This window comes from Chiloscyllium plagiosum, unplaced genomic scaffold (assembly GCF_037043375.1).
Source record: "Chiloscyllium plagiosum isolate Xiang-an unplaced genomic scaffold, Cpla_swu_hap1 HiC_scaffold_38, whole genome shotgun sequence".
Lineage (NCBI taxonomy): Eukaryota > Metazoa > Chordata > Chondrichthyes > Orectolobiformes > Hemiscylliidae > Chiloscyllium > Chiloscyllium plagiosum.
The window spans coordinates 47419209-47491297 of NW_028270176.1; the positions used below are offsets into that span (position 1 = coordinate 47419209).

Sequence of the window (72089 nt, forward strand, 5' to 3'; positions counted from 1 at the left end):
GTCCTATATGCTCTAAATGCTACATGTAGCCACGTCTTCAATACATTCAATGCTTTGGCATTAACAAGTTCCTGTGGTAATGAATTCCACAGGCTCATCACTCTTTCGGTGAAGAAATGTCTCCTCATCTCCATCCTACATAATCCACCCCGAATCCTCAGTTTTTGTCCCTGATTCTGGACACACCCACCATCAGGAGCATCCTCCCTGTATCTACCCTGTCTCGTCCTGTTAGAATGAGATCCCCTCCCATTCGTTTAAACTCTAGTGAAAACAATCCTAAGCTAGACAACCTGTCCTCATATGTTCGTTCCACCATCCTCGGAATCAGTCAGGTAAACCTTCGCTGTACTCCCTCCAGAGCAAGAGCATCCTTCCTCGGAAAAGGAGGCCAAAACTGCACACAGTGTTTGAGGTGTGGCCTCACCAAGGCCCTGTACAACTATAACAATGCATCCCTGCTCCTGTACTCGAAATATCTCTCAATGAAGGTCAATATAACATTTGCCTTCTCTACTGCCTGCTGCACCTGCATGCGTACCTTCAGCGACTGGTGCACAAGGACATGTGGGCCCTGCAGCACACTCCCCTCTCCCAATTTGCAGCCAGTCAGGTAGTAATCCACCACCTTCCTTTTGTTTCCAAAGTGAATAACCTGACATTTATCTAAAATAAACTGCATGTGCCATTGATTGGCCCGCTCACCCAATCTGTCCAGACCATGCCATAGGGTCTCTGCATCCTCGTCACAGTTCACCCTTCCACCCAACTTGGTATCATCTGCAAACCTTGAGATGTTACATTTTATTCCTTCATCCAAATCATTAATATATATTGTTAACAGCTGGAGTCCCTGTGGCACCACACTAGTTACTGTCTGCCTGTTTGACACGGGCCCTTCAGCCCTCCTCTGTTCCTTCCCTGCCAACCAGTTTTCTATTTATCTCAGTACACTTACCACAATCCCATGTGCTTAATCCTGTACAGTGACCTCTTAAATGGGGCATTGTCAAATGCTTTCTGCAAGTACAAATATACCATATTGACCAGTTCCCCTTTATCAACTCTGATAGTTACATCTTCACAGACTTCCAATAGATTTGTCAAGCATGATTTCCCCTCCAAAACTCCATGCTGACTCTGTTTGATTTGCCACGGCTTTCTCAATGCTCTGTCATAAAGGGTAAAGGATTTGAGAATTTTCCCCACTACTGATCTGAAGCTTACTGGTCTCGAATTCCCTTTCTCTGTATCTCTCTTTCTGAGTGTTGGAGTGGCAGTAGCTGCCCTCCAATCTACAGGGACTGCACCAAAATCTAAAGAATCCTGACAACCAAAGCATCCACTATTTCTAGAACTACTTCCTTAAGTGCTCTGGGATGCAGATTTATCAGGCCCTGAGGATTTATCAGGTTCAATCCCCTCAATTTCCCAGCACCATTTCTCTACTAATCAGTTCTTCCCTCTCACTAAATCTTGCATTCTCCAGGATTTCTGGCACTTGATTTGTATCTTCGAGTCAGAGAGTCCTAAAGCACAGAGACATGTCGTTTGGCCCAAAGTGGTCCATACTGACCAAATTGTCCACCCATGCTAACCCCATTTCCCTGCATTTGGTCCACATCCTTCTAACTCTTTCCTATCCATGTATTTGTCAAAATGCCTTTAAATGTTGTTAACGTACCCACCTCAACCACTTCTGCTGGCAGCTCATTGCATACACGTGCCAGCCTCTGTGTAAACAAATTGCCCCTCAGGTTCCCTTTTGTACTTTTCCCCGCTAACCTTAAACTAATGCCATCCAATCCTCGATTCCCCAACCCTGGCAAAAAAGACCGAGTGTATGCCTCTCATAATTTTGTACAGTTCTGTAAGGTCCCCTCTCAGTCTCCTCGACTGCCAAGAAAAGAAGTTCTCGCTTTTTCAGCCTCTCCTTATAACTCAGACCACTGAGTGCGAGCAACATCCTTATAAATTTCTTCTGCACTCTTTCCAGTTTAATAACATCCTTCCTCGAGCAAGGTGACCAATACTGAACACATGCTCCAACTGCAGCCTGGCCAACCTCCTGTACACCTGTCCTTTTTTGTGAAGACAGAACGAAAGTATGTATTCAGTTGCTCAGCTGTTCCTTTGTCCTTTGTTATACATTTCCCCATTTCTATCTGTAGAGACCTACATTTGTCTTCACCAATCTTTTTCTCTTCACGTACTGTAGAACCTTGTAGTGTCAGTCTTCATGTTCCCTGCAAGCTTACTTCCTTTTTACTGTGTTTTCCCCATCTTAATCAATCCCTTCGTCCTTCTTTGCTGAATTCGAAACTGCTTTCAAACATCAGACCTATTATTCTTCTTGGCAATCTCTATGCTTCTTCCTTCAATTGGATACTGTCTAATTTCCTTTATAAGCCATGGATTGGCCCTGTTACCCATTTTGCTTTTGTACCAGACCGGAATAAATAATTGTTGCAGTTCCCCCATGATTTCGTTGAATATTTGCCAATGCCTATCTACTGTCGCACCTTTAAGCAACTTCCACTAATCTATCAACGCCAACTCATGCCTTATATACCTTCATAGTTTCCTTTATTAAAATTCAGCACCCTAGTCTCCAAATCAGCTGGCTCACTGTCCATCCTGATAAAAAAGCTGTATCATGTCATGGTCACTCATCCCCAAGGAGTCACACGCAGCTAGATTGGCAATGATACCCTTCTCATTACACAGTACCCAGTCTCAGATGGCCTGCTCTCTAGTTGGTTCATCCACATGTTGGTTAAGAAAACCATCCCATATGTAGGCCAGGAATTCCCCCAAGTAGACATTGTGGCTAATCTGATTTGTCCAATCTGGATGCAGATTAAAATCACCCATGATCACACATGTCTCCATATCATTAGCTTGGCTAATTTCCTGAGACAGTGAGGACAGCAGATGCTGGAGATCAGAGTTGAAAATGTGTTGCTGGAAAAGCGCAGCAGGTCAGGCAGCATCCAAGGAGTAGGAGAATCGATGTTTCGGGCATGAGCCCTTCTTCAGGAATGAGGAAAGTGTGTGCAGCAGGCTAAGATAAAAGGTAGGGAGGAGGGACTTGGGGAGTGTCGTTGGAAATGCGATAGGTGGAAGGAGGTCAAGGTGAGGGTGATAGGCCGGAGTGGGGGTGGGGGCGGAGAGGTGAGGAAGAAGATTGCAGGTTAGGAAGGCGGTGCTGATTTTGAGGGTTGGGACTGAGACAAGGTGGGGGGAGGGGAAATGAGGAAACTGGAGAAATCTGAGTTCATCCCTTGTGGTTTGAGGGTTCCTAGGCGGAAGATGAGGCATTCTTCCTCCAGCCGTCGTGTTGCTATGGTCTGGTGATGGAGGAGTCCAAGGACCTGCATGTCCTTGGTGGAGTGGGAGGGGGAGTTGAAGTGTTGAGCCACGGGGTGGTTGGGTTAGTTGGTCCGGGTGTCCCAGAGGTGTTCTCTGAAACGTTCCACAAGTAGGCGGCCTGTCTCCCCAATATAGAGGAGGCCACATCGGGTGCAGCGGATGCAGTAAATGATGTGCGTGGAGGTGCAGGTGAATTTGTGGAAGGATCCCTTGGGGCCTTGGAGGGAGGTGAGGGGGGAGGTGTGGGCTCAAGTTTTGCATTTCTTGCGGTTGCAGGGGAAGGTGCCAGGAGTGGAGGTTGGGTTGGTGGGGGGTGTGGACCTGACGAGGGAGTCTCGGAGGGAGTGGTCTTTTCGGAACGCTGATAGGGGAGGGGAGGGAAATATATCCCTGGTGGTGGGGTCCGTTTGGAGGTGGCGGAAATGACGAGGATGATACCATGTATTTGGAGATTGGTGGAGTGGTAGGTGAGGGCCAGTGGGGTTCTGTCCTGGTGGCGATTGGAGGGGCGGGGCTCAAGGGCGGAGGAGCGGGAAGTGGAGGAGATGCGGTGGAGGGCATCGTCGAATTTCCTGTTTAATTCTGTTCCAACATGACCATTGCAGTCTGGGGGTCTCTGTATGACACCCACTAATGTTTTTGTCCCTTGGTATTTCACAGCTCCACGCACACAGACTCCACATTGTCGAAGCTGATGTTCTAAAAAGAGATGAGCAAAAATACGTGACCAGGAATTGAGATATTTCTGCTCAAATATTGATCTTGGTTTGATGCTAATTAACCTTGTCAACTTTCAGTGAATTGCTTCGTAAAATCTGGGACCGCCAGCTGAAGGTGATGAGCTAGAACATTTGTGGAATTGTTTTCTCAGTAAACGAACATAGATACATTTTGTTGAGATTTTCACAGTAGATGACAATGCTTCTCTAGCAGTTGGAAGTGAGGGCTGATAGTAGACCCTTCACCCAACACCTTCACTCACAAAAATTAAGGCACACAAAAGATTGAATGAGGCTACTTAGTTTAACACCATTTATTGAAAAAAATGGTTGAGTGTTTAAAAAAGGATGTTACAGCAGAAAACTGAGAATGGCTTTATAAAATGGAAATCTTGCCTGATAAAAGTATTGGAATTCTTGGAGAAAATGGAGGAAACCGTGATTGTAATATGTGTTGATTTTCTGAAGGTGTTTGATAGCACCCATGCATAAGATTACTGAATAAGATAGGAGCCTTGGCTTTGGAGGTACTGTATTAACACGGAGAGAGGATCTTTGAAATCCCAATCAGAAAAGTTTGATTAAGAGTTTTATTTTACAGAATGTCAATCTGTGGAGTACCACATAAATCTGTTCTGGAGACAAAAAAAAATTACAAAGTATTTTGATGACTTAGATGAGGAAAGTGAGTATATTGTAGGCAAGTTTGCGAATGACTCAAAAATTGGAGCAGAGACAAGTGGTGAGTATGACACAAAAAGAAGTTTGCGGAGGGATATAGATAGGACAAGAGAGTGAACAAGGAGCTTTGCATAATAATGTAATGTGGATTAAATAAATGAGAACAGACGTAAACAGTGAAGTTATGCATTTTAACGGGCAAGATAGAAATTGAATTCAGAAATCTACAGGGAGTCAGCATCTCCGAACCACATAAAGTTAGCTTTTAATTTCAACTGTCAATAAGGATGGCAAATGTCATGTTGGGGTTTGTTTAAAAACTAATGGAATATTGAGATTAGGAACAGTCAGATAGAGCAGCTAATGTGTGGCTGAGGAGCTGATGCAGGGATTAGGATTCCTATTTTTCAATCACTGGGATCTCTTCAGGGATAGAAATGACCTGTATAAGAGGGACCGGAATTGGAAGGGGACCGATATTCTTGTGGGGAAATTTGCTAGCAGTATGCTGAAGGTTTTAAACTAGTAAGAGGGAATGGTGGGAACCAACAAGGTAGTGAGAAAAGAGAAATGTTTGAGCTCAGATGCGGTGAGCAATTCTAGGGGTCAAGGCAGACAACAGTTTGGCAAGAGCGAGGTAAGGCTGCTAAACTGCATTTACTTCGATGTAAGAGGCCTGACATGTGAGACAGATGGACATGGGGCATAGATGGGAATGTGTGACAAGGATATCATTACCATTACAGAAATGTGGCTCAGGGGTGAGCAGGACTGGCAGCTTAATGTTCCAGGATATAGATGCTGTAGAATGTATAGACAGAGGAGCAAGAGAGGAGATGGAGTGGTGTTTTTGGTTAGAAACTACATTACAGCTGGATGTAGAGAGGATATTTCTTGGAGACTGCCCAGTGAAGTTATATGGATGAAAATTAAAAATAAGAAAGAGGTGATGACCTTGCTGGGATTGTAAAATGGGCCTCCTAATAGTCAGTGGGAAATTTACAAGCGATTATGCTATCTGTAAGAAAAAAGGATAATGGTAGGCAATTTTAACTTTCCAAACAGAGTTTGGGGTCGAATAGATTAGATTAGATTTTTAGATTAGATTACATTACAGTGTGGAAACAGGTCCTTCGGCCCAACAAGTCCACACCGACCCGCCGAAGCGTATCCCACCCATGCCCCTACATTAACCCTTACCTAACACTATGGGCAATTTAGCACGGCCAATTCACCTGAATCTGCACATCTTATGGACTGTGGGAGGAAACCGGAGCACCTGGAGGAAGCCCACGCAGACACGGGGAGAACGTGCAAACTCCACACAGTCAGTCGCCTGAGGCGGAAATTGAACCCGGGTCTTTGGCGCTGTGAGGCAGCAGTGCTAACCACTATGCCACCGTGCCGCCCACACGGTGTTAAGATCTTGGAATGTGGAGAAATTGGTTAAGTGTGTCCAAGAAAAAGTTGTTATTCAATATGTGGATGCACCTACTAGACAGTTCGCAATACTTGACCTTCTGTTGGGAACCAAGGCAGGGCCATTGATTGAGGTGTCCATAGGGGCAGGCTTCAGGGAAAGTGATCATAATTCTATTGGTTTCATAATAATGATGAGAAAGGATAACATTGATTTAAAAATGAAAGTTTCAAATTAGAGTGTGGCCAGTTTCGATGGTATTAGACTTTGAGAAGTTGATTGGGGGAGGTTATTCACAGGTAAAGGGTTGGCTGACAAGTGGTAGGCCTTTAAGAATGAGACAATGAGAGTTCAGTGATGGTATGTTTCTGTTTGTGTGAAGGGCAAGGCATGGGAAAAGCTCAATGATGAGGGAAATTGCAACTCCTGTCCAGAAAAAGAAGGGACCATTCATCAGATACAGACAGCTGGGATTGAGTGAGCCTGAGAAGGGTATAAGGGCAGTAGGAGTATACATAAACAGGAAATCATGAGGGGAAAAATGGGGGCATAAAATTGCTTTGGCAAATAGAATTAAGGAGAATCCGAAAAGATTCTAAAATTATTTTAAGTTTAAAAGAATAACTAAGTAGAGAATACAGGCCTTAAAGATCAACATGGCTTTCCTGCATGTAACCACAGGAGATGGCAGAGACACTAAGCAAATATTTTGCATCAATATTTACAGTAGACAGGAGCATGGAAGCTAAGAAACTTGGGAAATAAATAATGAGTTCTTTAAAATGAGTTCATTTTACAGAAAAGGAGGTGTTGGAAGTCTTAAAGTAGAAAAATGGAAATAAATCCTGGAGACCTGATTAGATATTTCCCAGAACTTTGTGGGAAGCTGGGGAAGAGATTCCTGGTCCCCTTGCTGAGATATTTGTATCGTTGATAATCATAGATGAGATGCCAGAAGATTGGAGAGTGACTAATGTGGCAGCATTATTGAAGAAAGTTGTATGGAAAAGCAAGGGAACCATAAACTGGTGAGCCTTTCACACCAGAGATGCTGCCAGACCTTCTGAGCATTTCCAGCAGTTTCTGTTTTTGTTTCTGATACACAGCATCCACAGTTCTTTCAGTTTTTATTTAGTGTTAGCTAGCATTACGTTTTGAATTGGAGGCCTGTTAGAACATAACAACATCCGAACATATGAAATACAGTCAGGAGTAGGCCATCTGACTCCATGAGTCAGCTCGGCCTTTCAATAACATCATGGATCATCTTTCAATGACTGAGACTCCACTTACCCACTGCTCACGATAACCCTTCATTCCTTTACTGTTCACAAATCTATCTTCACCTTTAAAACATTCAACAGGTTAGCCTCAGCTGCTTCACTAGGCAGGGGATTCCAGAGATTCACAACCCTTTGGGTGAAGACGTTGGCTTGACCAGCTATCCTTAGTAGCCACACACGCAGATGACAAGCAACATGAGTTCGACTGGGACAACACTACTATTGGGACAAGCCAAACAGAGAACAGCCAGGGAATTCCTAGAGGCATGGCATTCATCCACAGATTCAATCAATAAGCACATCGACCTGGATCCAATACACCGGCCACTGCAGCGGACAGCTGGAACTGACAACCGGAAGCAGCAGATACAAACCACTATAAATGCCGAAGGAAACATCACACAAGCGCTTCACAAGAGTCTCCCAAGCACTTAGGATGTCACCTAGACAGGGGACGAAACGTCTGCAACACAAATTCCCAGCTCGGCGAACAGAACCACAACAACGAGCACCCGAGCTACAAATCTTCTCCCAAACTTTGAGCCTCCCTGCTTCTGTCTTATCTATCGCATTTATAATTTTACAATCCCCTCCCTCATTCTTCTGAATTCCAATGAGTATAATCCCAGTCTGCTCATAAGCCAACCCCCTCATTTCCAGAATCAACGTAGTCAAACTCCTCAGCAAACCCCACCCCAGTGCCATCTCATGTAAGGCGATGAAAAGTGTACAGAGTACTCCAGGCGTGGCCACACCAGCGCCCTATACAGCTGCAGCAGAAAGTCCTAATTTTAAACTCTATCCACTGGCAATGAAGGACATTATTCCATTTGTCTTCCTAATTAGCTACTGGACTTGCAAACCAGACTTTTGTGTTTCATGCACAGGAACACCCAGGTCCTCCTGCACAGCAGCATTCTGTAATATTTCACCATTTTAAAGTAGACCACTTTGTTATTATTCCTACCAAAATGGATGACCTCACGTTTACTAACATTTTACTCCATCTGCCAGACCCTTGCCCACTCCCTTTACCTGTCTATATCCTTCTGCACACTTTGCTCCATCACTCATTTAAGTGGCTTCTGCGAACTACAACACACTACACTTGGTCTCTAACTCGAAGCAATCTACCTGAATTGTAAACAATTGAAGTCCCAACAATTGTAAACAGTTGCATTCTCAACACTGATCCCTGAGACACATCACTAGCCACTGAGTGTCAACCAGAAAAACACCCATTTATCCCCAATTTTTGGGTTCTGTTAGTTAACCATTCTTCTGTCCATGCTAATGCATTGCCCGGAACACTGTGCATCTTTATCTTATGCAGCAGCCTTTTGTGCAGCACCTTGCTGAATGCCTTTTGGAAATCCAGATACACCACGTTCACCAGTTCCCCATTGTCTACCACGTTCATTACAACCTCAAAGAATTCCAATAAATCAGTTAAAGATGACTTGCCTTTCATGAACCCATGATTCATTAAATAAATGTAGGTGTTGCATTTTTGTAAGGCAAACCAGGGCAGGACTTATACAATTAATGGCTGGGCCTTGGGGAGTGTTGCTGAGAAAAGAAACCAAAGATGCATCATTCCTTGAAAGTGGAGTTGCAGGGACACAGGATGGGGAAGGTGTTTGGCACGCTTTCATTCATTGGTCATAATGTTAAGTGTAGGAGTCGAGATGTCATGTCTCAGCTGTACAGAACATTTGTGAGGCCACATTTAGAATTATTATAGAGAAATCTGGCTGACCGTTTCTATGAAGAATTTTGTGAAACTTAAGAGGGTGTAGAAAAGATTTCCAAGAATGATGCTGGAACTGGAGTGTTTAAGGTATAAGCTGAGGCTGAATAGGCTGGGGCTTCTCTTTTCCCTGCAGTGAGAGAAAAGGAGGCTAAGGAGTAGCCTGAACAAGACTTACAAAATCATGCAGGGCATTGATATGGTGAATAGCCAAGGCCTTTTTCCTCGAGCGGGAGAGTCCAAAACGAGAGGACAGCGGTTTAACGTGAGAGGAGATACGTTTGAAAAGAACCTGAGGGGTAACCTTTTCACGTGTATGTGGGAAAAGCTGCCAGCGGCAGTGGTGGAGGCGCGTTCAATTACTGCATTTAAAAGGCACCTGGATGGGTGTATGAACAGGTAACATTTAGAGGAAGATTGGCCAAATGTTTGGCAAATGGTACTCAGTCAGATTGGGATATTTAGTCAGTGCACTTGGACCGAAGGGTCTGTTTCTGTGCTGGATATCTGTATGACTATAATGTTTGTTAAAACTGAAAAGAAGCTGTATTCTTACCACAGCTGGAATACTGTGACCTGTTCTTCGGACTCATATCACAAAGAAAAGGTACACTGGACAGAGAGACAATCCACACGAGGTTCAGTCGACTGATCCTAAAGATGCAGGGACTGTCTTGAGAGTAGAGATTGAGTCGTTTGGGCCTATACTCATTAGAACATAGAAGATTCAGTACTGACATTCTGAAACATCTATTATTTTCAGGAAACTTGATGGTGTAAATGCAGAAATGTTGTTTCCCCTTGTGGGAGAGTTTCGGACCAGGGAGTAGAATCTCTGAATTAGAGGTCACAAATTTCGGGCAGAAGAGAATTTTGTCTCCCAGAATGTAGAGAATTTGTGGAATTCTTTACCACAGAAAACTGTCGAGGTTGGGTCATTCAGTATTTTGAAGGCGGAAATGGACAGATTTTGATTGGTAATTGCATCAATGCTGACAGTTAAAACGCTGGAAAGTGGAGGTGAGGGTTATCAGTTCAGCCATGATGTCATTGTTTGGAAGACCAAACCCCATTGGCTGAACAGGCTGCTTCTGGTTCTCTATCATTGACCTTTGCTCTAAGTTAGTCTTTTCAGAATTATCTTGGCCTCATTTCAATTAACCTCCATTTCATGTTTGAAGCCCGGCTGCTTCAATCCTTCCTCATCATGAAAAAAGACAGGCATCGCCTTTCTACCTGTTTGATGGCATGGCATTCTGCCTCTAATGCAGTGACTGCATTTATAGGCCTCCAGTTCTGTTGAATATTTGTCAAACACAACCACAGCTATCACAGAAAAGGTTAAAGACAGATGAAAACTACATTTAAACTACCATATCAAACTCACTGTCGGCATGTGTTGCATGGAATACACACATTGCATATGAAAGCTCTCTCACCACTCATCCATTAAACACTGCAAGGATTGTTCATAAATGATTTGCTTATGTGTGTATGTATGTCTGTGCCTGTAGATGATAATCTACTTGTATAACAAAGTTTTGATGCATCGTGTTGTTCCCTTTTTATTCTGGTATCAAGCATTTCAAAATCAGAAATACAGTGGGTAGGAGTTCAAGCCCCTTTACACGGCTACATCAAATGTTTTCTGTGATTGTACAGCTCATGTAATGTGCTGGGTAAATCTCCTTCTATATTGTGCTGTCCAATGCAAACATGTCAAATACATTTTGGTTTAGACACAGTATAGATCCGCATCCAGGATTCCCTAAAAAAAAACTCTCCCAGAGCAGGTACAACACAGAGTCGACACAGAATAAATCACCCTCTACAATATTAAACATTCCATGAGATGTGCAGTAAAAGTTAATTATAGACTAAATATGCATTGCACTGAACCATTAAACATTCCTCAGCCAAGAATAATACTGCTGAGTTACAATGAAAACACTATCACAGTAAAGTCTTTCCGATCAAGCATTTCCAGATCACTCAATACTCAGACAGATGTTTAAGAAAATCTGGCTGTACTGAGTCAAATCTCTCGAAAGAAATGGATGGATTTGGCTGAGAGCATATGTTGGTGAGGTGTTGGCTTCATGTTATTAAAGAAAACGTTGTCCGATTGTGGAGAGGCAAAACAAGGCATCAGATATAAAGGAAAATGGGGGGAGGCAGGAGGGGAAGAGAGAAAAAGATAGACAGAAATATTAGCTGTGCCAATGTATCACTTAATTATCGTTTTTTTTTGACTAAACATGACAAATGATACCTCTGTCATTCAACAATTATACAAATTATGTATTAAAAAGTCCTAACATCAATTAGTATTGGAATCCATTGAGTTATTTGCATTTTTTCCACAATTCGTGTGCTGTGCTTGTGGGGAAATATAAATTGGGGTTTTGTTGTTCCGTAATTTATTCTGAGAATTCTATTTCTGTGTTTATTTACATAAATGCTTAATTGGTTTCAAGGAAGTGATGGTGACAGCAAAGCCAGATGAAAGAAGTGATTTGCTGGTAAGATTCAAATCGAAACAAGTTTATTTTAAGAATGGTGACCATTTTCAGAAGTGAATACCAATTTATGAAGACGAATTGCAACAGATTTTATTTATTTCTGAATGATAGACACAACTTAAAACTTTTATTTAGGTTAAATATTCAGTGCTGAAAATTCTGCAATTAAACTTCAATGTTGAACTGGATCTACTCTGAATGTCGCTGCTGAAAATGTGTTGCTTATGCCTGAAATGTCGATTCTCCTGCTCCTTGGATGCTGCCAGACCTGCTGCGCTTTTCCAGCAACACATTTTCAGCTCTGATCTCCAGCATCTGCAGTCCTCACTTTCTCCTACTCTGAATGTCCCACTAATTTATATTGTAGTCCGTTTAGACGGTGCAACATCACTCAAAGTGCATTTTAGAATATTCACTTGAAATACTTGAAATGACATCAGGAACTGCGCAACAATTACATTTAATTGATATAGTTGTTGTGAGGTTTTGTAACACGTATTACTTTCTGGTAAGGGTCAGGAATGAGTCCCTATCCCCAACTGCCCATTCAATAGCTTGCTAAACCCACTTCAGAACACAGTGGGTCTGGAATCTCATGTTGGCCAGACCATGGAAAGGTGACAGATGCCTTGTCATTCGTGAACCAGCTGTTTTTATATTTTCCCATTGACTCGGGTGACATGGTCACCATTTGGCTTTCTTTCCCATTCCAGGCTTTCTTAGAATTCAAATTTCACTCTGGGCAAACAATGGTATTCCAAACGCCGTCCATTCAGCATCAAACTGGAGTTTGGGAATATTGGTGTCATGGTGTCACCGCTGTGATCCTAATATTGGGAATGCACAGAAAGCGGTCACAAACAGAAATGCAATGAATCTGACACTTTACCTCATGAACAAATATTGGAGTGCAATACTGGCAAGAACTCTCCTGCTGTTCACAGCAACATCACAGGAGACTTTGCATCCAATCATCAATCTAAACTGTGTACCGGACTCTGTCTGAAGAGCCTGACTCACCATAATTTGCATTTTTTGAATTCTTCACTGACTTATGAAAAAGTTAGTCACATATCCCAAGAAGGTGCTCATCAGCTACCTTTTTGAAAGCCTGCTCCTCGGATGCTGCCTGATCTGCTGTGCTTTTCCAGCACTACACTCTCAACTCTGAAATCCAGCACCTGCAGTCCTCACTTTCTCCTGATGGGTTTCTTAGTCAGGTTCGGCACAGGAAAGGACCATCACCTTATTGTTGAACGGGTAGTGCAGGCCAGGTAGGAAGGTCAGACGACCTCCTCTGAAGGACAATACTGAACCATGTAACATGCTTCAAACCTTTGGTAGGTCTGTGAATATCGTTCATTATTCCAGCATTTTCATTTCATACTCTTTTATTAATTGAAGCTACCATGGTAGGGACTGATTCTGGAACTTTACTTCAAACCTTTTGATTGCTTATTACATACTCAGAATGCCTCCTCAACCACTTTATCAAACTGTCATGTTAGCTTCAATGAGTTTTTTATTGACTCCTGGAACATGGTGGTTGCTTTTAGTTGTCGATAGTTGTCCTTCAGCAGATGGCAGTAAGCTGCCTTTCTGAAATAACATGTTCCAAAATGGCCTGAGGAAGGGAATTCCAGATTTTGACCCTATTACAGTAAAGGATCGGTGACATATTTCCATGTCAGGATGCTGAGTGTTTTAGAGAGGAGCTTACAGTGGTGCTGTTCCCTTGTATCTGTTGCTCCTGTCCTTCGAGATGCAAGTGGTAGTGGGAAGGTACTGTCTCAGGAAGTGGCTAAGTTACTGCAGTGTAGGATTTTAGATAGTGCATATGGCAGGTACTAAGAATCAGATTTGGAGGCAATGGACGCTTGTGGATGTGTTGCTGATCAAGTGGGATGCTTTGTCCTGGACAATGCCAAGCTTCTTGAGTGCAGTTGAAGCTGTTCCTATCCAGGCAAGGGGCGAGCTGTGCTATTAGCCTCCTGACCTCTGTCTCTTAGACAGTCAATTGGCTTTGCGAGTCAGGAGGGTGAGTTACTCGCTGCAGTATTCCTAGCCTCCGGCCTGCTCGTACAACCATTGTATTTATATGGAGTGTCCAACTCAATTTCTAATGAACAAGAAAACCCAGGGTGTCGATGGTGCGGGATTCAGTGATGGTAACACTATTGAATGTCAAGGGGTTTTGGTTAGGTTGTCTCTTATTGTCAATGGTCATTGTCTCGCAGCTTTGTGGTGTGAATGCTATATGCCACTTGTCAGCTCAAGTCTGGAAATTGTCCAAATTTTGTTGTGTTTGAATGTGGACTGAGGAGTCACTAAAAAGTGCGAGATTAATGCAGATTTCACTTCTGACCTTCTGATGGAGGAAAGGTCATTGCAGAAGCAGCTGAACATGATTGGGCCAAGGACACTTTCTTCAGGAACTCCAACAGAGATTTGCTTTGGCTGAGACGACTGGTTTCTAACAAGCAGAGCCATCTTTCAATGTGCGAGGTATGACTGCAGGCAGCAGGGAGGTTGTCACCTGATACCCATTGAACCCAGTTTTGCTCGGCTCCATAATATCAAACTCTGTCGAATGTGACCTTAATGTGAAGGGCTGTCACTCTCCCCTCATTTCTGGAATTCAGTTCTTTGTCCATGTTTAAATCAAGTCTGTAATTCAGACATGAGCTGAGTAGGCCTTGCGTAACCCACATTTACACAGGTTATTGCTGAGCTAGTGCTGCTTGATAGCACCTCCCTACATCTAACTCATGATTGAGCATGGACTGATGGGGCAGTAATTCGCCAGGGTGGTTTCACCTATTTTCTGTGCACAGGACGTGCCTGGCCTATTTTCCACATTGTCCATGCCAGTGTTTAAGCTGTACCGGGATTGCTTGGCTAGCACAAGTCATCAGTATTATTGCCAGAATTTTGTCAGGCTCCATAGCATTTGCAGTAACCCCTGGCCCCCCACCGGCCAACAGTGTCTTGATTTCACATGGGGAGAGGCGAATTCCCTGCTGACAGGTATCTGTGATATTGGTGATCTCTGAAAGATGCCGAGATGAATCACACAATTGGCACTTCTGGCTGAAGATTGCTGTGAATGCTTCAGCCTTAACTTTTGTGCTGATGTGTTGTGCTCTCCAAAGCAGAGCAAGGAAATATCTGTGGAGCTTATTCCTTCAATGAGTTGTTTAATTATCAACTTTAATTCATGTCTTGATGTGGCAGCACAGTGGGCTCAGACCCCTGTTTTCAGAAAGAATGGTCTAGGCACAATATCTCCAGACTATAATTCCAACCCCCACTCCATAATGTGGATATTCACAACAGAAGATTGCTTATCCTTTGTATTGTGTAGATTCCAACAATGCATCGTATATTCGCTTAAATTGTTCGTCTCGAAAATGCTTTACTTCACAGACTTTAGGATATAATGTTCTGTTTTCAATTCTTCTCTCCGACAGACAAGGTCATCGATGTCACACTGGCTTTCCTCCTCACTAATTGCAAAACCAAACGTTTTTCACCTCATCTTTGAACTTACTGATGAAAATTGCTACATTCTTGACTAGACCGTTAATATACGCTACAAACATCAAAGGATCCAGCAACCAGTCATGTAGTAAGCCACTGGACATAAGATGTCTTCACAATGACTACCTTCGACCATTACCTTCTGCCAACAAATAAACCTTCGAATCATTTGCCAAACTGCACCAGATCCCATGAACCCTTACCATATTAAAGATGCAAGATCTGGTCAAAAACCTGATTGAAGTCAAGAAGCATTACATCCACTTTTTACACCCGATGTTACATCTCATTGCCTCTCCGGAAAACAGAATCAACCACTTCCGATATGATATCACTTCCACCAAAGCCATGCTGAATTTCATTGCTTAAACCTTACAATTCCAACTTTTAATGAATGCTGTCTCTTAGATTTACTTATTAACTTCCCTCAAGCTTTCTACTTTTAAACATCGGTTTATGAGTGAAACTACACATTGTCACTTAGCTCCTTTCACCCGATGACAACTCTTCTTATCTCTCTGACAGATAATTTACTCTCGCTGAAATAATCTTGTGTCTCTTCTGTTTCATTCTGGGAAATGGGAATGGAATTGAATACAGTGTTGAAACCAACAGCAATCTATCCGTTTGTTCTTGACACTGTCAGTGTGTGTTCCCCCTCAGAGGCAGGAAGACTTTGTGCTGATAATACGGAAAGTAGCGCCTGATGTATCATTCTCAGCTGGCACACAACTTCCTGTTTCTATGTGCCAGCAGCAAGCCACACATCTCACTTCTGATCAGAAAATAAACCCGGGGGATGCAATCTAGCGGAAACATCTGCCAATGTGGCCTATATCAGGACACAGAGTATGAAGCGATCACATTGAAGTGACATTTGCAAATTGACCTTTTGATCTCTGTTTCGCGGTCTGATTCCAGGACATCACTGGACAAGTCTCTCGACCATCTAACAAGCTCATTCGATTCACTAAGGTCTGGGACATGTCGACATGCACCTTGTCATGTCTTTGATCTTGTACTACTTGTTACTCTCTTTTCAGATTTAATGTTCCCAGTTTTTGATTCTGTCTTCTGTATCCATCATCTTCCCAGCCGAATACATTCTGTTTGATCTGTTTCCTAAATTTTGATCAACTAAACAAATAATACAGTTTTGTACAGACAGGTATGTTGGTGTGTCAGATTAACAGAATCAATATATGGAGAGATCACCTTGGCTGTATCGAACTCTGACCGACATTGAATTCAAATAAAGCTCAGCATCGTATGGTTTCAAACTTTGCAAATCCGCTCTCTTTGAAAGAGCCTGTTCTAACGGTTAATTCTTTTCTTGATTATTTCAGAAACTATGACTAAAAATCCCTATTTTTAACAAAGTTTCAAATATTATTAAAAGTTGCAGCCCTGGCATTTCCTACAGTGAACTTTGTGGTGTTTAAATGTTCTGGTCAAAATGTGCTTCAAGCAGAAGACTGAAACATTGGTTTCTCCGAGTTCCCAGCCATTGCACTTGCAGTTCCATAATAACTGCAAGCTATTGATAAGCCCCAGAGAGAACAGAATGTCCAGGCCCCGTGCACATCCAAGCGCCTGATGTCGGCCTCGAAGCCCTCCGTTTCTTCCTGTCACGCCAACCCAAGCAGTACATGCTCAACCTCAACTACACTTCCTTTCAATCCTCCCACTTCCTCCAAACCAAAGGGGTAGCCATGGACACCTGTATGGACCCCAGCTATGCCTGCCTCTTCATCAGATATGTGGAACAGTCAATCTTCCACAGCTACACCGGTATCATTGCCCATCTTTACCACTGCTACATTGATGACTGTATCAACGCCACCTCATGCTAGCACAAGGAGATTGAACAGTTCATCAACTTTACTAAAGCCTTCCACCCTGACCTAAACTTTACAGGGACCATCTCGGACACCTCCCTCCCTTTCCTAGACCTCTCCACCTCTATCTCCAGTGACCGACTAAACATTTACTGCAAGCCCACTGACTCCCACAGCTACCTGGGCTACACTCCTCCCACCCAACCTCCTGTAAAAATGCCATCCCTTATTGTCAATACCTCTGCCTCCACTGCACCTGCTCCCAGGAGGACCAGTTCCACCATAAAACATCCCGGATAACCTCCTTTTTCAAAGACTGCAATTTCCCCTCCCATATGGTCGACGATACCCTTGAACCCCAACCCTCCAATCGCAACAGGGAGCCCTCCTGGCCCTCATCTTCCACTGCACCAACCTCGCATACATCATATCATCCTCCGCTGCTTCCACCACCTGTAAACAGACCCCATCACTCGGGGTATATTTCCCTCCCTACCCCTATCTGCATTCCGGAGACACCATTCCCTCCGCGACTCCCTCGTCAGGTCCATGCCCCTCCACCAGCCCACACTTCCCCCCTCACCTCCGACAAGGCCCCAAATGATCCTACCACATCCCGGAGCAATTTATCTATACTTCCACAAATGTCATCCACTGTGTCTGTTCCACGTGCTGTGGTCTCCTCTACATCAGGGAGAGAGGACACTAACTTGCGGATCATTTCAGAGAACATCTCTGGGACACCCGTGCCAACAGTGAGCTTTGTGGTGTTTAAATGTTCTGGTTTGACCAGAACATTTAAACACCACAAAGCTCACTGTAGGAAATGCCAGGGCTGCAACTTTTAATAATATTTGAAACTTTGTTAAAAATAGGGATTTTTAGTCATAGTTTCTGAAATAATCAAGAAAAGAATTAACCGTTAGAACAAGCTCTTTCAAAGAGAGAGGATTTGCAAAGTTTGAAACCATACGGTGCTGAGCTTTATTTGAATTCAATGTCGGTCAGAGTTCGATACAGCCAAGGTGATCTCTCCATATATTGATTCTGTTAATCTGACGCACCGTCATATTCTGTTCATTTCCAATGAATAAATACAAAATAACCGAGCCTGAATTTGGGATGATATTAACAGGATTTATTTTGATCTCAGCATGAACAGATTATTTTGACAAAACAGGTGGAGAGATTCACTTCCTGAAAAAGCAGCTCAAGTGGTTGAAGCTGGCACCAAACCGAGTTTGGTCAATACTGAGACAAAAATATAGCATACAGTCTTGAGTGAAATAAAGAAACTGTGTTAGCTCCGGAACAAAATAGAGTGTATTAAATATGAACAAAGACACAAATATTTTAGGATGTAATAGAAAAGTAATTTATATTATATTGAAATGCAAACAGAGATGTGAATTTGTGTCTCTACATTCTTCCTAGCTAAATTAATTATTTCAGAAATGCCTTTGTTAAATTTCATGAATCATTTGTTGGTCCATTCCACGAACCTTGCGAGGTCCTTGTTAAATTCTGAACCATCGCCTTCCAGGTTCACAGTGGTTGCGAGTTTCATGTTACAGCAAATTGTGAAGTTGTGCACTGTATGCCAATGTCTTAGTTAGAAATTTAAAGCAATCACAGCTCCAAACATTTACAAAATATCGCTATGGATATTCCTGGAATCCAAAAAAAATTGTCCCTTTGATCAATGATTTCTAAAATGAACTAACATATCTGTTGTGAAGGAAGTTTTCAAATAACTTGAAGTGCAAATGGTTCACAGGAAGTGAAGAAATTTTCTGCATTTTACAGTTTACAGTCTGTCATAGTATTTGACACAACGTGTCTCACAGTGATATAACTGGGGTGACACTGCAATTGTGACCAATACAAAAACCTATTCAGCCTCCATTGTTTGAAACTAGTCAGTGTTTACTTCTACAAACCGTCTTAACTTGCAGTGCAGTATTAGTTCTGTGCGGTTTAATGCCAGTATCACTATTTAATTTGTGAAAGTGTTGGGTAATTATTGATACACCAGTTGGGGATTTTGAGAATCAGCTCATGTGTTACTCTGTGAAGTATAAAACAGTATTAACATTAATCAAGAATGTTCAGAATTCACTAGCACAATTATGTGATGAAGAATTATCGTGACTTTATTTTGTCTGTGGTTCTGAAAATTTAAAACGATAGCAGATTTTTGATTTGTTTTATACGGAGCTAGTTATTGTGTGACCCAGTCCAGAGAATGTAACACTGTGACGATCTTGATTACTGGGGACAAGGGACCATGGTGACAGTGACTTCAGGTAAGACCCTTGAACTTTCTTAGTGACTTTTTAAAAACTTTCTATTCATGTGACTAATTTCTGAATTAAATGAAACTCAGATTCTGTGCTGAGTTTGGTTTGGTTCGGATTGATTTTTGTTCAGACTCATTACAGACTTCAGTTAAGGCTCAGCAAATAGTTACAATGGGGATGATGGAGTCAGTTACTCGGTGTATCTCTTTTTGTGATCAGATGGGCATTCTGTGTGGCTGGGTTACTTGAAACACCTAATGTCTCTTAATCAGTCAGCTATAAATAATGGTTAATGTCAGTGACACCCTGACTGTGAGTTTTCTTATCAACAACAAACGCTAAGAAATCAAAGATGTTCGAGACATTACTAAACATGATTACAATATGCTAAAATATCATTATTAATTTCTTGAATATATGTTCTTACCCTGATTATATTTTCGCATTTATTTTGTTAATTAGTTGATGACAAGCAGGTTAGAAACTGTCATAAAATTTTCTTGCGGTGCTATATTGCATTCTGTTGATTAGATTCTGAGTTTGTTTTACTTGATTCTGTTGAATTGAGTTGATTGGATTTTGGCTTTGTTTTAGTTGATTCGGTTTGAACTGTGTTGATTGGATTCTGACTTTGTTTTTACTTGGTTTTGTTGAATTGTGTTGATTGGCTTTTGAAATTGTTTATTTGATTCTGTTGAATTGAATTGTTTGGATTCTGATTATGTTTCTTCAAATCTGTTGTTTTGAGTTGATTGGATTCTGATTTTATTTTCCTTGATTCTGTTGAATTGAGTTGATTGGATCTTATTCAGTTTGTGAAATTGATCAGCGTTTTTTATGCTTTCTGTAATCGGTGTTTTCTTTCTGGTGAGGAGATTGACTCTCTGAATTACTTTTCATTACCAATATTTGTGAAGTTCTTTGGTTTTTCATGAATCATTTCTGCATTTGTTAAACTTATATGACACATTTTTCTCTGCTTGATTGAAAACATTACATCCATTTGTAACGGTCTGAAAAACAACTTAAGGCAGAAACCCGGAAGTGTGAGAAATGAAAAAAACGAGTTTTTAATGCATTGACTTTTTTTAAAAAAACTCAGTTCTAATTGTAAACTAACTGAATTTTGTTTTGAGTAGCCTCAATCAAAATAAAATTTGGGACTAAAATCTGAAACTGCAGAATTGGTCAGATTATGTAATTGAAACTAACTTAAAATTATAATGTGGTAATATTTGTCCATTCAGTAATTTTGTTTTGACCATGAAGTGATTAATCAATATATGCCTTCAACCACTCTACTGTGCGCTGCACAAGATTGTCACGATCAGGAAGGATGTACAGGTTGGAAATAAATTGAACTGTTGCCAGAAACGTTTCAGCTTTAAGTGTTAAGTCCCCTCACAAACAAGGCTGCTGTTATGACTTGTTATTTCTATTCAATTTAATCATTAGTTTGTTGGATTCTGAGCAGCTTTGTTAGACTTCAATTTGTTTTTTTGTGTGAGGTTACATCATGTTCTTGGTTCTGTTGAAAATGTTTGCAGAGCTAGTTCTGCTGCAAACACACCGTGTTGTGATCTGGTGATCGTTGATCTGTTGAGGACGGACTGTGCTTGGGTAACATTAAATATGTTATATTTGGGAAACTGTTTTTGGTTTCTACATTGTTGTTGCAATGTTAACACGGTTGGTGACAGTGAACCGCTCCAGGTTCCTCATTCAATGCGATCAGCATGCAAGGTGAAATTTCATAAAGCCTATTATTAAGTGAAAGACAAATCGCAAAGGTTTTAGGAATGAAGGGAAAACAGATACCTTTGTTCGCCATTTTTACTTAAAAGTAATAATTAAGGATTAATCTAATCCATGCTTTACAATCCAAATTCAGAACTCCACTATCTAGTTCAATCACAAGGTCTGTCTTTAAACAGTTTACAAGTCATAGAGAAATATAAATAGAATTTCAAAAGTCTAATGTTCTAATAGTTCTTGCTCTTGAGCAAAAATGCCATGACTGTGTTATAATTAATCAAGAAACACCTTTCAATTCCGCTGTACACTACATACATATTTTTCTGGCTGGAAAAGATCATTGGCAAAGACCATTTGGAAATTCTGCTCAATTCTATGAAGAACAGGTCAGTTTCACTGCTTTGATCAGTTTCATACGTAACTTGAGTTAATTAATTGTTATGTCCCTGATTAAACTGGATTTACAGGATAAAAATAAAACATTAACTGAATTATTTAATCTGCACAGTACTTTAGGTGTTCCCAATTTGTGTATTTTAAATAAATAGTTACATTTTCCAACAAAATATCAACTGAGGAGTCATTCTTTCGAAACAACTGCTATAGTGAATTATGTGACCAAGTCCAAATTTCGAATGAATTAAAATAATCCACTCATGACCTCGCAGGGCAGCATGGTGGCTCAGTGGGTGGCACTGCTGCCTCACAGTGCCAGGGTCCCAAATTCGATTCCACCCTCGGGTGACTGCCTGTGTGGAGTTTGCACATTCTCCCTGTGTCTGCGTGGGTTTCCTTCGGGCGCTCTGGTTTCCTCCCACAGTCCAAAAGATGTGCAGGTCAGGTGATTGGCTGTGCTAAATTGCACACAGTGTTCAGGGATGTGTAGGTTAGGGTGCATTAGTCAGGGGTAAATATAAATTAGGGGGAATGAGTCTGGCTGGGCTACTTACTGTTCAGAGGGTCAGTGTGGAATTGTTGGGCCAAATGACCTGTTTCTATACTGTAGGAACACTACTCTTAAAACCATGGGAGTGCTTGCTGCAAATGCAGAGAATTCATTTTACATCGATGTGTTCAGACGGATGCAGAGTTCACAAATTTGCAGAAGACATGAACTAGAGGATAACAGAGCACATTGTTTATTCAGACACTGAAAATAGAGTAATATTTATTTTAATTAATATACTTGACCAATTTATTGCAATGTAGTGATCGGAAGGAATCTGCTCACATTAGTTAAGTGTGACAATCATTTAGATTAGATTTCCTGCAGTATATATCGGGCCATTTGGCCCAACAAGTCCACACCGACCCTCTGAAGAGTAACCCATCCAGACCCATTCCCCTACCCTATATTTACCCCTGACTAATGCACCTAACACTATGGACGATATAGCATGACCAGTTCACCTGACATGCACATCTTTGGATTGTGGGAGGAAACCCACACAGACACAGGGGAGATTGTGTAAACTCCACATAGGCAGTCACCCGAGGCTGGAACCGAGCCTGGGTACCTGGATCTGTGAGGCAGCAGTGCCCACATTTACTTAGACATCCGCTAAAACGGGCAACTCCAGACAGAAGCATGTTTTCATCTCATACCTTTTTAAACATTTTCGTTCATTAAAAGCAGTTAACACGAAAATGACCTTGCCCTAATTCCTTCCAGAGAAATGCTTTCCACACTAGAATGCAGTATTGACTTTATGCAGCGCATGCAAAATCTCCACAGTTCAAGGAACGTTTTAAGAATATGTAAAAATAATTTAGAGAATAATCCATTTCCTCCGGATCTGTGCTTTAATTGGCGATATTTCCCACCTCAATAATTTTGTTAAATACAATGACTTATTAAGTTTATTAACTCAGTGGTTATTTGTGTTCATTGTGAACACATTCTCGTTCACATTAATCCACTGGTTAGTTCCTCTGATGAATGTTCAATTACAGTGAATATATTTGACGTGAGGAGTTGAGCAATGTATCCTCTAGGATTAAGTCTGTTGTACAGTTTGTTTCAGTGCTATGTCTGACTTACTTGTCAACGGTCCTGACCATTTGTAAATTGTCCAGTTCGGATACCTGAATCTCAGACAGTTCAATTTCATCTTGAGCTTCAAAACCACTTTTATCTGCCAGAAATACAATATTCGATTAGGTGCCTCAGAATTGAGAGCCCTGACTAAGTTGTTCCAGTCAGAATGAACGTTTCAGGAACAAAAGGCAGATAGCAAGAGTTTTGAAATTGTTTGTTGGCAACAAGAGATATTTGATTGAGCGAGGCAGAGGGAAATATGCTGCATATTTTCTTTGTGCCTCAGTTATGCAGGACATGTTTCGTGGCACAATGTAGAATCAGAATTTTTTTGCATCTTATTATTTGAAAACCTTTTATCAGCTTTTAATGTCATTGGAAACGGTCTAATTACACTTCAAAACATTTTAATCTTTCCAAACTAAGTAGACCGTCTGGTGCAGCAACATTCACAGGGGAAAGAGGAAGGGAGTTCTAGGTTGAAATCCAGTGACAGTGAATTGATGGCAATGCAATTCCTAGATTTATTCTGCTGTAGTTCCCATAGAGTTTGAACAATTTGGAGCTGCTGTCAAAGCATTCTTGGATATATGTTGAAATGTTACTTTCATTGTACAAAAATTCTGGAACAATCCCTGGTTGTTGGAAGGTGATAATAACTAACATGGTTTACGTATTGTCAAAACATGTGGGCTGTGTTCTCCGTGATAGTGTCAAGCTCATTGTGTTCAGGTCTGTTGTGATGTTGTATTAGAGTCCCTGATTCTATGCCAGGTGGCCTGTGTTCACTTACAACCTGTTAGAGAGGTATGTAACACAATCTCTTATCAGGTTACTTCAGTGCAAGAAAGCAGATTGACATGTCTGGGTGTTTGTTGGAATTCCACTCCCAGAGGCCAATGAAATCTATTCAATCACTGTCCTGACTTGTGTCTCTTAGATATTAAACAGAATTTTGGTGGATAGCAGCTTTTTCCAGATCAATATTTGTTCACAAGCTTTTGGGCATCGCTAGATGGGGTTAATGGAGTAAGTGCTCAAAGAAATCCCAGCTTTTGATTTGCTGTTCTAACAATATCATTTATAACTAATCCAGAATGAATCATTTTCGAAGCATATTTGATGAGATTAGGCTTAGGCTGTTTTACTTTATATTAAACCAGTGCTGGAGCTGAATTTGATTGTTCAGTACGCTGGGAGTTCCGCTAAATCCAACATTTGCTGCAGATGGTGATAGCTTTTCAGTTGGTCTTCAATTGCTATCTCAGACCATCCAGTACCTCTGCTAAGAATTCTTTTTCCAACAGGAGTCAAGCCAACGTAATCACTGTTTATCTCAACAGGTGTGATCTCTTGTGCTAAAAACATGAAAACAATTTGGTGAAGAGGGGGGGGCGGGGGTCTCTGGATGCGAAAGGTTAACCTTGCCTTCTCTCCCCAGGAGCTGCTAGACCTGCTGAGTTTCTTCAGAAATTTCTGTCTTTATTTTGGTTTTCTAGAATTTAAAGTTTGTTGTTTCATTGAAAAAAGTTGTGTTCGATGAAACACGTTCTTCAGAGAAAAGATGCATTTGAACAAATTGCGAATGTTCAGAGATATTAAATATCAGAGAATCATTGAATTGGAGCGCCCTGATCTCGAGCTGTAGTTTCACAAGAAACTATGATGAAGTAACAACACACTCCAGAGTGCAGTGGCTGCTGTAATTGGGTGGAAGTTATTTTGATCACTCAGATAGAGAATGTCAATGATCCCGTTCCAAATAATCAACAGAAGGTTTTTTTACAGTATGTGTGAAACAATTAATTTGTTGAAATATTTTAATAAAAAGTGTTCACCACCAGTGCTAACTTAATGAATGACACAATGATAGGAAGGTAGGAGCAAGAGGAGGGCACTCAGCCCGTCGAGCTGTTCCACCACTTACTTAGATCATGGAGCATCTGTGAGCTAAATCCACAGGTCTCCCTTTGGCTAAAGCTCTTCAACACCTTTGATTAACAAGCAAAAACTATCCCAGATTACTGATTCGATTGCCCGTAACAAAGGGAAACACCATTTCTGAAAGACATTCCTGTGAGTACTGTGACACAATGAGGCTGGAATTAATTGCTCATGAAAGTAAACTTTCAATCTCTGACAATTTCCAATTGAAACATCCCAATCATCATATTTCTTTAATTTAACACTATACTTCCCTGGAATAAAGAAATATAATGTGTGATTGCCTTGCTAAAAATGAGGGAAGCTTCATTCCTATTATATAATTAAGAAATAGCTCTGCTCATTCAGTGAAAACACAGTCAAATCACACAAAAGGAAACCATGTCATCTTGTGTAGACACACAAGTGCCTCAAATAATTTTCAATTCTTCCAGTGGTTGTTTGAATCTCTAGACAGGTGTGGAAGTGTCAGACTTTTTATATCGCCTTGAGAAACCAGTTATCATCAGCCTAGCACATTCACAGCGCTGTTGGGAAGTGAGTCCCATGGCTGTGATCAAGGAAGAGGAAACGGCAGAGAAATAGTTGAGAGTCAAGTTGAAGTCTAATTTGGAGGAGAGCTTTCAGGTAAAGCATTTACATGCATGTGCGCCCTTATCCTCAAGGATCACAGCTTTGGAACATGCTGCCGAAGGGACATGTCAGCATGCAAACTGGAAGCTGAAGAAGGCCCCGCGGCCCCTCTAGAATGCTATTCCATTCATGGGATCATCATTAATCTTGCTGCTCACCAGTCTTCCCAACACACCGATAACATTGAACCTGATTGTTTGCTGTCCAGCAAAAGAATGGTGAACCTTTGGAATTCTCCACCACAGAAATTGATTAAGGACAAAACATTAAATGATTTCAATAAGGAGATAGATTCCTTCAATCCTTAAAAAAATGCTCCGGATATGTGGGAGAAAGGCAAACAGGGTTCAATACTGGTTGAAAGCCATGAAAACATTGCATGGGGCATGGTTTGTAAGTTTGCACGTAATGCCGACATTGGTGACATAATTGGCAGTGAAAGTTATCTAAACGAACAATGAGATCATGATCAGCTGGGCCAATGGGCTGAGGAGTGGCAGATGGAGTGTAATTTAAATGAATACAACATGTTGCTTTTTGAGAAGACAAATCAGGTCACGACTTACAGAGTTAATGGTAGGGCACTGGGTAGTGATGTTAAACACAGGGCCCTGAGGATCCAGACTCAGAGTCTTACAGAGTTAATGGCAGAGCACTGGGTAGTGATGTTGAACACTGAGGACCCTGAGGGTTCAGACTCATAGATTCTTGAAAGCGGTGTCTCAAGTACCTAGTGTGTTGAAGGTGTTTGGCACATGTACCTTCATTGGTCAGAGCACCGAGTGCAGGAGTTAGGGCTTCATGTTGTAACTGTCCAAAACATTGGAATGAACTGCCAGAGGAAGTGGTAAATGCAGAGATAGGTCCAACATTTAGAAGACATTTGAACAGCTACAGGAACTGGATCGGTCTGGATGGATATGGGCCAAAGGCAGGCAAGTGGAATTAGTTTAATTTGGAAACTCTGGTCAGCATGGATGAGCTGGACCAAAGGAACTGTTTCTGTGCTGTACGACTTTATGACTCACTGACTTTATGGTGGAGTAGGCTCAAAGTTGGAAGGTGGTGAGCAAGTGAGGGGCTAGATTAGGCATGTGGGAGAGTTTGGGCTGGTAGGCTGTGAGGTGTTGGCTGGCTGCTGGGTAAGCTTGCATGCACTCTGTCTGGCAAGGTGGCATCAAGGTAAATGGTAATGGTCACAAGATAATTTGGTTGAATTGTGCTTGGTAGGTGAGGGGTAGTTTGAGCTGAAATGCAGGAGGTCTGTCTTTGCCAGGCTGGTTAGTGCAGAGGTGGGCAGGATGCCAGGCTGGTTAGTGTAGAGGTGGGCAGAGTGCCAGGATGTTTCGGGGGTGGAAGGTCACTGTAATGAAGTGACAGGGGGACGTGTTGTCTAAATGCAAAGCTCAGAGTCTGGCAAAATGGTGGGTTGTAAAGCACAGATGCGAAAGGAGCTAGGATGCAATGTGCACAGGTTGACTTGGGTAAGGTGAGAGGTCAGTGATCAAGGACTGAGGTCACGTCTTGGGTAGTGGGCTTTTGTCCGAGGTGGTGAAAATGATGGTACCAGGTCCAGTCAGGCCCAGATTCACCATGGGCCAGGTGCAGGGCGGCAGGAGTGTAAATGAGTGAAAGGAATTGAGATCATATGTCCATCTGGAATATAGAATATAGAACATTACGGTGCAGTACAGGCCCTTCAGCCCTCGATGTTGCGCTGACCTGTGGAACCAATCTGAAGCCTATCTATCTTACACGATTCCATTTTCATCCATATGTTTATCCAATAACCCTTTAAATGCCCTTAAAGTTGGCGAGTGTACTATTGTTGCAGGCAGTGTGTTCCATGGCCCTACTACTCTCTGAGTAAAGAAACAACCTCTGACATCTGTCATCTATGTCCTCTCCTGCTAGCCATCACTATTCAAGGAAAAATACTTTCACTGTCCACTCTCTGTTTATCTTTTATGTCTCAATTAAGGAAACTCTCAACCTTCTTCTCTCAAATAAAAACAGCCTCAAGACCCTCATCCTTTCCTAATTAAACCTTTCCACCATACCAAACAACATCCTGGTAAACCTCCTCTCAACTCTTCCAAAGCTTCCACATTGTTTCTATAATGTGCTGACCAGAACAGTACACAATACTTCCAAGTGCGGCCACACCAGAATTTTGTACAGCTGGAGCCTAACGTCGTGGTTCTGAAACTCAGTCCCTCTATCGATGAAAGCCAACACAAAGTATGTCTTCTTAACAACTCTATCAAACTGACTGGCAACTTTTAGGGATCTATGTACATGGACACCGAGATCTCTCTGCTCAGCTACACTACCAATATGGATTGCCTTGGATGTGTTTCTTTTGATAGGGGTTGTGTGTTCCGGGCATAAATGGGTGTATAGCAGGGTAGGGTTTGCCAATGTGAGTGGGAATTTAGGTCTAGACAGAGTAAGTGCAGTGGTTAGTCTGAGACATGAGGTTTGGTGGTGAACTGCGTGTCAGTTTGATAGTTATTAAAGTTAAAGATTACTTGTTCATTTCTCAAATCATATTTACGTAAATACTCAGCTGTAACACTCCAAAGTCTCTGAACCTTAATGGTCCTCCATTTTTCAGAGGCCTCCAGAATTCAGATAATTGTAAATGAGATGTTTCAACTTCCACTATTCAAGGAAAAAGACTTTCACTGTCCACTCTCTGTTTATCTTTTATGTCTCAATTAAGTAAACTCTCAACCTTCTTCTCTCAAATAAAAACAGCCTCAAGACCCTCATCCTTTCCTAATTAAACCTTCCCACCATACCAAACAATGGCATGAGTTCAGCCGTGACAGCCATCCTCCCCGTCCCAGTGCTCAGCTCCTGCCTGTGCTGCTGCTGCAGTGACCTTCCTCCCAGAGAGAACATTCTGCCTTGCATTGATAAGTGAGGAAGGCTCACTGGGCCTGATTTCCAAGTATGGGGACGGCAAACACGAGGGGACACAACTTTAAAGTGAGGGGAGATAGGTATAAGACAGATGTCAGAGGTAGTTTCTTTACTCATTGAGTAATAAGGGTATGGAATGCTTTGCTTGCAACAGTAGTAGATTCGCCAAGTTTAAGTACATTTAAGTCGTCATTGGACAAACATATGGACGTACATGGGATAGTGTAGGTGGGATGGGCTTCAGATTAGTATGACTGGGCAGCGCAACATCGAGGGCCGAAGGGCCTGTACTGCACTGTAATGTTCTATGTTCTATGATTCACTCTGATTTCTCTCCGGGGGTACTGCCAGTTGTTGGGTATTTCCAGCAGCAAGGCACCTAGTGGTTAGTGCTGCTGCCTCACAGTGCTAGGGACTCGGGTTCCATTCCAGCCTCGGGTGTCTCTCTGTGTGGAGTTGGCACTTTCTCCCCATGTCTGTGTGCGTTTCCTCCCACAGTCCAAATATGTGCAAGCTGGGGGAATTGCAAATGTTGTGTTCAGTGATTGGGAGTGAAGGTGCATTAGTCAGGGTTAACTGTAGCATAATAGGGTAGAGGAATGGGTCTGGATGCGTTACTTTTCAGAGGGTGGGTGTGGACTTGTTGGGCCAAATAGCCTGTTTGCACACACTGTAGAATTTCGATGAATCTGCATTTCCTTGGTTTGTATTTTATGAAATGTCTCTGCTCTTCACAGCAATCCAGTGAAAGTGTCAGTTGGTGAGATCTTCAAACAGTTACTGGGGTGGGATCAGGAAGTTCTTCTTCCTAAATTATATGGTAATGGTCAAGGTCGAGGGCATGTTTCTAAAGAGGGAACCAATGATCATGATCAGCAACTGGTAGGAAACAAAAATAAACCCCAGTTATGCTGTCGACTTCAGCGGGAGCATACTGGCAAACGTTTACAGCTGAGGATACATTTGAGTAACTGATAAGGTCAAATTAACAGAAACTAACATGCTCAATTGGTCATTCTATTGTAGAGACACCATCGCTCCCCACACTTTATGGCCTGGTCTCCTCCTGTCAGGAGCACAACACCGGTTCTGTGATCTTTGGTTGTTTGGCGATGGACTATTCCCCTGACGTCACCAAGGTAACCTGGAAGAAAGGTGGGGAGCTAATCACGACTGGATTGAAGACTTACCCATCAGTGAGAAACAAGAAGGGAACCTACACCCTGAGCAGCCAGTTAACCCTGCCCGGGTCAGCGGTAGATTGCCCCAGCAAAATCTCCTGTGAGGTTCAACACAGCGGGACACACAAGAGCAAAGAAATGCCATGTCCAGGTACGTGTTGTAGGAACTGAGATAAACAGATCATCTGTGATTAACATGAAGAAGGCATTATTTATAACCGTTTTCACAGACTCACCTTATACAGCACAGGAAAAAGGCCCTTTGATCCACCCAATTCACGCCTATCAATAACAGCCACCTAACTATTCCAGTCTCATGTGCCAGCCTTGTGTGACTTGCCCTTGCAAGGATACTTCATACTTATAATGAGGGGCTCAGTCTCTACATGACTTATAGGTGCTGAACTCCAGGCTAACACCACCCTCTGTTTGATTTTGTTTTCCCCTGAGATCCACTTGGAACCTCCTGGCCTTACCTTCACCCTGTGCCCCTGAGGCATTGATCTCTCCATAAGGGGAAAGGTTTCATCCAGTTTACCCTGTCTATGCCTAAAATAATTCTAGACATCATGATAATCTTCTCCCTAATTCTCCTCTGCTCCAAGGAAAACCCCTGTCTATCTAAACTAGTTTCATAACTAAAACCCTCCAACCCAGGCAAGACCCTGGCAAATCTCATCAATACTGCCTTCAGTGTAATCACATTCCTTCCATAACATGCACACAACGCTTCAGTATGGCCGAACCAGTGTTTTATTAAGTTCCAGTATCATCTCACCCACTCTTCATTGTCAATGTCTCGGCTAATAAAAGCAAATATCCTCCCACTTTCTTAGCCTCTTTATCCAGACGACACAGTACTATAGGGGATCGGTGGGTACATGCACCAAAGATCCTCAGGCCTTTCCAGGGTTCCACCATTCAAAACGTCATACCTCACAGATTCTTCTGCCGAATTACATCACCTTACATTTATTCAGAATAGTTTCAATTTGCAACTATTCTCTTCACATACAACCAACCTGTTTATATCCTCCTGCAATCTAAAGCCATTATGCTCATGACTTACCAACATGACAGTTTTCATTTCATCTGTGAATTCACTGGTTAATCCTCCTAAATTTGAGTCTCAATCATTGGTATGTAAGAGAAATAGCATGGAAATCAACACTAATCCCTACAGAACACCAGGAGACATAGATTTCCAGTCACGCAGACACCCGATGACTATTAACCCCTGCTCCCACCACTCAGCCAGTTCTAGATCCAATCTTTCAAATTAACTCGGATCCCATTGGCTCTGATTATTGCTATCATCTGGACATCGAGTTATCTCTATGAAAACTACTATCAAATTGTTACACGTGACTTCCTCTCAATAAAACCGTGCTGAAAATTGTTGATTTATCTTGCAAATGAAGACTAATTTCACTTCTCAATAGTTTCCTGACCACTGAGACTAGCTTGACAGATCTGTGTTTTCATTATTTATCCCTTCCTTCGTCCTGCATAACAGTGCAACGTTGGCTGATCTACACTCACTTGTCACAACTGCTGTGGCCAGACAGGAATTCTAAATTATTGTCAGCGACCCAACTATTTCATCCTTTGCATCGCTCAACCGCTTGGTATACTTTTCACCTGCCCTGGAAATATAACCACTTTTCATTCAGCAAGACAACACAGAACATCACGTCATGTGTCCTAATTTCTGAAAGTACATCACAATACCCCTCCATGATTTCTGTCCCCACATTGTCCCTCTTACTAGTGAACACTGACACAACACATTCGTTTTGACCACAACCAAATCCTCCGGCTCCACTCCAATAATAACACTTAATGGGCATTATTGTTTCCCGAATAATTCTTTTATTATGAATGAGTCTGTAACTTTTAAAAATATTTTCCTTTATTTTGACTGCTATTATTTTCTCATGGTCCCTTTTGCTCTTCTAATTCCTTTGTCTTTCAAACTCCCCCTTGCACGTTCTGTACTCCATATTAGTTTCTATTGTTTTGAGATTTCAGTATAGACCGGAAGCCTCCCTTGTTTCTCTTTATCTCCCCCTCCATGCCCTTTGGTGTCCAGAGCCCGCTGCATTCTTGGTAACATGCAGTGGCTTCCTGGGAAATGTCCTCCCTGTGATTTTCCTATCTCTTTCTTAAATGTGTCACACTGCTCTGACCCAGATTTACCAATAAGTGTCAGCTTCCAGTCCACTCTGGTCAAGTCATTACCTGATCTTACGAAAATTGTCCTTCCCCTTTTCAGAACTTTGGGCCAATTTCTATTCCTTTGCAGTACAATCTGAAATCCAACTGATTTACGATCACTGTCTGCAAAGTGCTCCACCATTGATGTTTTACCCACTGGGTCGACTTCATTCCCAAAAGTTAAGTTCAGGTTCACCCCTCTCTTGCAAGGTCTGGATTAAAATTCTCTGTATTAAACACATACTTTGTTCAAATATTCTCCTGGGGGCATTTTCAGAATTGTGCTCCCTCTAATTTTTGACAAAATGAATATCCAAGCCTATGCTGAGGAAGTTAAAAACCTCTTTTCTCATTCCCCTATTTAATTTGCATGTCTCTGAAATTTGCCCATGTATTTGCACTTGGTCTTTTGGACCAATAGTAAGGTCTATCGTGCTCTCTCAGTAGTTATGTTTGCTGTGTTTTGGATTTGAAGTACTGTCCATTTGCCTTTGTTCAAGGAGGTATCCATGATTTCATTTCTCTTTACAGCCTAAAATACTCTTGTCAGAATTGCGACAGAAGCAACACTCTGTACCGCACACCCCCGCCCCCATCATTTTCTACCTTTCCCTGTCTCGCCTGAAGGCACTAAATCCTGGAATATTGAATAGCCACTCCTGCCCGGCTCTCAATATGTCTCCGTGATAGCAACGGCATCATATCTTCATTTATGCCAGTAATTCGTCTGCCTTGTTCATCCGACTCTGTCATTAAAACGAATACCATCCAACGTTGCTATCTCCCTTCTGACGTTACCGGCCTATAGTTTCTCTGCCTCCTTGACTCCCTTGCTGTGTCCTCTAACTTTAGCCTTTCACATTGTCCTGCTGATCTTTCTGTGTGGATCCCAGCTTCTCCAGCACTCTGCACAATTATGATTCCTGTGTCCATTAACCACAAGAAACCTTGATATATGAGAACTGATTGTATTTGTTATGAAATTTGTCAGATAATATATGTGATGTGTTTCCTAAAGGTCCAGATATTCTCCCACCAACCCTTCTCCTAACTGTGAGCTCCAGTGAAGAAATCGCAAGCAGCAAGTTTGCAACCGTCATCTGTTCAATCATCGAGTTCCATCCGAAGTCAATCTCCGTGAGTTGGTTGAAAAATGGCCGACCCTTGGATTCTGGCTTCTTCACGTCTCCCGTGTGTGAGGCAAACGGGAACTTCTCGGTGACGAGTCGGCTGATGGTCCCTTATGGTGAATGGTATAACAGTGCGGTCTATACCTGCCAGGTCACTCATGGAGAGAACACTCAAAGTAAAAACATCACCGCACTCCAGGGTAAGAGACACAGACTGAGAGAGCTACAAATCATTCTGAACTCTGATGTGACTCAAACACACTAATTTATCAGGCATAGTAAACAGCACGGTACAGCTTCTCGTTTCCCAACATGCCACGTATCTCATTTCAGTTTGAGTGTTACATTAGCATTGCTCATAATTCAACCTTTTGGCAAGTCAGAAAAGCATGTTTCCTCTCTGTTGAAGATAGATATATAGACAGTGAGCTTTGTTAAATAGTTTGTTGCCTGACCATGCTGGGAGAGGCATTCAGAGTGCTGAATGCTTGCCTGGTAGCTGCTTCAAGGATAAGTTTGGGGTGGAGGGGGGGTATTGGAGAGATATGTGATTGAAACATAGAAAATACTGAGAGACTGAGGTCGAGTGAATGTGGAATAGATGCTTTGACTGGTAGGCGAGACTAGGACCCAAGGGCACAGTCTCAGGATCAAAGGGGCACTGTTTAGAACTGAGATGGGGAGGGATTTCTTCAGCCAGAGGGTGATGAGTCTGTGGAACATGTTGCTGCAGAGGGCTGTGGAGGCCAGGCCATTGTGTGTACTCAAGCCAGAGATAGATCGGCTCTTGTTTAGTACGGGGAGAAGGCAGGAGAATGGCTTTAGCCCGAAATGTCGATTTTACTGCTCATCGGATGCTGCTTGACCTGCTGTGCTTTTCCAGCATCGTTCTGATCTAAACTCTGGATTGGCCGAACAACCTTATTCTGATCCTCTATCAAATTGACGTAGTGAAAATATGCAGTGACCCTTACTTGAAAATAAATCAAAATGCGTTCAATGCTTCATTCCCTGCTCAGGAATGACCTGTTTATTGGACATTGTACGACATCGATTTTTATCTGGTACTGAGCTCTTTAACTTCATTTATGGGATCAGACCACAGACCAAGTGGCTATCACATTTGATAAATTGGGATAAACGTGATCTCACTGAGCTGCCTTAAGATGCTCTCTGTAATTAGTGGATGAGGCAGGAGAATAAATTCTGATGGGAATGCTACAATAGGGATGAATGAACTAGGAACTCAAGACAGGCTGATTTAGCCTGGTTTGGGGTGGCGATGTTTACACAGTGAGTAGTGGATGTCTATAAAATTAGTGACATTTCCATCGCGTTTGTAGATTAATTTAAGACGCTTTTGTTTGTTTTTTTTTCTCCCCTGCTCTATGAAGAAATTTAAAAATGCAGCTTGGTAAATAAAGTGAAAGTACAGACCAGTTATGAACTAACTGAATGGAGGGAAAGACTTAAGGAGATGGGTGTCCTTCTCGATATCCAATGCTGTACTCAATGTCTTGTTTTCAGATCTATTCCAAACACAGCCCACGAGGAACAATGACATAAATTAGAGAATGACATCACACCAATAACGCAAAGTATTTTTAATCATGTTAAATATAATGAACATAATTTCCATGGCTGTTCACTGCTCCTGTAACACTTTAGAACTCTGCAAAGAGAATAATAATTATTTATTATAATCTGTCCAAAATTTGGGATGTGATTTGGCAGTCAGTGTGACCAGCAGCACTTGCACCTTAAGGTTATGAACATGGAAATGAACTCATTATATTCAGATTACTCTTGTCACAAGTATCAATGGATGGTCTTAAGTGAGAGACAAACTCCGAAAGAAAGATAATTCCATGGGTTACATGATGGTATCTTCGATGATTTTACTTTTTTCACGGTTTCACTTGTTACAAAGCCAGTGTTCTTTCGGAATAATTACACAGGGTATGTTATCGGTAATCACAAATGCTTCACAGATCAAAATACATCAACAATAGTAAGCATCGTTTCAGCAATAGTTGGAGTTGCCATTTTGGAGGTGGTGTCTTCACCCTGTGAAGGGGTAATCTGAAGATTAGCTGTTTGTATCAGAAAGGGGCATTTTTCATTGACTTTGATTTTTGTTTCATAGAAGATACCGAGTGCCACCCTAACACCGTTAAAATCCTCCCACCGGCAGTAGAACAAATCTTACTGGAGGCGACGGTGACGTTAACCTGTGTTGTGTCCAATCTTCCTTCTGGAGTCAATGTGACCTGGAAACAAGAAAAGAAGCCTCTGAAATCAGAGATTGCTGAGCAGCCTGGACAGAATCCCGACAGCGTGATCAGCAAATTAGACATTACTACTGAAGCCTGGCTGAGTGGCGTTACTTTTGAATGTGTGGTGTACCATCAGAATCTACCGACTCCGCTGAGAGACTCCATCCACAAGGAGAAAGGTGAGCGGTGAGATTAAAGCACAAAGGATCCCATGTGATATCCAGATCCAGTTACATCAATGACAGGCTTTGATTGGTAATGAACCAACACCGTTGGGGGCATTAATGATGCATCTGAAGGCAGGATAGCTAAGTAGCTGATTAAGAAAAAGATGGACCAAAGGATATTGTATTCTGATTAAGTCAGATAAGGTGGGAAGAAGCCTGAGTTGTGACGCCACCATCAGCAATGACAAATGGACAGAATGTCCTCTTTGTGGGCTGGAAACATGGAGGCAACATTCACATTAAACTTTCCTTTTTTTAATGAACAGTATGCGTACCATTCTGCTCCTTTAGAAAACGAAAGTAAATAAATCCCAAATTAAACATGGCGTATTTTAATATTTAGTGAAATTGTGATATTGGTTCAGGATTTTTTTGGTTGATTTATATTTGTCTCAAATATTCTGCAGTGATTAATCCACTGGAGCCGTCAGTGTCGGTCCTCCTGCCACCAACAGCAGAAATCTCCGCTCAGAGGTTTCTCTCCCTCACCTGTTTAGTGAGAGGTTTCTCCCCCCGAGAGATCTTTGTCAAGTGGACAAACAATGACAAGCCGGTGAATCCCAGTAACTACAAGAACACCGAGGTGATAGCGGAGAGCGACAACACCTCCTTCTTCATCTACAGCCTGTTATCCATTACAGCGGAGGAGTGGGCCAGCGGTGCTTCTTACTCCTGTGTGGTGGGACATGAAGCGATTCCATTGAAGATCATCAACAGAACAGTCGATAAATCCAGCGGTAAACCGAGTTTTGTAAACATTTCACTTGCACTGATGGACACTGTTAATTCATGTCAATAAAAATCTCAAAGTTGCATTTAATAATTCAACAGAAGTAATGAAGTGTTTCTTTTCCTCCAGTTGTGAGTTAAATACTGAATTAGTTGTTTCTCACTCTGACTTACATTGCATCTGTGTAGTTAAAGTGGATTATTAACAGGTCTAGAACGAGTGTCTTGTGCAGTTAATGTTCTCTGCTCAGATACACCCTGGGTCAGAGATAGAGTAAAGCTCACTCATTGCAGGATTCCGCCAAGGACGTTATCCATCCTAAATCCCTCTGTGACAAAATCTGACAATGTCCATTTTATATCAAGGGTAGGGAACGAGTTTTGAACTTGGTGTTTTGATTCCCCCAATTCTTACAAAATTCATGTCAGTTTTAAACTGCCAAATTGCACCAATTGGAAATGTAAATTTAAGACACTTTAAAATTAAATTTGATTGGAACATACCAATCGTAAAGAGTGCAGAACAGTTTGAATGTAACCTTTGTTTCTGGGGAACTGCCAGGGATCATGCGCCAGCGCATGAGTTGACAGAATGTATCTTCACTTTCACACCAAAGAGAATCAACAGATAAGTTGTTGTGGAGCAGAGGGGAGGGGAACGATGAATGGTCTGTCCTCTTGCTCCCTGTGCAGAGTTTTCATGGTGGATGTCCTCTGTAATGTAACCCAGTTGCTAACAGGAACAGTCAGCTTCTTGCTTACTGTCCAAAGATTTAACATTTCCATGCAAAACAATACATTTGACGCATGTTAGACACGCTTGGCTCTGTTTACAAATGATTAACATTGAGTCCCATAATCCAAAACTGGTGTTTGCATCATCCCAGTTTGAATTCCATAGTTTTGTCTCAGTTTTCTGGAACACATGGGATCAATTCTAGTATTCGAATACCTGATATCATTTTGTTTCACATACAGAACACAAGTAGACATTTTCTAATAAACATATTCAGAAATGTTATCTCTGGGGCAGTGGGGATTTGAACTCACGCCTTTTCTCTCAGAGACAGAAGTTCTATCACTGCAACAGAGGAGTTGCTCATAAAACGCTTATCTCTGCACAACGATGGGAAATGTTTCCTGCAACACCAAGGTCAAAATCTAATTATGGGGAATGCATTAAAATTAGAACAATATATCAGAATAATAAAAATTGCAGTCTGGTATAAGAACAGATACAGAGAGATGATCGCAAATACACACGTAATGACACATATACGGGCTCTCACCTAAAGACACATATTTATGTGCACACTCAAATGTGTATATAGATAAGATGTCACACACGCATACTCGCACAGAGCCACACATGCAAGTGGTACTTGAACACTCACCTAAGCTCATACAAAAACTCACATACACCGAAAGAAAATCATTTGCACAAATGAACAGGAGTACTCACATATAACCATGAGAAACATCGACACACGGTTACACACAAATGGGCATGAATACATATACATTCATACAACACAATGCGTACAGACATACACACATGAACACACAGATACAAAATCTGAAAAATGTCCTCCCACATGTCAACTCACACAGGCACGTAAGTGCACAGAGATAAACATTAATATCATTATTTTCCAATTTTCAGAATCACAAACATACGATGACAGAGGCAGCTTAATTAGTTATTTTTAAACCACATTGATCAGCATGTATACAATATCACTCGCACACACAAATTCAGAGTCTTACATGCAGACACACAAGTGCATAGATGAACAAATAGAGGGGTGTTTATTAAATAAGGGTAATGGGCACAAGGATCAGCAAGCATCCACAAACAATAGCACAAACAAGCTGATCAGGAGATGGTTTGGGAAAGATTGCCACACAAGCAATCATCATCATATAAATATAAACATCCATCAAAACATAACATTGCATGCTAACATTTATTAAGCATAAACATGAAAATAACCCAGTGTAGGTAGGATCTGAAACAGACACATAAGCACACGTTTTAGATAGCACTAATGAAAAGTGAACACTCACAAAGACATTACAAGATAAGCATAGGCAGCAACGAAGTGGCATATTAGCATGATGATGCTTACACAATGTGAAAAGACCAAAATGTAGGTGCACAAACACATGACCACACCAGCAGTAAAGGAACAGGAATATGTTTATTGATGCAGACTCCAACATGGGCTAGAGTGAAGTAAGAGACTCTTATAACCACATACACAAACATTAAAGGAAAACCAAACACACCAAGCAGTAGATCAAATAAATTAAGGGACACACGTACAAAAACTTATTCCTAAATATACAGATCCTTCAAACAAAAATATGAAGCAATGTACTGACTGTGATGTCACTTATATGCATGATTTGCCAAGCAATTGGTTACCAATACAAAAGATGAGAATCACATTTGAACTTTTATTCAGTGCTGGCCACAATTTTCAACTAAAGTACTGTCACAGCCTATATTTAAAATATAATTATATAATTAAAATCATCATTCGTAATAAGCATTCCTCAAATAATAATATCCTTAAATAATAGATGAAAAGAAAAATAATTTAAAACGTTCTGACATGGACAATGAAGAAAGAACATGTGCAGTTAGTATTTGTAATTTCTTGTTGAGTCAATAATGCACTAATAGATACAGATAAGAGTCACACTTGAGAAATCCCTGACTGCTTTATGAAGATGTAATGGTCTCCAATTACATGACTTGGATGCAGATAGATCGATCTGGATCAATAAACAATCTAAATGCGCTCTCTCGGCTTTATATTCATAGATTCAATAGATCGCACCTGGTTTGAAGACTATGAGGATGAAAACAGCAACATCTGGACAACTGCTTCCACGTTCATCACCTTGTTCTTCCTGAGTATTTTCTACAGCGCTGCCGTCACTCTGGTGAAGGTGAGAATAATCACATCTTTCTTCACGCCAAGCAGCCCAATATGTTTTGTGAAATCTCTAAGTGTGCCATTGAATAAACATTAAATCTGAAAGTCCCTGACCATAAACATCTGCGTCATTGCTTTCTCTCTTTTCCAGGTTAAGTGAATGAGTTGCGGACCCCTTTGATTTTCCTGATCTGCTTATCAAGGTCTCTGAATTCCCAATCTCCAATCTGTCCTGTTGCTGACTCGAACAGTGAGATGACTTCAGTTTATCAGCGTGTAACTGAGACAATTATTGATGGATTTTCCTTTTTACTTTGATATCTTTGAGACGGTTGTGGTTGGAAGAATTTGTAGCTTCCCAGTTGTTTGAAGCCAGTTTGTTTTGTTTTTATTTGTTCCTTACTCAGAATGGTTGCCTACCCTTTCTGATGAGCCTTTGTATTCCCTTTCTTGTGACTGTTACTGATGTACAGAAAATTCCCAGCTCACAGCGCATGTGTTCTCATCTCAATGTGGCATCCAGCCATTATATTCACTTCTGTTAGCTTTTACATCAATCTTTTGGATAAAAATGCTTTCTGAAATGGTTAATAAATCTCGAATGAATATGCACTAACCTTGAGTTTGCTTAATTCTTTCTTCAAGGTCAGTCAGTAATAATACATTTTCCCACATCCTATTCCTTTCCCAGCCAAATACTTTCACTTGTTCTGTTTGATTGTATTTTATCCAGTCATTTAGTTTAATGCTGCGCTACCATGCAGCCCACGAATGTAAATACATCTTTCACACGATATGCCTGATGGAACACTCCAGAGGCAGAATGATGAGAGAACATTTCCTCTTATGCACCAAGGGTCACGGCCTCGGGTCACCTCATGATAATTTTATAGGTTCCACCAGAAGCCGAAAAAAGGCAGACAACGGAGTTTTAATGTTTACTCTACACTGTCTAAACTAAAAGTATTCCCAATGTCAGGGCAGCCTGGGTTAGTAATGCAGAAATCGCCACCTAAAGCGCCCAACAAAACATTCATCAGCCAAAAATGTCAACGTTCAGTCAGGTATTCAGACACAACACGTGCACAATCCAAGGGCAGATTCTCAGAACTGGAGTTTTTCTCACACATTAATCTCATGGAGCATAATTCCTGGGATCTACTTGACACACCATACCTGTCAAATCCCAGGGAATGAGACTGAGATCTGCCTGATACAGGGATATTACTGAACAGCAACCCTCAAAAATAATAAATCAGAGGGCACTGTGATCAGGCAAGGCACAGCTCGTGAGTACCTGAAATATTCAGCCATTGAGATCCATATGACGCAAGACGGAATTGAGAACCAATCACAGCAACTGGTCACAGAGTCTGGAAACTATCAGCAGAGGAGAACATTCTCAATTTCTCAGAGTTGGTGAGGTGTATCATCCCGGGAATAGTGTTGTGAATCAGTCACGCACCTAATCTCATAACTTTGCTTTTTTTTTTTCAAAAGCATGGCAACTGAAACTAGTTGCAACATTCCAGGTGAGACAAGAGACTTTTTATTTCAGTTTAACATAATTGCTTTGTGTTTGTTCTCTACAGCGTAGGGTGATGAAGTCGGGTTTATTTGCTCTTCTGTCCATGTGTCATGGTACATTCCCTGATTTGTGCACATACCACGGGGGATCCTCTGCTCCTTCACCCCTTTGGGTTTACCCCCTTACTATTGTATGTTCTCCTGAGTTCATCACAAAACAAAGAAGCAGGTCACCCCTCCCTGAGACTGAGATCTATCTGACACACCGAAATTAATGAATAACAATCCTCAACAATTATAAATCACAGGTTGATTTCGATCAGGGAAGGCAGAGATGAGAAGTTCTGGAAACCCTGCTCCTTTCCCACAAGCCGTCTGTCAAGCTTTGAAGCTCTTAGCTGTTCTTCCAATATCCTAACATTTTATTTTAAATTGCTATTAACATTTTTCTGTAATTTTGTATTATAGACCAAAGCACAGGTTGAACCAACAAGGACTCCAAACACTGAATGAAGTTCGTTTTTTAAAATTCTTGTTTCTATCCAGAATTTTCCTTCCACACAATGTACCCTTTTATTTCCCATCACCCAAGTCACCCATAGTATCTTTATTTTCAGCTACTAACCAACACCAGTAAATTGAATAATTTATGTTCAAAGTCCCTCCCATCATCAAAGGTACGGCAGAAGTAGGAAGAGCTAGAAGGAGATTGGAGTCAATTTTTCTTGTGGTGAAACATTACTACTGTTCTAACACAAGGTATTTCTGAGGGATGGTCTAGTGAAGCTATGTGGATGGAACTCAGAAATAAGAAAAGCATGATTATTTTGATGCGATTGTAATAGTCCCCCCAGTAGTCAGAGTGAAATTGAGTAGCAAATATGTCGAAAGATATTATTTATATGTGAGAATAATAGGATTGGAATAATAGCAAATTTTAACCTTCCAAACATAAAATGGGACAGCCATGGTCTTAAGAGCTTGGATGGTGAGGAATTTCGTAAGTGCTAAAGTCAATTTTCTTCATTAATATGCAGATGTAACTATCACAGAAGGAGCAAACCTGACCTACTGTTGTGATATAAGGCAGGGCAAGTGACTGAATGGTTAGTAGGGGAGCTTTGTGGGGCCGGGGTCATAATTCGATTAGTTGTAAAATATTTATGGAAAGGATTGGCATTATATATAAGTTAAAGTTCTTAATTGGACGAGGGCAAATTTTGATAGTATGAGACAAAAACTTTCAAGGGTTGATTGCAGTAGACTGTTTGCAGCTCCAGGGACGGCCGGCAAGAGTGAGGCTTTCAGAAGTGAGATAACGAGAGTTCGGAGGCGTGATGTTCCTGTTGGTGTGAAGATAAGGCTGGTAAGAGGAGGAACATTGGAGGAATAAAGATATTGAGGCTCTGGTTCAGATTAAGAATGAATCGTATATTAGAGATAGAGAAATGAGATCAAGTGAATCCCGAAGAGTACAAGAGGTGCAGGGACATTGTAAAGAGGGAAATGAGGAGGGCAAGAAAGGAAAATGAGATAACCTTGGGAGATAATGTTAAAGATAATCCAAAGAGATTCGACGAGTACATTAAGAGCAAATGGGTAGATCATAGAGTCATAGAGATGTACAACTTAGAAACAGATCTTGCAGTCTCACTCGCCCATGCTGACCAGATATCCTAAACTAATCTAGTCCCATTTGCCAGTACTTGGCCCATATCCCTCTAAACCCTCCTATTCGTCTACACACTCAGATGCCTTTTAAATGTTGAAATTGCACCAGCCTCCACTGCTTCCTGCGGCAGTTCATTCCATACACACCATCCCCTGCATGAAAAAGTTACTCCTTAGGTACTTTCAACTTTTCCCCCTCTCACTCTAAACCTATACTCACGAGTATAGGTTTAGATGAGACTCCACCCACCCCAGGGAAAAAAGACCTTGTCTATTCAATGTATCCATGCCTCTGATGATTTTATAAACCTTTATAAAGTCACCCCCTCAGCCTCCAACGCTCCAGGGAAATCTGCCCCAGCTCATTCAGCCTCTCCCTATATAACTCTGCATGGCTGTGAATATGTATAAGCCTAGAGGGATGGTTTCATAAATCATGTTACATTTTATATAAACGCTGTTTTATCTTATTTTCATTTAGTTTAAAATGGAGGATGGGTGCTTTTTCAATTTCATACCAGTAGCACAGAAAGACCTGGCGAAATAAACTGCAACAGAAAAGAAATGGACAAAAGTGATTGCAGTACGGATAATCTCACCATATCATTGGTGTAAAAAATAATTCCCTGTTTTGACCTTGAAGTTAATAGAGTCTATTTATTAGTCCTGTGTGTTTAATAATTTTCATCTATCTGTCATTCTACATTTAGTTGTTATAGTTACGTGTGGATTACTGCACCTCTCTAAAAATTCAAAACAAAATAAAGTAAAACTGCAAATTAATATTGTATCTAATTACGAGAAAAATAATTAGCAATTCAATGACACCAAATTGGAAAGGAATGTTGAAATGTAGCCAATTCTGAGGACTACAAGAAGTTGCAAGAGATCATTAATTAATTTACGGCAAGTTCAAATAATTAGCAAATGAAGATCCACACAGATAAACGTAAGGTGTTACATCTTGGTAGGAATAATGTGCAGGTCACTTATTCAAAGATGCACGTCTAAGTGAGGGAGACAAACAAAGGGATTTCAGACAATTACATCCGTCACTAACAATTTCACCACAGGTTCCAAAGGCAATAAAAATGCAAACAAAGCTCTAAGCTTTATCCCTAAAGGGATAGATTTGAAAGTCGGGGCACGAGAGAAATTTGGTTGACTATAATTAAGAGTATTGCCTGCAGTTCGAGTTGACATACTATAGAATGTATGAGAGAGAGTGAAGAGAAGATTTATAAGAATGCTACACAAGTTTCTGGCTGTGTATATCAAGGAAGAATTGTTGTGCTGTTCACTTCTCTCTTGTTAAGAAGGCTGACAGTTCTAAAATAATGAAAGGTTTTGAAAAGAGAAGGTACAGAGAAAACATTTCACTATGGGGTAGAACATAACTAGAGGCTGTCAATACAAAACGTTACCTCAAGAAATCCAAAAGGGAATTCAGAAGAAACCTCTTCACTGAAATAATGATGAGAACGGGGAATATGTGACCAGACGGAATAGTAGAAATCAATAGTTTAGATGTATGTCAAGGAAACAAGGCGAGCACTCGGAAGGGATGGGAATAGAGAATTACAATGGGTGATTTAGATGAGAAAAGATGAGAAACACCTTGAGTGGAAAAAAAACGCTGGCATGAACTGATTGTGCCAAATGGTCTGTATTTCCTCTGTAATCCTATGTAGAAAATCACCATTGTATGAAACAAAAAGTGTATTAAGAACATCGAGAAGAATTATAAAGTTTCTCACAAAAAAAGTCTCAAGTATTCAGCACTGAATGTAAATGATTTTATCACATGGCCACACTTCACTATTTGCTTGCTAGCACTGAAACAGCAGTCATCACAGTACTCTTACTAGGAGTCGGAGCAACCCAGTATCCATGCACCAATTGGGGGATCTTAATGATTTATTAGATTAGATTAGATTAGATTAGATTAGATTAGATTAGATTACTTTACAGTGTGGAAACAGGCCCTTCGGCCCAACAAGTCCACACCGACCCGCCGAAGCGCAACCCACCCATACCCCTACATTTACCCCTTATCTAACACTACGGACAATTTAGCATGGCCAATTCACCTGACTCTGCACATCTTTGGACTGTGGGAGGAAACCGGAGCACCCGGAGGAAACCCACGCAGACACGGGGAGAATGTGCAAACTCCACACAGTCAGTCGCCTGAGGCGGGAATTGAACCCGGGTCTCTGGCGCTGTGAGGCAGCAGTGCTAACCACTGTGCCACCGTGCCGCCCATTAATGGTCTCAGTAGAACCTGCCAACCTGGTCCTGGGAATGTTGTGACCACTCTAGCCCTCACGGCTTCTTTCACTCACTTACTCTGATTTCCAGTTCCCGTAATGATCGCCACCATGGACAGGAGACTGTTCCAGTATGCAGATGGGATACCCTGTTGTGAGCCATAAGGTACTTCATTAGGAGGGACATCCTGCAGGTGTGTCTCTAGGATGCAGGAGGAGGTCTCCCACACAATGGAGGGCCCACCTACTGCTAACAAACTGCCAGCATTGGCGGGAACAGACTCTACATTGACTACATGAATGGCCATCCTTTCCCTAATTTGGGGTCAATAAAATACTACGGAGGTGGAAATATTAGAGCCACTGAAACTCCTTCCGTCCCTTATTATTATCCACCTCATGACCTTGCAGCCTGTACCTAGAGGGCTGACAGAACCCAGTCCCATTCCAATACTCAAGAACATGAAGAGCTGGCAAACTGGTCAAAATTGATAAAGCTTAACACAAACAGTCTTGTCCTGAGTGTTAAATTCTAAAGTGTAACTTGAGATGAGTTCAATTAAAAATGGCAGAAGTACCGAAACAACCACTTCCATCCATCAGAAACAGATTTCTATGAATGGGAACGGGTGGTCCGCTATTTGGAATGGAGCAGTGCATTTGAAAAGTTAATGTGGAGCAGCAATGTTATATGATGGATGTGTGCACAGTTTGAAGCTGTTTGCTGATTCAGTTTTGCTAAAGCTTTGGCAGATACATTCCAATTAGAATCAATTAAATCTGCCAAAGTGGACATTAAATACTCACATTTATGAGATGCTTTAACATAGAACATAGAAAAGTACAGCACAGAACAGGCCCATTGGCCCACGATGGTGTGCCGAGGTTTAATCCTAATGTAAAATATAATAACAACCTACACACCCCTCAACTCACTGTTAAACATGTGCATGTCCAGCAGTCGCTTAAATGTCCCTAATGACTCTGCTTCCACCACCACCACTGGCAATACATTCCATACATTCACAAATCTCTACGCAAAGAACCTACCTCTGACGTCTCCTCGACACCTTTCCCCTAATATCTTAAAATTATGACCCCCCTAGCACCAGTCAATCCTGCCCTGGGGAAAAGTGTCTAGCTATTGACTTTATCTATTCCTCTCATTATCTTGTAGACCTCAATCAGGTCTCCTCTTTTTCTCCTTCTCTCCAGAGAGAAACGTCTGAGCTTATTCAACCTTTCTTCATAAGGCAAGCCCTCCAGTCCAGGCAGCATTCTGGTAAACCTTCTTTGAATGCTCTCCAAAGCCTCTACATCTTTCTTATAGTAGGGCGACCAGAACTGGACGCAATATTCCAAGTGTGGTCTCATCAGGGACTTGTAGAGCTGTCGCAAAACCTCGCGGCTCTCAAACTCGATTAACCTGTTAATGAAAGCCAAAACACCAAATGATTTCTTAACAACCCTATCCATTTGGGTGGTAACTTTGAGGGATCTATGTACTGCACACCCAGATCCCTCTGTTCCTCCACACTTCCAAGATTCCTGTCTTTAACCCTATATTTATTCGAGTCCGACCTTCCAAACTAGAAAAGGATGCACCAAATGCCAAACAGGAGAAGTTTATTGGCATGTATCAGAAGAGTTAGGACCAATACCAAAAACATGAAACCGGCTTTTAAGCAAGTTTTCAAAGAGAGAATGAGTACCAGAGGGCATCTGAGGAAGTTTATCAGTAAAGTACAGCTAATTAAGGGGGCTTGGCCATATTCATGGACAAAAAGATATAAAGCAATCAGAGAACCAAAGAACAGAGTGTGTATATAAGGGGTACAAGAGACAGCGTGGATCAAGGCTTTGAAGAATTTAGAGATAGACATAAGTTTAAACTCAATACATTAGATGATAATGAGCCAGTTAAGATCTCAGAACTTTCTCTATATGCACAAGTTTAAGTTTACCAGTCTTGTCCAGGCCAGCAGTAAATGGGATTTTTATTTGCACTGTGCACATCTCCTGATTTCACAAGATATCTTAGTTTTGTAAATGCAACAGAATGCATTTTGCACCATTTCGGCAATTCATTAAGTAGACATTGACCAAAGTAAACAACTTTCCAAAGCTGTCTTTCAACAGCCAGACTGATACAATATTCAAAAAGGATCTTCATGAACAAAGTGGGCTTGTCAGGGGGTTAAATCATTTCAAATTCGAAAACTAGATTCCATTTTAATCATATCAGCTGGATGTTCGATACACCATTAACAAAAGGTTCCCAAATTCAAACTATATTTGCAAATACAGAAATATTTTGACATAATGGGAAACAACATTTTATACTGAACAAGAAAAGAGTTCTGATGCTTTGGAAAGTGCACAATGATTGATCGAGATGTTCCCAATGGAAAAATAGACTGGTCAGATGGTGATGGACAGTTGACAAATGAACTTTGTTATGTTTTCATTTGACAGGTTACCTGAGTGGTCAAGGTATTGTCATGCCAAATGAGGCAGAGAATGGCCATCACCAATTTAGTCGAATCACAACAAGCATTGACAGTTTCCTGCCAACCATCACCTGGTCCACTCTCCATACCTTTACCAATCAGCACTCATTACCCAGACAGATTAAATGCTTTCTCCCTTTCCATTGGAATTCTTGAGAGTGTCCTGATAAGTACAATATTAAAGACTTAAATAAAAAAAAAAACTTTATTTTCATCAGTACTCAAATTTCCATGTTGTACCAGCTGGCAGAGGTGAAACTTAACTATAATGTATCAGGCCTACAATGAACTGGTAAAGTTCGGCACTGGTCTCAGAGGAAAACCAGCAACAATGTCCTTGTGGAGACATTACTTTGCCTTTGATCCGAGACAACAACAATTTCAAAGCCATTGAGGAACAGAAATTAATAGAAACAAACCACATGCACATACACACAGCACACTATTATTTAAAGTAATAGAGAGAAATTCTGCACTAACAGAAAACCTAATTTTCATTCTGAATGCTGAATGTGGCACCAAAAGCACCTTTGTGATAATGACAGTTTGAAAATCTAGCCCATATTGGTTTGCAGCAGTTGAAGAATTAGTCATTCTATTATGAACCCCGGTTAGTTCCGACACCAGTATGTGACCATAGATTCAGATTGTTTTTAAAGGCAGATATCAATATGAAGTTGCACAGTGGCAGGAGCACGGCTATCCTATGGACAGCACTAAAGAGATTTCACCCCCATTGGCCCTTTAATAAAGAAATGGGGCAAACCTCAGAGATAGGGAAATGTAAATAAAGGAATCACTATCAAGATTTCATCCAATTCGATAGTAACTGATACCTGATCACCAAATTCAGCTGCCACTTGAAAGGATGAAAGAAGCCCCAAAAGGAGAACTCCAAATTTCACTTGATTCTGTGTCACATTATCGCAAGAGAGATTTGTAGTTGTCTTCGAGCAGATATCATATTTTTCCACAAACCACAGAGATCAGAACCGAATAATGCAGAACCACATCATAATTCATCTTGAGAAACTGTGTCAGTGGGTGTTTGGGTTTGCAGTGCCTCTGTATTCTGAGCTTCGGCCTCAACCTCTCGCTGATCCCTAGTTTTCTTGATAAGTTGCAGTTCCAGTCAGTTTCTATTTCATCGTTGTCCCAGATTATAGAGGTTTCAGTATCAGTGAGTTCACCAGTATAGCGCATTGGTTAAATCAGCAGTGGCTCCACTGAAAAGTCTTTTAAATCTTGAGGTTCATAGAACAGCACATAGTTATCCATGTTAAAAGATGTAATAACAATTAACAACATTGTATTTGATCTGCTATATTTCCCATTACTGATTGCAATGAATCGACCTCATGGGATACAGAAACTCACCAATGTGAGCAAAAACCTCTTAAACTTTGGCAAATCGCAGGCTATTGACTTAAGAGAATAAACTCCATACAATAATGCAACAAAGAAAAGCAGATTGAAGTCAAATGATGCACAGGTTTGATAGAGAGCAAAACCCTCTATAACCTAGCAGAGTAGAAAAGTTGCGCATTTATATAACATCTTAATACCACCTCAGAGTATCCTAAACATCTCTTTCCAGATCTCAGAAACAAGTGCAGAACCCCTGGGGCCACTGTCAACTACATACTATCAAACCCAGGGAATCATAGACGGAAATATCTGCATGTGCCCATGTAACAGTTTAAAATGTGTTTAACACCTCCGTTCGAGTAACTAACAAAATGTTTTCGAGGTATGAACAGTAAATGAGAATATGTCACTTGGCCCTTCGAGCCTGTTCCACCATTCAATAAGATCCTGACTGACCCGATATTAACAAGCTTATAAAACATTTCGCTGACAATATCCCACTTTAGCTTCTCTCATTCTATCATTTTAGTATATTCCACTACATATCTATTCTAATCTGAAGAATAATTTTCCTGCTGTTAGTCACTGTTCCACACTGTACTCCTTTCCTCATTCTCGAATTTAAAGAGCTTGAAATGCTTTTCCTCAGCCTATTCTTTAGACAAGATAAAATAGATTGCAACAGACTCCACTGTTTGCTTGTACTTGACACAATGAGAACTATTGAAATATTTCAATACACTCCTTTGGGGACAAATATGATTTGTTTTAATCCTTTAAAACTGGTTCAGTTCGTTTTATATTTGCATTGAATGGTATTTCAGTTTGATCCAGATGTTAGTATAAAGTGAAATGTTACAGCACTAAGCTTTGTCTCATTCTCCTTTGGTGGAAGTTGGAAAGGAGCGCTTTCTTACAACAGAAGGTCAAGAGAGTGAAAAATGAACGGCAAAGATGAGTAATAATACATGCAGGTTCTGACAAAGTCAATTTTCAATCAGAGATGCTCTATACAACAACCGAAGTACTTTTGATCATGTAGTCACATGTCAGAAATGTGATATCTAATTTGTGTACCGTGAGAAAAGCAGGAAGGAGATGATGACCAGATGGTCTGCTCATCGGGATTGAGCGATAAATATTGGCCGGGCACCAGATATAATCTCACTTTAATTCAAAGTAATAAGGGTCCCTTTAGAGGGCAGTGTGGCTTTGGTTTAATGCATCATATACATCTGATGTGCAGGATTATCTCAGGATTGCATTGCCGTGGCAGTATCAATTAGTGTATTCTAAACCCGAGGGTAGATCTTGAACCCTCAGACTCAAAGATCAGCATTATACTCAGTTGCACCTGAGCAGCACACAATGCTCTGACAAGTGGCTTATTATTTACATCCCCAGGGATTAATGAAGCAATTAAGGGCAATTGCATCAATTCTGTATGAGATGCAAAACAGACCTCTGATGATAGAATGATAGTCTCCCTACCCTTGGTCAGTTGCCTTAAGTTCCTAAATTAGATTTAGTAGACTTGGATTCCTGTCTCACCTACTCCAGAGATGTGTCATACATCGCTGAACATTTTAATTTTTAAAAAAGGAAAATGGGCTGTTGTCATTTGGAAAGTGCAACATGTGTAATTAGGAATCAGCACTTTGGGTCACCTTTGCTGATTCCCTGTGTGTTCTACTGGAGTCAGTAATTTCTATCAGTGTCCACCGTTAAAGCTACAAAAAGTTCTGTAATATCTCTCCTCAGTAGGTCATTCTTCCCTTTTGAATATGGGCAGTGAGCACTCAGTCCTATCTCTTTTTTAGCAACAAATGGCTACCTTGCTTCCAGCCTGCTATCAGCAAGAGGTTAACTTGCACTGTCAAAGTGTGGCAACACAGAGAACAACCCTCCCCATACATGACCCAGGCGAAGATCACAAAATGCAGCACAAGCCAGTGCTTCTGCCCAGAATTAGATCACCAGGAAGGATGTTCTCCATGGCTGGGGAGTCCCGAACCAGGCCTCACGGTCTAAGGACACTAGCTCGGGAATTTTGGACTGAGATGAGGAAACTTTTCTTCACCCTGACAGTGGTGACTCTTTGGAACTCACTGTCATAGAAATTGATTGAGTCCAAAACATAATAGATTTTTTTTCGGACTAAAGGGATCAAAGAATGATAGAACAGAGTACTGAGTTGGATAATCAGCCATCATCATTTTGAACAGCAGTGCATGCTTAAGATGCTGAATGGCTTACTGCTCCACCTATTTCTGTGACCATTCTGTGGCTTGAAGAGATGGATTTTGTTCAAAAGCTAATCAAGATGATTGTGAATTAGACATTCCTCAAATTAAATTGAACAATGAGGAAGTAAGTCAGCAGTTATCCCAATGAGGAAAACTGGGATAAACTGCTGACTTACTTCCAGATGAAAATCGAAATGTCCTGAAAGAGTTGGTATAATCACATGGGGAGATATGTGGGAATAACCTGGGAATTACTAATCTCACTACACATAATATTCATTGAGGAAATGTTGTTCCAATCAAGCAATATCCTCTAGACCTAACCTTTGAAGGTTGGCACAGGTTAAGAAAGAGAGTGAACACATGCTGAAGCATAACATGGTCGTACATTGGATCAAACTTACTTTTTGACTGTCACTGTCTTTTCTCGTGAACTTAAATTGGCAACTTCCTTAGACTTTGGACAGAGTTTGGACTCCATGTTTGTTTCTCAGCTTCAATTGAACGTAAGGACAAATTAAGACACTTCAAGCAAGCACTTTCAACTACAATTAAAGAGGCAGCTTGATATAGCACTTGGAGCAAATGGGATCGAATGTCATGGGGAGAAAGTATGATTAGGCTATTGAGTTGGACAATCAGCCGTGATCGTGATGAATGGCAGAGCAAGCTCGAAAGATTGCATGGCCTCCTCCTGCTCCTATTTTCTACGTTTCTAAACCGGCTTAAATACCCAAGAAAACTGAAGATTCAGAATTATAAGCCGTCATCAGATGATTTAGGTAAACAGGTTACACATTAGATTTTCTAATCAGCATATAAAGTTAGTCCATATGATTTCCCAGTATTGTTGCTTGAGGCTGAGATTACAGTTCATGAGAAGCTTTCCCACCACTAAGATGAATCTGGTTGCTGGATTTATCCAGACAATTTTGAACAAAAATATTTTAAATGTTGTGATTCTCCAGTCTCTGATTCCATGCCTCTATTTGAACAGGATTAGGTTGTTGTGGATATTACCGCTGCAGCTTCAATGCCCCTCTTCTCTGTATCCTCAGATGTCTCCAATTCAGTTGTTGTCAGTTACCAACACTCAATGACAATCAGCCTTTCTGAATGAAGCAGAAACAGCTGGAGATGCTCAAGTGTCACAGGACTCAAAAACATTAACTCTGCTTTCCCGCCACAGATGCTGCCAAACCTGCTGAGATTCTCCAGCAGTTTCATTTTTGTTTCAGATTTCCAGCACCTGCAATTTTGATTTATTTTAGCCTTTCTAAAATTCTGTCAAACTTCATCTCATCCAAGTCTCAACTACTTTTTTTCACCATGAACTGGGCATGAACTTCCTCTTCATAATACCACAGCCAGGCCCCTGCACCTGTGAATTTTAAACAGGGGATTCATGATCATTGGCCCCACTCATTCTTTTGCCACCCTTTCACTAATGATGACTTTTAGATTCCGTTTTAAAGTTAGCTGTCAGTCTCCCTTAATCTTTATTTCCCCACTGAACTGTCTGTATTTAGCACGGTTCTCACTGGGGTTAACAATAATCCATATTCTTTGCAACGTCATGCAGGGAATTAGAGTATTGTTTTTGCCACCATTTCCTGCTTGTGGAAATGATAAGCTGTACTGTACAGCTGAAGCTAAACATTGCCCAGATTTGTGCTCAAATGTCCTTGCTCAAATGCCCTCTTGGCCCATTGAATTCAGCCCTCCTCCACCTCAGAATTATTCTGGATTGTTCATTGTTCATTTTATACACAAGCTAAATTCTTTCGATACAAGTATCAATGCTTCCTTAAATGATCCCAGTCTAATATTTAATGCATTTTATACATATTGCGTGTATGCACACAAATTATGAAGTTGGCAGTGCAGATTAAAGATAGGATTCTGAACATTATAAATAGGACCATGGCATGCAAAATAAGGAAATTATGACAAATGGTTATAAACAGTCCTGCTTTTCCCTCATGTCTAGTATTTATGCAGCACGCTTCAGGAAGGGATTTGAGACAGTGCACAAAAGGTACACAAAATTGGTACCAGAGTTGAGTAACTGGACAACTATTTGGATGATTTGAAGAAGCTCGGGCTGCTCGTTTTGGAGAATTGAAGATAAATAAGACATTGTACACGTGTTCACAATCATGAGGGATTTGGATAGAGTAGAGTAAAAGGGTAGGAGAATGCATCTGGATTGGTTACTCTGTGGAGGGTTGGTGTGGACTTATTGGGCCAAGTGGCCTGTTTCCATACTGTGCGGATTATATTTAAAAAGGCATGAGAAGAAAAGGACACTGATTTAAGATGATCAGCAAAATAAATCAATGGTGACAATGAATACTTTAAAAAAAAAACAGCATAGTTCTGAAACTGGAATGTTCTGCCTAATGGTATAGCGGAGGAGGCAGCTTCAACTGAGGTCTTCAAAAGGAATCTACAATTTTCATAAGGAGATGTTTTGCAGTATCACATAGTAAAAAGATTTGGGAGTGAACATAGGCAAGTTCATCTTTGAGAGCTGATCAAATCATTGTCTCCGAGTTGTTACCGTTTATCGTTATATAACATTGCACAAACTACCAGCTCACCAGTTATTTCCTAATGGTTTGTCATATTCTGAAATAATTACTTAGTCATACCTGCCATTAAACTTACTTTGCAATTACTTCACTTGATCCAGGAGAACCTGCATTCCCATTCCCCTCACAGGTTGCGCTGACAATGTTTCCAGAACTGCTATTCATCAAAGAACACATATTAAATAATTTAACATCAGTAAACTTATTCAGAATTAAGTCCAAAGCAATTTAACAACAAAAAAATCGCAGACTTGACAATCAATATTCCAAGCTTGGTCAACTAGTTTTCTTAAGTTAGTCAAAATTGACTGTGCAATTTTAATAAATCGCATTATTTTGACATAGTGATAATAAAAGAACAGAGATATCCATGCAAAGTGAGAATCAGGTGTAACAGACCTTTATCTAATCGTTGTTCTGTTCAGAAATAGTGATTATAGACAGGAAAGGTCCTTTCAGTGTAAGTCTAATGAGTTGCTGTAGTCCATTCCGTAGAGTATAAGTGCGAGGTAACCCCACATCGTAGCTCAGTGATGGTGAAGGGAGTGGAAATTAGGTACATTAGTTCTTTTGCCAGTCAATCAAACTGCTCTCTCTTTGATCATACTGAGCTTCTTGACTATTGTTGTAATTAAACCAATTACCAGGTGAGCAATGAAGATTCCAATGCACCCGATTTTAGCCTTGTAATGGTGAAGTTAATTGGGGGTAATGACAAAGCAGTATACTTTATATCCTAGTCTTGTAATATTGCTAATGTAACTAGTTATTGCTGCATTCACCACCCATCCCCCTGGAGTGTATTGACAATGCTGTCCTATGATCTGGAAAATGTTGCTGGGACTTTATTTGTTTTCAAGATGCATCATGAACCATCTTGGTCGTGATGGTATGGGGTTCTTTTGACTTCCACAGGATGTCTACAGTACACCACAATGAGGGAGTGCTGGGGTTGAGGTGTAGAAGACACAGTACAGTGTGAAAAGAAGAGAAAACCATTTCTTTAGTATGTCACGATTGTTTATAGCCATTTCTTGGCTATACAAGACCTTCATACTGAAAGACAAGCAAAATTCAACGGACCATTGAAAAACTTTGGATGTGTTATGCTGATTCATGATTGGTCTCTCAAAATAAGCCAAGCATTTCTGAACCAGTCAAGCAGTTGTTTTCGGTGATTGTTCTCATCTCTGTTAGTGTTCACCACGCTGCCAACGGATGCCTTCGTGAGGCAATCCTGAAATAATCTTTCAACAACTGCCAGCACTCCCCTTTCACATTATTGGATCCCTAACATAGCAGGTTTAAATCTGACAGTAGATCAAAATTACTTGCCAATCTGTTTCCTTTCGTTTCTGATAAACGTATGTTTCTGCCTAATTCACAGTATGAGGTGTCAACATTTTCACAGCTGCATCTCATCATAAAGTACCAGTTTAATCATTTTAAATATGTGCATGATCACAAAGTTAATATTTGGCACTTCTTATCAACATCGAAAGTTTTGGCTGTGAGGGCAGGAGCTGGTGGTTGGGGAGTAAAGAGGTCAAATAAAGACTTTCTGCACTGGACAGAGGGAAAACATCCCAAATGCAAGGATTTAAGTTTAACTTCCTGATCTTATAAAAAGAAACTCAAGCTCTTCACTTACTATTGCTAATTTAACCCTTACAAGCACAATTTGTAACTCAATGTTTGATTCAGAATCCGAATATAGTTATTTCTCATTTTTCAAATTCATTGAAAGTTCATGTAATATTAGTCAGTATTGGCTGTATTGTTGAAAAGAAAATTTTATTCCTTTTCCTTTCCTCCTCCTTCATTCATTCGGAGTTTACTGCAAGATCTGACCATAATAAACCCAGAAGTAATTACAGATCTCTGACGCAGAGCAATGCCATGACCTCAGTATTTAGGCTTCTATTAATTGATGACATCAGTGAAACGGTGTGGATGTGATGCTGTCTCTATTGAATTCGCCATGAAAGCACTTTATAAGCTTGATTCAAACAAATAACTACTACGAGGAAAAGTGCCTGACTCCGTGGATACACATGGCCTCTGGCCAACTTAAATTATAAAATATGCGAAGCATTCAATGGCGACATTGTATAGAAGATAGACCAAGGCGAGGAGACCAGGAGCTGGTTCCCAATCCATAGCCATACTTCTTCAAATATGTAGCCATTTTTCATCAAATGTCACCAAAGTCTGGAGACGATGGCAATGATTTTGGAGGGAGTGTGGAATGGTGGGTGGGGAGGTGAGGATGAGCAGGAAAGAGAAACAAAGAGAAGCGATGAGGTGGGTGAAGGAGAGAAACCCAATTTTTACTATAGCTCCAATGGCCAGGAACAGAACCTCAATATTAATCAGCAAGTAATTTCCCATCTCAGCATTTAGGGTGGTGGTACTACTGTTAAGACAACACTGTCACTAATATTAAATTCCTTGGGAGGCAGTCTAGCAGCCTCTGTAATATAGCTGCTGTTGTCTGAACTGGCATTCGTCGCGTTGCACAAAACATTTTGAAGGAATCAATGGCTCTTCAACATTCCCGTTTCACGTTGTTGTATTCCAAATGAAGCATAATTAAACCACATCAAAATCAGATCAAATCAAACTTGCTTCCTCAAGTCTGGCAAACTTTGATTCCTATCCTCCTGCCAATCTGGTCTGTCAAAACATCTCCAGCCACAAGTCATCGTGAATCACAAATTAAGCAAAAGGCTTACACCTATAAACAACTTGCAAACATTTGGAAATAAACCCTGAAGATCAAAAGGCTCTATTGAGCTGATACAACATTTTTTTTTAAAAAAAAAGAAGAATCATTCTACTCACCAGAAGTAATGCAAGTATTGGGAGGGGCTGTAGTCTGGAATGGTTGTGTTTGCTATAGCACTGGGAGATGTTGTCAATAGGAATCCTGCTCTACAGAAACTCCTGTTCACATTACATTCTGTGAAAAAGGCCACTTTCAAAAGCTATGACTGCAATATATGTTGCCTTTTTTTCAACTTGCACAGAGGTTTGCTGGACACCATAGTCTGTTCTTTTTGAAGAGATGGGGATGAGGGGAGGTGGCCGATGTAATAGTATTGGGAAGCAGAGAGTTAGGTAGTCAATGTGTTTTCAATATGTTTAGCTTCATTGCACAGTCCAGTGAAGTGAACAATTGAAGGCCTGAACATTGAACGGCTGGAAATGATTATTGAACGACTTTGTGTTAGTGCATGCTCAATTATTCACTGGCTTTTAACTGGGAGGTGGTAGAACATAGAACAATACAGTACAGAACAGGCCCTTAGGCCCACGATGTCCTTGATCCTATCCGCCAGAGATTTTTCATGCTCTCTCCTGGCTCTCCTAATCCCTTTCTTCAGGTCCCTTCTGGCTATCCTGTATCCCTCCACTGCTCTGTCTGAACCTTGTTTCCTCAACCTTATGTAAGCCTCCTTCTTCCTCTTTACAAGACATTCAACCTCCCTCGTCAACCAAGGTTCCCTCACACGACCATTTCTTTCCTGCCTGACCGGTACATACATATCAAGGACACGTCGTATCTGTTCCTTGAAAAAGTTCCACATTTCCACGACATCCTTCCCCGACAGCCTATGCTCCCAACGTATGCTCCTCAGATCCTGTCTTACAGCATCGTAATTACCCTTCCCCCAATTGTAACACCTACCCTGTTGCACGCACCTATCTCTCTCCATAACCAAGGTGAAAGTCACAGAGTTGTGGTCACCATCACCAAAATGTTCACCCACTAACAAGCCCATCACTTGTCCCGGTTCATTACCGAGTACCAAATCCAAAATGGCCTCCCCTCTGTTCGGACAATCTACATACTGTGTTAGAAAAGCTTCCTGGACACACTGCACAAACACCGCCCCATTCAATCTACTTGATCGAAAGAGCTTCCAATCAATATTTGGGAAGTTGAAATCGCCCATGACTACTACCCTGTGGCTTCTGCACCTATAACCAGAAACATCTGTAACCAGGAACCTCAAACAACCATTCCTGTCCCTCTTCTATCCACGTTTCCGTGATGGCCACAACATCATAGTCCCTGGTACCTATCCACGCCATAAGTTCACCGACCATATTTCTGATACTCCTTGCGTTGGTAGGATTTAGAAAATGGCAGGTAGGGACTCTGGCACGTTTTCATTGCTAAGCCATGCTGACATAGACCAGTTCTCTTTGACATACTGACTCTCCATGATCTCTCAAGCCTGCCTCCCTCATTTCCCTGATTGTCCCCACCTTTGCAGCCTCAGCAATGATCAGTATGAATAGTAGGGCTCAGAAATGTGTTGATCTGTCCTCCCTCTTACTGGAGTAGCAACTCTTGAAACTAAGCTGCGCTGTCAACTGATGAGTAACCCTGGCAAGAATCTCTTCATTTTAGATTAGAATGGAGCTGGAAAAGCACAGCACGTCAGGCAGCATCTGAGGAGCAGGAAAATCGCCGTTTCGGGCAAAGGCCCTTCATTAATGAAGAATCTATTCATTGGTCACTGCTGGCAATAGACCATGCTTAGCATACGCCAAAACCTCCAGTTTCAGTCCCTGCATTAGCTTTGCAGCATTCACTGCAAGCTTCCACGTAAAATGTTTTTTTACAAGACTAACGATACAGCAAAGATTATATGCCAGTCAATAATTTCTTTCATGTAAAAGAACAACCTGTGGAAGCTGACAATCTGAAAGAAATACAGAAGTTGCTGAAGAAACTCAACACATTTTGCAGCATCTGTGGAGAAAAAGCATAGTCCACCTTGATTCAAGTGACCCTTCTTCAGAGAGATCTAAAGTTCTGAACATGAGTCATTCAACTAAAAACGTTAACTCTGCTTTTACTCCACAGATGCAGCCAGATCTGCTAGCTGTTAGTAGACAGTCACACATTGTATTCAGCTTATCTTTCAATGACCTTCTTAGTTTCTGGAGAACCAGAATCACCAGCTCCCTTGCGCTTTCAGCAGTTGATGTTTTCAGAGCTGCAAATGGTCAAGTGCCATTAAGTCAATTGAAGCAAACATTTACGTTCAGAATAAAAACATTTTTAGAAACTTGAATAGGAGCGTGAGGATTTCAAGCCACTGACAGTTAGGCTGGAACATGGAAATGAAGGATGTGACAAACCCATTTCTTCAACACGTGTTTCATAGTCTAGAAAAGTCTCAAATAAAGAGCTTAGGGTCAATTATAGAAGGGCAACTAACAGTCCAGTTTCTCCATTTAAGAGCTTTAGATACTGGCTCGACATATAGGATTGACTTTTCCTCATCAATGGGTATTGGCTCAGCAATTGCAAACATTAATGGTGGCACAGAAAGGTTTGCCACTCTGCTATTGTTCCAATTGAACCATCAGCTCTTTAGATTGGGCCGTTTCACGCTGGGGTAGTGACCCAGCAACAGCTTCTTAATCAGTCCACATCAGCAGCATACCAACATTAGTGGTGCCATCATTCACAGCAGCGCTGGCTCCAGCTCTCAGTCCAAGCAGCAGGGCTCCACCACAATTCACAACATTATTACTGAAAATGTCTTGTTTAAAAAAACACCACAATCTAACTTCTAGGAAAAATTCACACTTGGGAGGCAGAGCCCAGCATTTTCCGTCATGTGCTAACTATGGCCTGGAATAGCGTATTTGACATTGTTCTCGCATGTGTGCAGAAGGAAATGCCTACATGACTTCACAGGAATTGCTGGTTCTCCAGCAATAACCTTTATTCCAATATTAATCAGGAATTAAATTGCACTTTGGATCAAACTGATACTTTAATTTCTTCAGTTGTTCTTGATGGACTATAGGTTTCATTTCCGTCGCAGTTTGGATTGTCACACTTACTATGCCTGCAATTGGTCATAAAAGATAAATAAAGCTATTTAAATGAGCATTTGCCTCCATCCCACAATTGTGTGCCAGCTGTTTGAAAGACTGAAAGTTCTGGATTCAGGACTGCAGCCTGCATTCAGCCGTTTGAGTGAAACTGGAAACATTCCAGATGGGTGACTACAATAGATGGTGAATTTGTTCTTCAAAACATTTGTTGCTGGTGATAACGATTAGAGACAGAAATGGGATATCAAGTTCTTGAATGTATTCATATTCAGAGTTTAGAAACTTCAATAACAAAATGCAAGCAAACTTACAATGAAGTGTCTTTGATGTGCTCTCCTAATACAATATTTTTGAAACAAAATTCTGAAGCCCTAATTGTAATGCAGATAACAGAGTGACAGTAATGCAAATGCTCTTGCCTGGAGTGGTGTTCCCTGCGCTGCTGTGTGATGTTTCCTGAAAAAGCCCTAGAAAGTAATTCCCTTTCTATTTTGTGTACTCTGAATGAAGCAAAACATTAATCACATATTGTTTTCAAACTTACTTTTTTCATGATAGATTTTGGAGTGTACAGTTTTCCATCGACCTTGTACTTTGGACTATCAGGTGATCTGCACATAATCAGAAAAGTGCTATTCAGTCATTTTAAGCGTACATCTACATCCACAATAAAATCAACATTACAAACCTGAAATAATGAGTAAGTATTTCAAGCCATTGACAGCTAGTTTTGTAAAATTAGTTCAAGGCACAATTACTGTAGATGGTGATTTATTACCCAAAAACCCTCATTGGCTGTTTGCAAGACAAGATAATGAGGCTGGAGTGTGGTAGCAAAGAAAGGGAGACACGATTCATTTCTTCAATACTTTATACTTGTTGCAACGTCTCAAAATATCTCAACTAAAGAGCTCCAGGTCCAGATGGAGACTAGGCAACCAATTTTCCAATGTCTCCAATGAAGACCTTTGGTACTGTCTCGACATACAGGGCTTAGTTTTCCATGTCAACTGGCTCTTGCCAAGATTCTGATGAGTCAGGCCAAGTGGAGGGGAGTTCCGGAGCAAAGCCCAATCCATTCTGCATCAATATATTATCTTGTCAGTGGTGGGCAAATGAAGGCACCAATTGAGAGCCACTCATGTCTGTCTGTGTTGTGAACAATAGATCTCCTCAACTCCCACAGTGAGCTTTTGCCTGCAAATCTCTTTAGTACAGGCTCAGCAATACCCATCACTAATGGCAGCAAAGGAAAGGTCGTTGCCCTGCCTTCACTCTGTTATTGCTGTTAGCTCCTGGGATCATGCCATTTCAATAATGGTTTGTGACCAGGCAGCAACTTCTGTATTAGCTACTGTCAGTACCATGCCACCCTTGGCACTGCCAACCATCGCGTTATAATCCAGCTCTCAGTTCAACCAGCAGGCTTCACCAGCATTCATAAAATTAAGACTGCAAAGGTCTTGTGTAAGAAAGAACACCATCTTCCAACTTCTGGATGTAATACATATTTTGGGGGTTAAGCTGAGTGTGGTAACTAGGGCCTGCTACATGGTTCCTGGATGCAGAAGGAAATATCTACATAACTTCACAGATCCCGCTTGTTCTCCAGTAATTGCCTTGGAGAATATAATATCAAATGAAGCATGAAGTACATAAAAGATCTAACATATTTTGTAGTTATTGCAAACAATCCAGGAGAACTATATTTTCCATATCCCAAGCAGTTTGGATTGTCGAACTTGCCATGTTTGTAACTGTCAGGCAAGATAAATTAAGTCCTTAAGTTAGCATTTGCCTCCAGCTACTATTGAGTGCCAGCTGCTTGAATGGCTGAAGACTCTGGATTCAGTCCTGCAGTTTGAGATCAGCTGCTTTTGTTAAACTCCTTACAATCCAGACGGATACTGCAATCAATACTGATTTTATTCTTCAACCCCTCTCATAGGTTTGATGGACACTACAGCTGGTGATAAGGGTGAGTGTGCGATGGGATACATATTTCTTGAATATATTCATTTTAAGAGAGTAAAATGATCAGGAATAAGTAACCCAAATATGCAAGCAATTTTGAATTCAAGCTTCCTTGATGTCCTCTCATAAAACTGTTTGTTTTGAAAAGAACTTTCCGACCGAAAGAACCATGTGGATAATGGAGAGGCAGTATGTGATTGCTATGGTCGGGAGTGGTAATCTCTGCACTGCTGTGTGGTGTTTTCATGAGGGGTCTGTACGTTATCTTACCATAACTGCCTGCCCACCAGCAACTTACTTTCACTTTCTTGTACTCTGAATGAAGCAAAATCATGGTCACATATCGTATCAAACATACTTTTTCGAGACCGCCTTAGATTTGGAAGGCATGGTTTCCCATCTCCATCGCAGTTTAGTCTGTCACGTTTACCAAGCTTGCAATTGAACAGGCAAGTTTAGTCACTGAAATCAGCATTTGTCTGCATATACAATTGTGTGCCAGCTGCTGGAATGGCTGAAGGATCTGTATTCAGTATTACAGCACTTATTCAGCTGCTTTTTTAAAAAAAACAGCTCACACTGCAGAAGGATGGTTGCAGGAGTTGGTGATTTTTTTTGTCACACTTACATAACTCGTTTGCAAGAAGTCAGAGCACAGGTAGGGGGAGAGGCACAGAATGTCGGGGAGTTGGAATTTTTCCTTGCAAGATAGACCAGAGAGGTCAATGGGTGGTAAAATATTCAGGACCGGCTGATGAAGGGGAAACGTTTCACTGAAGAGATTGGGATGTTTTAAAGCAATGGCTTTTCCAGCAACTCTGCTTTTCTTTCTGATTTACAGTATTCGCAGTTCTTTCGCCTTTTATTTGGATGCTTTCTGTTGTTCTAGTTAAATAAGAGCTTCAATCAGTAGGAACAAAGCAAGCATTGGAAATGCAAATTTAGTGTGATTGCTGTGGTCTGGTCTGCAATGGTGTTTGTTGCACTGCTGTCATATGCTTTCAAGAGGAAGCCCTTGAACAATCTAAACAACAGCTCTCCAGCAATATCCTTTCACATCTTTGATTTCTGAATCAAGGATCATTTATACACAACTGGAGCAAACTTATTTTCTGCAACTGTCCCTGGAGAAATTAGATTTCCCGGTTCTTCACAGTATACGAGGCTGAAATTAGTCATGAAAGAAGACATTTTAAGCTCGGTCTTGTATGCACAATTGGCTGATAGCTGGTATAAAATTGCTGGATGCTCAGCGATTCAGTATTATATTCTTTGATCATCTAAATTTATTAAGTAAATCAACTTCCAGAGGTAATGGGAAAATGGAAAACAGTATGTTTTTTTCTTTAAAACTTTCATAGGGGCTTTGAAAGACATCACAGGCAGAACGAGGGGAGCAGAGGATATAGGAACCCTAACCGTTCAATATATTTATTCTTTCTTCAGAGTTTAGCTATCTAAATGTTCGACTACAAATTGAGATCTGAATATTGAATGGGCAAGCAATTTTCCACTGACCACGTTTGAAGGTTTTTTTATTGATGCAACTATTTTTAAGCAAACAAAATCTCTAATTTCTCAGTAAAATGCAAACATTATAGACATATTAAAGCAACTTTGTTAATGTGACTGCTGTAGGTTGGTGTTTGTTGCATTGCTGTGGCATGTACTCAGACAGAAGCCCCTCCCTAGAAGTTCCAGGATGTGGCACTAATTTTCTTTAACATTGTTGTGTTCAAGATGAATCTTAATTAAGTCACACATTGGACTAAAACTTTCTTTGTGAACACTGCATTCATTACTGGAATCTCTTCTGCCTTGGAAGTGCCACAGTTTCCATATGTGTTACAGCACAAATTAAGTGATTTTAAACAAACACTTGAAACATTCAACCATTGAAAAAGCTCTGAAGCTGGAGGATTTCAGCATTATAAACTTGTTTGTTGGATCTTTACATTGAAACTCCAATTTATCAGTTTAATCAACCTGCCACATCCCATACAAACAGGGATGAGTTAGATATACAACATGAATATGTCTCATTAATTGTAACTTTAAATCCACATTCCTGCCTACCCTGAACACCTTTCACCATCCCTCTCTCAACAATAAACTATTTATATTTGGCTTTAAAATATTCCATAGCTCTGCTTTAATAATGTGCCAGAGTTTCCACATTTTGAGAGAAAACAAATCATCTGGATGTGTTTTAAATGGGCAACCACTGACAAGTAATCCTTCATTCTCCTCTCTTCTGTCAGAGGAAACATCTTGTTTCAATTAATTTGCCTCTTCCTCTCCTTGCCACAAACTGACAAAAGCCTAGACTATCCGAATTCCCTTTGTATGACAAGTCATTCTGTAAGCATTATTCTGGTAAGCATTCTCCGAATTGCCTCCAATGTATTTACTTGCATCCATAAACAGCGTGACCGATACGAATGAGAGCATTCAAGATACAAGCTCAGCAGTGCTCTCTACTTTTGTGTTTAAATTCCCCCACGATAAAAGGAAAACATTTATTCGTTTTCCTAATTACGTACTGCTAGCACTTTGTGATTCAGGTAATGTTACACTCTGATCCCACTGCATCTCAGAGCTATGGAATCTCCCTCTTTTAAAACAAAATGCTTTTCTTCCAGTCAAAATGGACAACTTCACTTTTATCCACGTAAAGCTCTGTTTGTCAGGTCTTTGACTATTCACTTAACCTATATTTCTCTATAGTGCCCCAATGTCCTCTGAAGTTATTTTTTTAACCTTTCTTTGTCATGTCAGCTTTATATTAATTCCTTCGTGAGTCATGGACTGTGAGTCAATACTTGGAAGATTTGACCAGATACAGATTTGTTTAAAATAGTTGCTCAAGTTATATGATCTTAACCATTCTGAACTCCGGTTAATTCTCAGTTCCAAACAAACACCGAAGTAATGAATATTCATGTAAAAAAAGCTGAACCCCTGAATGTAATTAGAGTATACCAAAATAACAATAGGATTCTTGTCAGCACCCCTTTCTCTCTGTCACTCTCTGTCTGTCTGTCTGCCTGTCTCTCTCTCTGTCTCACACACACACACGCACACAGAGGTATGGTCTCTCTCTCTCTCTCTCTCTCTCTCTCTCTCTCTCTCTCTCTCACACACACACGCCATGGATAAGTGAAAATCATGAAATGTAAGATGTCTGTAAGGCAAATGGATACTATAAACTTCCACTGTATTATGTCAACCTTTTGGCAAAACAACAATGGTTCACTCAGACCCGTGGCCTGTGCGTCTTGCTTGATGTGGGAGCTTAGGAACGTGGCTGACGCTCCTGACTCTTACACTTGCAAGAAGTGTGTCCAGATTCAGCTCTTGTTTGACCGCATGACGACTCTGGAGCTGTGGATGGATGCACTGTGGAGCATCCGTAATGCTGAGCATGCCGTGGATAGCACGTTTAGTGAGCTGGTCACAACACAGTTTAGAATTGCTGAGGGAGACAGTGAATGGGTGACCAAAAGACAGAAAAAGAGTAAGAAGACAGTTCAGATGTCCCCTGCCGTCATCTCCCTCCAAAACAGGTATAACGTTTTGCATACTGTTGGGGGAGATTACTTACCAGGGGACGGCAGCAAGTTGCATGGTTCATGGCATCGTGGCTGGCACTGCTGTTCAGAAGGGCGGTAAAACGAATCGTAGGACCATTGTCACAGGGAATTCTCTTGTAAAGGGAGTAGATAGGCGGTTCTGTGGCCGGAATGGGACTTCTGGATGGGATGTTGCCTCACAGGTGCTCAGGTCAGGTATGCCACCGATCAGCTGCACAGCATTCTAAAAGGGGAGGATGAACAGCCAGTTGTCTTGGTGCTTATGGACACCAACGATATAAGTAGAAAATGAGATGAGGTCCTCAAAGAAGAATTCAGGGAGCTAGGAGGGAAGTTAAAGAGGAGGACCTCAAAGGTAGTGATCTCGGGATTACTACCAGTGTCAGCCAGTGTAGAAAAAAAAAAACAAGGTTGAACACATGGCTTGAGAGATGGTGTAGAAGGGAGGAGCTCAATTTGTTGGACATTGGGACTGGTTCTGGGGCAGTTGGGACTATTACAAAATGGACGGTCTACATCTGAACCAGACTGGAACCAATGTCCTTAGTGGGTTTTTTTTGCTACTGCATTTGGGAATATTTAAACTAATGTGGCAGGAGACTGGGAACCAGAAGAGAAAACAAGTAGGCAGTGATGTGGAGATTGGAGACTGTAAGAATTATGAAGATAGCATTCATAAAGGGAAGAGTAGACAGAGAGTAGATGAGCACAAAAAAGCTGGTAGCCTAAAATGCATCTACTTTAATGCAAAGAGTATAGTGTGAAAGGCAGATGTACTTCGGGCTTGGGTTAGTGCCTGGAAGTATCATGTCATTGCAATCACAGAGGCTTAGTTGAAGGAAGGGCATGAAGATTGGCAATTAAAGATCCCTGGATATAGATGCTTCAGACAGGACAGGGAGGGAAGTAAAAGGGAGGGGTGGAGTTGCATTGCTGGTCAAGAACGACGTCACGGCTGTGCGAAAGGAGCACACTATGGAGGTCTTAGGTAGTGAGGCATTATGGGTGGAGCTGAGAAATTAGAAGGGTGCAGTTACACTGTTGGGGCTGTATTCCAACAGTGAGCATGTGGTAGAAGAACAAATAGGCAAACGGATTATGGAAAGATGTAGAGGCAATAGGTTGTGGTGATGGGAGATTTTAATTTTCCCAACATTGACTAGGATATACTTAGCGTCAGAGGTCTGAATGGGGTAGAATTTGTAATAAGTGTCCAGGAGAGTTTTATACTGCAGTATGTCAATAGTCCGTCGAGGGAAGGGGCCATATTGGACCTAGTACTGGGAACAAGCCAGGACTGTGGTAGATGTTGCGGTGGAAGATTTCTTTGGGAACAGTGACCACAATTCTGTATGTTTTAGAATACTCATGGATAAAGAAGAGAGTGGTCCTAAGGGAGGAGTACTAAACTGAGCCAAAACCAATTATATCAAAATTCGGCAGAAGCCCGGAAATGTGGAATGGACACAGCTCTTTGAAGGGAAGTCCACATTTGAGACGTGGGAGGCTTTGAAAGTTAGGTTAAAGATAGTGCAGGATAGGCATGTCCCGTTAAAGTCAAAGGATAAGAAGTGCAACATTCGTGAACCGTGGATGACAGGAGAAATTCTACGACTAGCCAAGAGGAAAAGGAAACCATACATAAGGTCTCGGCAGCTAAGAACAGAATGGGCCCTGGAAGAATATCGGAAGAGTAGGACAAGTCTTAAACGAGGAATCAAGCGGGCTTAAAGGGGTTATGAAATAGCTTTAGCGAGCAGGATTAAGGAGAATCACTAAGCATTTTATTCTTATACAAGAAGCAAGAGAGTAATTAGAGAAATGATTGGTCCACGAAAGGATAACGAAGGAAGGCTGTGTGTCGAACCCGAGAGAATGGGTGAGATTCTGAATGATTACTTTGCACCAGTGTTCACTGAGGAGAGGGACATGATGAATGTTGAGATTAGAGATAGAAGTTTGATTAGTCCTGATCACGCTGACATAAGTAGGGAAGATGTGTTGGGTAGGCTAGTGATTATTAAGGTGGACAAATCCCCAGGACCGGAATGGATCTATCCCAACTTGCTGAGGGAGGCGAGAGGGGAAATACCTGGGGCCCTGACAGATATCTTTGTGGAATCCTTAAATACAGGTGAGGTGCCGGAGGATTGGAGGGTAGTTTATGTTGTCCCCCTGTACAAGAAGGGTAGTAGGAATATTCTGGGTAACTAAAGACGAGTGTGCATGACGTCAGTGGTGGGAAAGTTGCTGGAGAAGGTGCTGAGGGATAGGATCTACTTATATTTAGAAAAGAATGGGTTTACAGTGTTAGGCAAAATAGTTTTGTGCAGGGGAGATCGTGCCTTACCAACTTAATTGAGTTATTTGAGGAAGTGAACAAGTTGCTAGATGAAAGAAGGGCTGTACATGTCATATACATGGATTTTAGTGAGGTGTTTGATAAAATTCCCCATGGTAGACTAATGGAGAAATTGAAGTCATATGGTGTGCAGGGTGTTCTAGCTAGGTGGATAAAGAACTGGTTGAGAAACAGGAGACAGAGAGGAATATTTGAAGGGAGTTTCTCGAAATGGTGCAAGGTGACCAGTGGTGATCCACAGGAGTCAGTGTTGGGGCAGCTGTTGTTTGTAATATAAATAAATGATCTGGAAAAGGACACTGTTGGTATGATCAGCAAGTTTGCAGATGACACGAAGATTGTTGGTGTAGCAGAAAGCGTAAGGGACTGTCAGAAAATGCAGGAGGATATAGAGGGACTGGAGATTTGGGCGGAAAGTGACAGATGGATTTCAATCCAGACAAATGTGAGGTGATGCATGTAGGCAAGACTAATTCTAGAGCAAATTATACAATGAACGGAAGAGCCTTGAGAAAAGTTGTTGGGCAGAGAGATCTGGGAGTGCAGGTTCATGGTAATCTGAAGGTTGATGCACAGGTGAATAGAGTAGTCAAGAAGTCATATGGTTTGCTTGCCTTCATTGGACGGCGTATTGAGTATACGAGCTGGCAAGTCATGTCAAAATTGTACAAGACATTGGTTCAGCCGGATTTAGAATTCTAATGTTCTGGTCGCCACATTATCACTAGGATACGGACGCCTTTTCGAGGGTGCAAAGAAGGTTTACGAGGATGGAAGGTGCTAGCTATGAAGAAAGGTTGAGTAGGTTAGGTTTACTTTCATTAATAAAAAGGAGATTGAGGGGGGACCTGATTGAGGTTTACAAAATCGTGAAGAGTTTAGACAGGGTGGATAGAGACAAGCTTTTTCCCAGTGTGAAGGATTCAATAACGAGAGGTCACGCTTTCAAGGTGAGAGGTGGAAAGATTAAGGGGGATGCATGAGGCGAGTACTTCACACAGAGGGTGGTGGGCGTTTGAAACGCATTGCCAGCAGAGGTAGTAGAGACAGGCACGGTAGATTCATTTAAGATGCATATGGACAGATGCAGTGGATGGAGAGCAGAGGGATACAGATTCTTAGGAATTGACCGACAGGTTTAGACAGTACATATGGATCGGCTCAGACTTGGAGGCCGATGGGCCTGTTCCTGGGCTGGAGATTTCCTTTGTTCTTTTTTTGTTAACTTATAAATTCGTTTTCATGTTGTATTTATTAGAAGGTGAGAGGTTGGGAAGTGCTTTTGCCAAAAAGGACCCGAATGTCCTTGGTCACACATCACGAACAGAATTCATTTCGGGCATCCATTCACCAGGACAAGAAATGAAATGTCAGCCTTCATTACAAAATGAATGATGTGTAGGAGTTGTGGAGTGTTGTTGAGGCAATATTTGGGCTTTTGTGGACAGACTTTCTGACCTTTATAACTCAATGGTCTCCTTGTCACAGAGGCAGTGCAAAGCTGTTTTATCAGAATAATCTCTGGGATGATTGTAACATGAAAAGAGTGTGAAGGAAACGTATGTTTAATTTGTAGCACGGTGAGCGAATAAGAGTTGACTGCATTGAAACTTGAAGATGATGGACGAACACACATTATGTTCAGAGATAGATATTGATGTCATAAGAAATACATTTTCCCCAAGATACGTGCTTCTTGGTAATTTATGTACCTTTGTGAAGCTCCTATGTTGGTTGGGAGAGAGCTTCAGGCTCTGAATGAACTCTCATTGCCTCAATGTGCACTTGGTGTGTGACCCTGCTCTGAAAGTCACATTGTTCACTAATCTGTCAGCAGCTGCAATGCCTAACACCTGAAAAGGTTAGCTATTCCCAACAGCTTCTGACCTCCATAGGGAATATCGGTCTGCCTTCTCGGAGATATCCTCCCTCCTCACCGTCAACAAACCATATTAATGTATTCATTGTGGTGTACCATTAGCAATGGAGCCAGGAGGAACGGCATGGAGCAGTCTATCCGTGCAGTCTCTGTTTCATTGGTTTGTCATGTTTGGTCGTAGATAACATTCTCCTCTATCTGTACAAGGGGTTTGAGCGGCTGAATGGTCACCTCCTGATGTCATGGGAGACGCTCAAGAACCTGACTGGGCAACCAACCCGTGGTTCCTGTTTAGCAGCTCAATGTGTTTGACTGGGCTCCTTATCTTCCTGTGTGATAGTCAGGAGAGAATGAATGGGCTATCCCTATTCTTATCCAATAGCACTGATGGGCGTAATGACCTCCTCATATTCCTGTGAAGTGAGCTTGAGGTGCTGAATGAGCACCATCGTGTCCAGCTGGACTGTTACACGCATATTACCGACACTTCAACAGCATAAGCCTGAATGCTGTCCGGTTTTCCTGCACATGGTCACAGATGGCTTCAGGAGCTGAGGGGGCACATTGTTCCGAACATTACATGATTTTTAGTCACCACCTCCGCTTCTGAGATTCTGATGGGGGAAAGACACCGAGGTGCAAATGAGGATGTTTGTGCTGTGGATCTCCCGCAGAGATGTCCCCAGACTGAGGTGGTACATATCGAAGAACTACAAACATCTTCTTTGTGTTGAATCACTCCAAACGGAGGGGAGGTTACGCTTCATTTCCATTATGTTCAATTTTCTTCAGGTTACTTGATACCATCCTCGGTTAAACACTGCCTTGTTGTCAGGGCCAATCACTATTACCTGGTTTGGAAATATTTTGTTCATGTCAATAGGTCACGGTGTATGTGTGTGGTGTGTATCCTTCTCACAGAGGGGTGTGACCATCGGGACTTCTCTATCCCAGAGAGGTTGGGGAGGTAGATCATTGAGATAGTTGGAAGACAGGGATGGATGGATGTTTGACACGGCAGGCGCTGCGGGAGTTGGGGTATAGGGCAGATCAGCCATGATGTTATTGAAGGGAGAGGCAGGCAGTAAGGGCTGAATGACCTATCCTGCTTCCCATCTTCTTGAATTCTGTTATTGGAAGGTTCATCGTTGTTAGTTTCCTGGCTGTCCTGTGAAGGAATGCTGCAGTCAAAGAGAGCAGAGGATTTTATGAGCAATATTTATGAGCAGTATGGCGTCATTAGTCACTGTGAATCTGAATCAACAACATGACAAATAAATAGAGACAGGGAAACTTCTGTAAAGAGAAAGGAGAGGACTGTTTTACAGTAAAACCAACTCTTATTCTCAAGAACGTTTTCCAATCCACACCAAATCATGTTTGACTGTATTCAGGGGCTGAATAGTCACCTCGGTTTCTGTGCATCAAGCAGTAGGAGGAAGTGGTCTCCAACTGCTTCTGAGTAGCGGATTGAGGGGTTGAATGGAATGGGGCGAACTAGGACTGAGGAGCAGGAGTGGGTCCCTGCCCAACCAGACACTAAGGTTGTGGCTGATCAGATTGTGGTCACAGCCCCTCGGTCCTATCTGCAGGTCTTTATCCTTGAGTCACTTTCCCGTCAAATATTTAACTAACACACATTTGAATAAATGCAAACAAACAGGTACGACAAACCTGTGGGCAGAGAATTCCCACTTTTGAGAATTTCTTCTTATCCCTGTTCCTACCGAGGTTAGAGAGTCATTGCTTCTTTTTCTAGTCCCACTCCTCCAGACGTCACGACAAATTATCAATGTAACTAAATGTGCGATATGGCAAATGATATCCTTCTCAGACTGAGTCAGGTTCAGTGTTAGGAACAAGTCAGACAGGTTTCTTAAATTTGTAAAAAAATCGAAAACCAAAGCAAAGTTACTCGAAATACACAAATGATATAGAGTTTGAACATTGACAATATGTACATCAACATTTATTATTCTATAAATCTGAGACACAGAAATATGCACACAAATACACACACACATGTCTGAAGGCAAACAGAAAAAATGAAACTCTGCAGAATATTAATTCGAAAGAGCTTTGTCCAAATAACAGTTAATTTCTTGTCAATAGTAAAATTGAGATAGTTTCAATTGTTATTCTGCCTCTGAAGTGATTCTGCCTCACAGAATCTGCTAGCACTGGGGTTTCTTCCTGGAACAGTAGGATCTGGCTGAATTCCCTTTGCAGCAGGCAGAGGAGAGATTCCAATGAATCCTCAACAGGAACCCTCAAAGAGTGCTAAAGATGGCTGGTTGGTTTTCAGCTGTCATATGTTGCTGTAGAGAAGTACTAGTAGAGATGCAGAAATGGCCGTTGCTTCTACGACGGGTAGCATTTGCTCCCTCTCTGATCTGAAACATGCAATAATGTGACCCAAACACCAACATGGACGAGACATGGTCAGCTTGAACATTCTCCTGACTGAATGACTCCATCCCTGTTACCTGCTTCATTTAGCAATGATTTGTAATTTATAATTTGAAGGTATGTTTATATATGTCTGCATAAGTTTTGTTCAATATGTTAAAATCGTCATAGTACCTGTGTTAAAATGAGTTTTCTAAAATTCAATCCTTAGTTTTATTCTCTCATCCCTCAGCTACGGCCCAATACACCCTCCTCAGGATCTTATATGGTTCAATATGATCAGCTCTCATTCTCAGGCCTGAAGTACTCTGACCTTGTAGAGGCCATGAGGGCCATGGACGCGGGATCAGCCAAGGTTATTTTGCAAGGCTGGAGAAGTCCAAACCAGAGGGC

At 41.3% G+C, this 72089-nt stretch overlaps 1 gene segment (V, D, J or C); it reads left to right on the top strand.

Moving 5' to 3' along the window:
• The first annotated feature begins 19314 nt into the window (after positions 1 to 19314).
• On the top strand, positions 19315 to 36577 carry LOC148139490 (Ig heavy chain C region-like). The segment is given in 5 exon segments: positions 19315 to 19431; positions 29750 to 30055; positions 33140 to 33451; positions 35398 to 35706; positions 36162 to 36577. Coding segments are annotated over 5 exon segments (1338 nt in total).
• The last annotated feature ends 35512 nt before the right edge of the window (positions 36578 to 72089 follow it).